Consider the following 72,089-nt stretch of genomic DNA (forward strand, 5'->3'; position numbering starts at 1 on the left):
ACATAGTTATTAAGGTTGAAGGAAGACTGTAAGTCCATCTAGTTCAACCCATAGCCTAACCTAACATAAGGTAATTATTATTATTTATTATTATAGCGCCATTTATTCCATGGCGCTTTACATGTGAGGAGGGGTATACATAATAAAAACAAGTACAATAATCTTAAACAATACAAGTCACAGCTGGTACAGGAGGAGAGAGGACCCTGCCCGCGAAGGCTCAGTCTACAAGGGATGGGTGAGAATACAGTAGGTGAGGATAGAGCTGGTCGTGCAGCAGTTTGGTCGATCAGTGGTTACTGCAGGTTGTAGGCTTGTCGGAAGAGTTGGGTCTTCAGGCTCTTTTTGAAGATTTCGATGGTAGGCGAGAGTCTGATGTGTTGTGGTAGAGGGTTCCAGAGTAGGGGGGATACACGGGAGAAATCTTGTATAGGATTGTGGGAAGAGGAGATAAGAGGGGAGTAGAGAAGGAGATCTTGTGAGGATCGGAGGTTGCGTGTAGGTAAGTACCGGGAGACGAGGTCACAGATGTATGAAGGAGACAGGTTGTGGATGGCTTTGTACGTCATGGTTAGGGTTTTGTACTGGAGTCTCTGGGCAATGGGGAGCCAGTGAAGGGATTGACAGAGGGGAGAGGCCGGGGAATAGCGGGGGGACAGGTGGATTAGTCGGGCAGCTGAGTTTAGAATAGATTGGAGGGGTGCGAGAGTGATAGAGGGGAGACCACAGAGCAAGTAATGAAAAGGTAATGAAAAGTATCGGGGGATGAATACAAAGCAAAAATCAGGAGGCAGTTAAAGCTTCTTTCCAAAAAATCTGAAAAGTTAAAAATCATGAACATAACACCTGTTGCAGTCTGCAAAGAACTGAGACTTGGAAGAAAAGGTCTAGAAAGACGATGTGCGGTAGACAACGTACAGTAGATGCTGTATCCTGTGACTGTCCGGCCCAATGCAGAACGTTAGAGGCCGTATCCTGTGACTGTCCGGCCCAATGGAGAGCGATCAGCTGAAATAGAGAAGAGCCATTCACCTCCGGCCTCCACTGACAGAACCTTCCTCAGATTGCAGCGCTCACATGTCTGGGGCCTGCAGACCATCACAGACGAGGCTGGGAAGGGTGAAGTCAATGAAGCGAGCGATCACTCACTTTTACTGTCGATCGCCTATTATGCTGATCCCACAATGATACTTGTGGGAATCACGTCCACTTGCATAAGTCGGCTCTGCCAGAGGGAACAAACAACACAATTGTACCACATCAATGCATTTATTGCAACCATTGAAGACTTTATGGCCTGGTTTCCCCGGAGCGTAAATGCTCCGTTTTCCACTACAGTATTAGTGTTGAAAGTCTGCTGCATTTAATAGTGCAAATTGGATGTGATTTCATGAACACTCGCTCGAGCCCCGTGTGTCTGAATTGTGTTTTTTGAAGTCTATGTATATATAAAAAAAAAAGCTGCCTGTGCTTTGCTATTAGAAAGGTTCCCATATAACAGAATTTGTACCTTTTGCTGATCGGCCCTGTGAATACAAGGGATGACTACGGCCTGCGGGTCTCGGTGCTTACTGACAGTAACACTTCATTTACTTTTTGCACCAAGGACACCGGGTGCAGTGTATGCTGGTAATTACATGTATTATTAATTGTAATATTGCAAAGATGTAAGAGAAAAGACCACGGTAGACGCACACCATATGTCACATGGGTGTTAAAGGGATGGTCACACCATAGGCCTTATAGACAGTCTATACACAGAGGGAGGGTGCAGCAAGCGTGTATAGGTATATATAGATATCGTAGTATGACAGAACCAGTCAACAGAAAGGAATACTTTTTTTTTTTTTAAATTAATCAAAATTCACATAATTTTACCAAGAAATTTGAACTCATAGGAAATGTACGTGACTCCAAAGCTTCCAATTGCCGACAGCTTCTCCTCTCTCCCCCGAGCCATTAAATCTTTATTATTCACTTTTACTCACTGTTCTGCTGTCACACAGCATCTGCAGCCTATTCAGTGTTTTTGGTTGTAGGGCGAACCTGTGACCTCCTCTCACTATCCAGCTTCGCCAGCAAATGACAGCTACATTTCCCACTTCTGCTTTTATACAGGCTCCGACAGTCTCTGCTGATTGGCTGTGATGAGATTGCTGCAAGGCATGATGGGGAAGCTCCCAACGTCATGTGATCCATCATCTGGTGCAATCTTTTGCAATATGTAAAATGGCATTGCCTATTTTAGGTGATTCACACAAAGCAAACCTATAGTTTCATGAAGAATTTGCTTTGCTCCTCCGTACCCACCCCTCTAGGACACAAGCTATGAGCTCCCATGTAGGATACATATTTGGGTTCTCTCCTGGCTTATATAGACACAGAACAGCAGATAAACTGTGGGTTCACAGCCTTGTGGGAATGTTTAGGTAGAGGAAAGGCTGCCGGCCAAGTCCCTGCTCTTCTATACACAACAACTTTATCTTTGATTTATGGAATATAAATTACAAGGATTCTTTGAAGGCAGCATCTTCATTACATGAGCAGAGAACAAAAAGGAGACGGACACAGTCAATGTGGGAAAGCTGCTCGCGAGCCATTTCAATAACGTGGTTGTCATAACAATTCAATTACAACAGATGTTTCCTGCTCCGATTTCCACGCAGCTTCCCATTAGATCTGGCGAAACGTCGCTCCCACCGGGGCCAATCCAAGACACTTGTGTTTAAAGAAAATCTTATGGAGTTTAATCATCCAGCGTCGAAAATGAAGATGTGAACAAAAGTCCTGAAAATCCAATACTCTTCCTGCAAATTCTTTACATCCAGAGCAAAACCCATCATGACCTTGTCCTATTACACAGCCTGCAGATACCCCGGCGACCCTGCTGGGACTGAGGCACAAGTCACGGTCCACTGATCCGTCCCCCCAGACTGGAGAGCGGAGCCCACCTCCAGACAGTCTGATGGGGTCACCTCAGGGTTCATCGCACAAGATGAATAAAAACAAAGGAAACAAGGGTATTTTTAACATTATCTTTATACTTTCTTTTAAAAAATAAATATGTTTCTACATAATATTTAATCTGCAAAGAAAGAAGTGTTAATGACTGCGTCTCACAACGATAACAAATGATAGCACCAATAAATAAAACACATTACAATTAAAAAAAAAAAAATGTTAGGCAGAATTAACTTTTTTGTGTTTTTGAATTTATTTACAAAAAGAAGGAAACCTGTAGTGTGTATGCGTAATGCTCGATATACAGATGTGAACCCTGGGCTGGCAGAGGCCGTGTGTACAGACGTCATGGTCACTAATGGCTTATACTGGTGACCGACACCGCACTAAATGGTCAACGTGCAGCTTCACAGTCAGCGGAGGAAGCACGCAGATGGAAACTAAAGCTGGGATATGGGGTCTTCAGCCAAACTACCGTACACAAGGCAGCACAATGGAGATCTATGGTAAGAACGGTCAGGTTCATCGTTTTGCTCTATGAAACATGACTTTTTATTGAAGTGGACCAGCCACCTGAGCACAGGATGGAGGAACAAATATCGAGCCGAAACGGGAAAAAAACAAAACAAAAAAAACAAACACTAGAGTTACCAAAAGTATCACGTGCCTCGGTGACGAGAGCACCCCCATCGTGTAGTCGATGTCACCACTTTTAGGGGACTTGGATCTACTTTAAAGCTCTGGATGGTTGTGGCTGTCCCCTCTGTATTCCAGTGCCTGTGACCGCCCTGCTTTACACTGCACATGACCATTTATCTTTGCCCACAGTAATGCAGGGCAGTGTCCTGGAGTTGAAAGCAATTACCTAAAAGGAACAACACAGAGCAAGGGACTACAGAAAATGCACACCCTCATTGTACGCACTACTGTTCATCGTCACACTCCAGTGGAAAGACTAAGAAGTCAGCATTAAATATTACACCCGATAATCTGACCCTGCGCCCCTGCAGAGCGATGCACAGAGTATGGTTCTGCAGTGCAGCGCACGCCGCTCTGGAGGGGGTCAGCCTGGACACCTTCCTTTCACCAATTCTGAGATTGAATCACGACAAAGCTCCGCATCTCAAATACGGGACAAGGGAATAAACCCAACAGGTCCGGAAGGCAAGGCTTTCTATGTGCACAGGAGAGTCAACAAAACCCATGAATATGTTGGATTCACATGTGCAAAATAGTAAAATCATGATCACCGCTGCCCCAATATACACAGACCACACAATAAATACTTAGACAGGCCAAGATACCTATACAGCAGGGGCAACACAGACTGGAAGCTGGACTAGAAATTCTGACTGAGGGCAACTGCACAGCGAGAGCAGAGCCCCCCCCACAGCGAGAGCAGAGCCCCCCCCACAGTAAGCGCAAAGAGCCCCCCAGAGCGAGAGCAGAGCCCCACCCACATCGAGAGCAGAGCCCCCAGAGCAAGAGCCCCACCCATAGCAAGAGCAAAGGCCCCCCAGAGCGAGAGCAGAGCCCCACCCACAGCGAGAGCAAAGGCCCCCCACAGCGAGAGCAGAGCCCTCACAGCGAGACAAGAGCCCCCCCACAGCGAGAGCAAAGGCCCCCCCACAGCAAGAGCAAAGGCCCCACCACAGCAAGAGCAGAGCCCACCACAGCAAGAGCAGAGCCCACCACAGCAAGAGCAAAGGCCCCCACAGCGAGAGCAGAGCCCCCGATGCTTGGACAGACATCCGTTTGCTACATGTGATGTGTTTCGCAGTCGTGTGCACGGTCACATAACAGTATGCAATAAATACAATAAATACTGCCATACAAACGTTACTGCTGCATACAGCTGGTTTTGCAGTCATGGGGACATGTCCGGGCGAGGGACTAACAAGACATTGCCCTATATCATGGGTTCCACAGACCAGGCAGCCAAGACAAAGAGGAGAGCTGGACAAGCCGCTATTGTGAGCAGAGGTGCAGAGGGCCTCCACCGCAGGCCAGATGGGAGCCTTCATCTAGAGGGTAGATGGCTCCGGAGCGGTGGTGGATCTCCAGCACCTTCAGTCTACCCGTCTCCACCCTAGAGAAGGATGTGTGACTAGTACTACCCTTCTGATCCCATAGCCTCTGAACACCCATTATAAAAGCATGAACCCAGATCCAGCAGACTCCAATATCTGAGCAGAAGCGTGATGGACAGGAGGAGGCCTCATCATGACAAGTTATGTCCTCTGTCCCCACCCTCCATGCCCAACAACTTGCCTCCTGCATCAGTGAAGGTAGCAATGGCTTGAAAAGAACATATTAAAGAAAACCACCAAGGAGAACAGATAAAAACATTGGACAATTAATGTATTTGTAATTGTATAAATTATCTTAAATAGAACAAAAGAAATACTGTACCCTCCTCCGCTGTCTGAATACAGGGGGCATTAAATAAGTGGACGAGCGGCTCTGCATCCATGTATACACATACACACACACACACTACAGGGCTCCCCTGTCCGAGCTGTGGCTCATTACAGACCCTCGCCCCCACCCATGATCTACCTAGCCAGGGCCATCAGATGACTTGCCATGTGCTTTAACAAAGGCACTTATTGTACGTGTGAGTCCATGTCTGAATTTGGCACTAGAGTAAGGGCCCCGCTCTATGCGTCGTCTTCATACGAGATGACCAGCATCCGAGATGCTCTGCCTTACACTGGATAATGGCACCGACCACCACGCATATTCATCCACACAGGTAACTTTACGGCAACCCCCTACCCCCCAGTGAAAAGGTTTCCTAGACATCATTGCAGTGTACACAGGGATTTCATCTAACACAGTCTAGCAGCAAAGGAGCCAAGTCCCTCATGCAGGGATCAACCCTTTATTTGTGTCATGCGCTGATCAGTTAATCTTTCATCGGCACTGAAGTCCTTTAACCAGAAAACAGCTCAGGGTCTCGGGGTGAAGGAGCAAGAGCCTCAGTCACTTCTAGGCTGCAAGGCACGTGGAACCTTAGAACAGGCGTGTGTGTGTGTGTGTGTCTGTATACATGAGATACATAGGCAAGGCTACAGTGAACGCGCTTCTACAGATTCTAGTGATTCCACCAGCTCCAGGACTCACGGTGTTAGGAGGACATACTGGGATTCTCAGACATGCTAAGCCAGTCCTGGTTCGAGGAGTTGGGTGGGGAAACCATTCACCCACTGGAAGGCAGTCTCACTCAACATATACAAGTCCAAGTCATATAACAGCAAGCTGCACTCATTGAGCGATTCATACTCTTAATATAGTCATTTCCACTCATTATGAGTGAGTCTTCCTCACTGGGGTGAGTAATTAACTCAATGTACAAGAGTTCACGTCATTTGCCGACTGCTCACTGGGAGAATACAAGTCCCAATGGATTCTAGTGATTACCGCCAGGTCTGCACACCGTCCGGAAGCATTCCTCTCTTGTGACCTCCTTGATTTTGGTCCAGACTCAGCAAAAAAAGTCAAGATCTCGCGAAGCAAAGTCTTTTAGTGTTGTATTAAGACCACAGAGATACAACTGGCACCGGCTCAGAATAGGCCTGACAAAACGGAGCCAATGGGTCACATCATTTGGGAAGGGCATAGAGTAAAAACGTCCATAGGAAATAGTCAGACATTGTTTTTCCTTTTCCCAAAAACCTTTCCATTTCTGAATAGAGAACATACCAAAAATCAATACACACACACCAGCCGACAGTAGATGCCAAAAGATAAAGTTCCTCCAGGGCAGAAACTGTGCACGATGGGCAATGACGCCGTCTCTGGCCAACCTCTGGCACCGGTTAGTCTCCGACCCCTCAATGAGTCTATCTGCAGAGGGCACAGGGCAAGTTTGGTGAAGGATCGAGTTTTGCAGCTGTAGGACTCCAGAACATCTCAGCAGGGCTTCTTTGACCTTTGATCTGATTTTGTTTTGTTTTGCCTCTTGTGTACTGGTTCAGCAGAAACTTAGCGATAATAGAATATGATCCAGAATAATTATTAGAGGTTAGCATCAGCTGAGTAGCTATCCCTCACGTACGCAGTGGAAAAAAAAAAAAAGTTTCGGTTGCGTTTAAAGTCCGGTAAATTGTTATTTTGTTAAGAAAAATCCAATATATATATATACATACAGAAATATATGTATATATTTATATATCTATATTTAATTATAATATATAAGAATCCAAAAGAGTTATGACCCCGCTGTTCTGGCTCTCGATGTGTAGCAGCATCAATTTTGAAAAAGAAGAAGGAGAAATGGCGTTTACTGAATAATACGGCTATTCTTTCCCTCCGGGGGGACGCGGAATGCATGAGAACCAAAGTGCTGTGCCGAGTTTCGATCCTTCATTTTCACTCCATTTTGTCTCTTTCTAGAGACGCTCTCCTCGTTTCACCGCCGCGGTTTTTCACATCTTTGGGAGAAACAAAATAAGAGTTTAATTTTCAGCAACGACACAGAAATATTGAAAAACTTTAGGAATTACATTCAGAGAGGACAAGAAGCCACATCTACACCACAACATACATCTAGCTACTTGTGGTACACTTCTGCTCTGACGTTACTCGAAAAATATCATGGGGCAACACAGAAAAATTAATAATTTGTGCACAAGGTCTAGCCCATGTTGCATAAAGGAGAGACGTGAAACCATTAGTCACGGTGGAGACGTAACCAAGTAAGCACTAGTAGAAGTGACTCGTCTGAAGAGAGGGCTCCAGAAAGCCGAGGCAGCCACTCGGAGGTTCCCACGTAACGCCGATGCTTCCTGGCCGACATGTAGACATATGACGTAACCTTACCCTCATCCTAAAAGCTGGACGGACAACACAGAAGCATTCAGGTGACACACAGTTGTTATTTGGGGTCACTTACTTTGCTGTAAGGGGTGGCAGAGCGCATGTTAGTGAGCGAGGTCAGCAGAATAGGGGGCCGCATATGGCTGGTGGGCGCTAGGCTTCTTGCCTCTCCTAGTGAAAGACAACAAACTGCTCTAAATGGCTCCTCAGGGAAAACGGTGTCAAGATTTAGCTAGACATTGAAGGAGCAGATGCTGCACATCAATGCCCTACACTACGATGTACGTGGGTAGGGGTACAGTGGGTAATCAATGGACACGGACGTACAGCAGGAAGGAGAAGGTCACGTCTTCTCCTTCATACCACATGACCTTGCATGGCGGCTCTATTATCCACCCTTAATATCTTGAGAGGCTGCCTGCTGCACACAGGTAGGGAGGCTTGCTCCAGAATGGTCCATGAAGCTACAAGAACATACCGTCACATACATGGGGGGCTCAGAGTTACTACTGCGAGCCCCCCGGGAGATTAACTGAGCAGGCAGTAAGCCTCCCTGCAGGAATGGCAGCCGTCATGGGGGCGCATGTGTGACTGATGTGCACAGATAGGAAGCAAACACAGAAAAGAACAGTGAAGGCAGCGCTGTCCTCCAGGACGTCAGCCAGCGATGAGCAGAAGAAGCAGCTCTAACTTTACAGATTTCTCCCACATGTAAGATGAACCAACCTGCAAGTCCTTTCGTTTAACTCAAGCTGCTTCGTTTTGCAACGTGAGTCTGTGTTTTTACAGGAGCATTTACAGGTCTGGGGGTCTTGGATAAACAAGTGTTTTCTCCTCTCTGTGTCTGTGCAAGGCTCACAATGACTGCAAAAAGCAAAAGGAAAAAGAGTTCTAAGCTACAGCGCAACAGCAAGAGAAACGTCAACATGCAAAACTCCTGAACACATTACAAGCAATCCCTCCATCCCCGCAGACCTCCAGAGCGACCACCAGCCCCCGGCATGTCCACGTTCAGGAGAAGGTGGTCGCCCTGACTTGTGACAGTACGGAGCGGTGCCACCATAGCATATGGTAACACAACCCAACAGGTTCAGTGTAGACATCTGGCCGCCCTCAGAAATACAGATACAGCTGGTGGGGTCCTCGTCTCCACCTCATGGTTGCTCACCCGCCACCTTCCTGCGTTAGGATCATTATTCAGGGTAAGAGCAAGCAGACAACACAGCGTTAGGAAGCCACACGCTGCATTTGGAAGGAGAAAAGGGCATTTAGGGTGTAATGTACGGTGTTAGCAGCGGTAAGGAACCATCTTCAGGATTAGACTAAACGAAGAAAGAAGTTTCGGTACAAATTATCTCTAAGTAATTCTGCCTTCCAAATGCAGGACGTTAGTGTTAGAGTATAAAGAAGAGAAGCAAAGAGACAAGTGACATCGGAGTAAGCAGCTGCGAGTGATGACCCCACACAGTACGGTATACATCTCTCCATGTGAGCAGGAGATGAACACAAATGGCTGCCCACCTGCGGCATTAAGCCCTCTGCCCACCTGCGGCATGCCGCACTCTGCCCACCTGCGGCATGCCGCCCCCCTCTGCCCACCTGCGGCATGCCGCCCCCCTCTGCCCAATATTAATGGTAAGCATGGGGTTTTGTGTGCCAGATGAACAGTTTTAGTGTCATTTTCCTGTGGGGCAATAAGTCAGCCATTTCAGTCCTTCTCCGCGGTTGGTTAGAAGACTATGTACTAAATGTACCGCAGTCTCGCTACAGGACCCAAGGTGAAGCGCACACAGTAAAACTCATGTAGACAAAACTACAGGAGATGCCCGACCTCGTAGACAAAACTAACACTCTCACAGGAGTGGAGCCATCACCTTGACATTTTCAAGATCAGACGCCAAAAAAAACAAAACAAAACAAAACAAAAAAAAAACCCCACTGCCTTTCCCACCGGATCCTTGTTTGGATTAATATTAAAGGGATCCCTCAACTAATCGTTAATATTTATGGTGCGCTGTGGACGACACTTTCACTTTGGCTCCAGGAGAGACTGCTGCATTCACAGAAGTAGTAATACTGAGCCGCGTTCACACCACAGTAAGCAGGCGGCATTGTGACTGCACCGCTAGCACAGGACAGGATTACACATTGTGATTTTTCACTGCAACATATATAGTCACAATTTAAAATAAAAAAACAAAAACAGGCTCTTTTCAGCAAAGCAATTATCAGTATAATTCGGGTAGGCGCCAATGCAAGTGCCCCACCACCAGTGCTGCCACAAGCCACCACCATAAGCCGAGCCAATGTAATCATGAGATGTGACGAGACAGTGGAGCAGAAGAGAAGACGTCAGCTGTGGAGATACAGACACCATACAATCACTGCCGGTGACAGGAGGTCCAGCAGGCGGAGACCCCAGATACACAGAAAATAACTGGGGTCTCATGATGACATTCAGACAGGCTAAGATGTCGCCCCACCACCACCAATTACATCACAAGTGGGAGATTCTCAGGTTTTATTGACCCCCGATCCAAAAGCCACGCGAGCAGATTAATGGGATTAACTGGGCCAAGTTCATACTAAGTGTTTTTTCTGCGTTTTTTTTCCTGCAGCAAAACCTCAGTGCTTGGCAGAAAAGAAGCTGCAGCAAAAACGAAAATGCTGCATTTATCATGGCGTTTTTTTCCCCGTTCAATTCAATGGGTGAAAAACACTGAAAGAAGCGACATGCTGCAAAAAACGCAGCAAAGAACAAAATCCTGATCACAAAAAAACAAGCTGTGTGCATGAGATTTCTGAAATCCCATAGACAGATCTACTGCTGAAAATTAGAATAAAAAAGCAGCAAAGACGCCCAGTGTGAACATCGCCTTAATGCAATGAGGTGACAATGCCGGGATTCTGATTGGTGGCTGGGATTTAGTGAGCACACGATACAAACGTACAAGCGGTGCAATTTGTACCGGATTTTCTTGCGCTTTCGTTTATGGCCCTTCCCTTGTTTTGCTTTTCTGGAAGAAAAAAAATAAACACAGAGCGAGAGACAGAGAGAAAGGGCAAAAAACGAGAGGAACTAGAGCAAAATCAGGGGACTATGTGCAGAGCAGAGCGGTGTCATGACACAAAGCAGCGGCCAACGAAGAGCCGGAGCTGCCATCACGTCTTAGTGCACTATGAAGCAGAGGCGAGACGAAACCACTGGACGCGGCCATTACATCTGTGGTCAGCGCTGCGCACAGAGGCCCAGAAGGGCGACAGATCTGTGCAGGCATGCTCATTATTATTAGCCGTGGGTCTGCACACGTCTATTCACAGTAACAAAGATGAGGACATCATCAGATTGGCAGGAACCTAACACTTGTCAAGTCTCTAAAGTTTCCCAACTGAGAGGCACGGACATGCATCTATTACCCCGGGACTCAGCCGCCTGCAGAGCTTTCCTCCAACTCCAGGGACGATTTTGGGTAACAAGCGAGAGAAGAAGATCAAAACAAAAATCTGGTGCAATAATTAATGAGCGCCCCATCTCTCACAATGGCAGGAGATGGGTCAGGCGCCTGCATACTGTGCTGAACGTCGGCTGCTAGCAGACACTTCACTATGGCTAGGCCCTCGTCACACGGGATAGCTGCCGTTAGCACGCGGAGCGGCGGTGATCGTAGACAGCACAGGGCAGCTTTATCAGTGTGCACACGTTGGCGGTGAGAAGGGAACTAGGTTACCCCATTTATCTTGGGCTCGGCTATCTCCTTCCGCCTCATTATGTGCTGCATGGACAGCAGAGGTGACCTTTCCTACACGTGGCTGGATATTAATAGTAAGCTTAATAGGAAAAACATCTCTCTCCAAGGGGCCTTTCTACAGCAGAGCATCATGGGTTATGCCCTCCAGTCATTCCATTTCTTTTCAGAGCCTTAAGGCCCCGTCTCACATAGCGAGATCGCTAGCGAGATCGCTGCTGAGTCACAAGTGACGCAACAGCGACCTCAGTAGCGATCTCGCTATGTGTGACACGTACCAGCGACCCGGCCCCTGCTGCGAGATCGCTGGTCGTGTCGGAATGGCCTGGACCTTTTTTTGGTCGTTGAGGTCCCGCTGACATCGCTGAATCTGGGGGCAGGGCCGCGCTTAGTAACCCGATGTTTACCCTGGTTACCAGTGTAAAATGTAAAAAAACCAAACAGTTCATACTCACCTTCGCATCCCCCGGCGTCCGCTTCCCACACTGACTGAGCGCCGTAAAGTGAAAGTGAAAGCACAGCACAGCGGTGACGTCACCGCTCTGCTGTTAGGGCCGGCGCTCAGTCAGTGCAGGAAGCGGACGCGGGGGGACGCGAATGTAAGTATGTACTGTTTGTTATTTTACACTGGTAACCAGGGTAAACATCGGGTTACTAAGCGCGGCCCTGCGCTTAGTAACCCGATGTTTACCCTGGTTACCAGGGGACCTCGGCATCGTTGGTCGCTGGAGAGCGGTCTGTGTGACAGCTCCCCAGCGACCACACAACGACTAAACAGCGACGCTGCAGCGATCAGCATCGTTGTCTGTATCGCTGCAGCGTCGCTAAGTGTGACGGGGCCTTTACTCCGCTCCCAGCAGGTATCTGTGCTCTTCCAGTCTCTATGATTAGGACCTACATTTATGAGACCTGGGGTCACTACTAACCAATACACACTTGCTCTAAGACTGTGCCATCACCACATCATCCAACAGGTGCACACCCGAAATATAATGGACTGAGAACAAAAAGGCAGTGATCAGCAGAAAAGCAAGCAGACATAAAGCAGCGGTAAGAGCAGCAGTGGCCCACCTAGCCCTTCATCTGTGAAATGCATTTGGTGTTATTGGATTAGTAGATCTCCCCGGACGGGGTGATATCTGCAGCGCCGGCGGTCACAGGGTGGCGTACGCAGGTGTGAACAGGTTAACAGCTCGCCTCCTGGACCATGCAGGGGCAGGAGCGGCCTTCTGGGGGACGAGTGCCAGCTGACAGGTCCTGACAGAGTCTGAGAACGCCTCACCTTCTCCCCCGGGCTCCTGTCTCACCCCCTCCTATACGTCTATACATAGTCTGGAATGTATTTTAGTTATGGGGTCTGGCGGACAGTCGCTGATAGAGCTGGGAACACAGCAGACTGAGGTGAGGAAACTTTAGGCACTAGGACGAGTGTATGAGCAGTACATCTGGGGTTACACTATAAATTCGTGCAGACCCACGATGGCAGAGAGATGAGCACATGCGAATAATCTAGGTCATGCTCCACTCACAGGTTAGGAGTACTGGACTCATAATCCATCACCACCGCAAAAGCTGAATGTCCCCGAGGCATGAAGGGCCGCGGAGCCCTCCATCAGCACAGTTAGAGGCAGAAACGCCAGGGTCGCAGGTGACGCCACGTCTACCACACATTGTCCACTGAGGAGCATCAGCGACAATAACGTTGTATCAATGCCGAGCCCTCCAGCATGATAGATTAACCCTTGCAGGAGTCCTTACTGACACGTCCAGTAGCTTCCTGCTGTAGGAGAAGACATGGGTGGAATCACACACAAAAAAAAGCATCACTTACTTTTCCTGTTTGCCTTTAATTTCTTTCTTTTGTCTGCAAAACAAAAAATAATAAATTGAATGTATTTTCAGGCAGCTGTATTTGGTGCAGGAGCAGTAGACCCGGGGAGCAGGGAGTCTCACCTGCACTCACAGCGGCTGTGCTGCTGGAAGCTCTTCTCCACATACAGCTGACTCAGGTGAGGCCTCATCCTCAAGATCTGCAAGAAAGAAGCACAAGACGACTGAACATTACATGAACACCTGCCTGGAATCAGTAGGAGACATGTGGAGGTTTAGAATAACATGGAGCCCACGTGAAACGATAGAACAATGGCTCCCAACGTGTGGAGCCTCGCAGGCTGACGCTCCCTTAGGATCTGGCCCTGGCTGTAGGAACGTGGCATGACGCAGATGCACGCAAGCTGACGATCACGTACAAATACGCAGTCATGTCCCAGTTACCCAAGAATGTTAATCTGTGCGTCTCAGTAAAGGTTTATAAGAAGCTGGAATGGAATTACGTGCAGCAGACCATGCGTTGTGAAACATGCCAGGAAAGGGGATGACGGGCCGGCACCTACCTGCATGGTGACATTGTACCACTCCGTGGGGACACACTCGAAATTCTCATCGCTGCAGCATCCAGCACACCTCTTAAGGAGAACGCAAGAAGGCTTGAAGATGAACTCCACCTCGTCAGGATACTCCTGGTAGATATCCACCAAGGTATCTCGCTCCTGACACATGCTGCGCTCGTAGACCTTTATAAATGGCACAACTGGAGAGGAAAGACAAGGTGGTCAGCATGACAGCCATACCATTATGTATATCACAATGCGCCAGAGCCATCCCTCAGGAGACGACAAGGTGAGTAAGGCAATAGGATCGCACGTGGCTGCTCGGCCATTGAGGGTGGACCGGGGAGACATAACAGCCTTATGTGAATGGTGGCTGCGGCATCAGGTCCCCAAACATAGGAGCAATGGGCAGATCGTTTGGGGTTGCATTTACAGCCCATTCACAAGCCCCAAGCAAACAAAGATAGAGAGAACATTTTCCGACACTCAGAATTTAGGCTCATTTTCCAGAACAGATCCACGCTAATTTCCAGTCGATTCTTGCTAGGTGTGATGGAGCTAATTAGCCGCCATATCTCCTCCACAAGTGGACAAAGCCTCCCAGTCAGCAGGGCTTGGAGCCACATGGTGCCAAGATTAGCAGGAAACATTCCCCTGCAGTTTCTGCACCCCGGACGATTGTTTCATTGGCCTCCAGGATTAGAAATAAAAGCTCTTAAAAATCCCCCCCCTCACTGGCATCCCGGCCAGGGACTGGTAGCAGTGCTGAGACTTTCCAGCTGCCGCACCCCTCTTACGACACACCATTACCCCCTTTACAGGCAGATTCTGGAAAGTTAAACACTTGTTGCAAAATAGACTGATTTACTCCCCTGGGCTCGGTCACGTAAGATGTAATACTACTCTACACCGAAGCATATTACAACACGGAATAAGCCTTCACGCTGCTTCCATCATAGTCCGTTACACAGTCCCTACATTGGAGGACAAGGTCCTGGAGATACGGCCACCAACATCTGGAGCCGCCGCGCTCTACCGAGTCTGTCAGAACTTAAGAGTCCTCCAGAGATGACCCCCCTCATTCCGCCAGTAGTGGTCCAACAGGAGAGACCACCAGAGCAGCTGCCATGAGCCAGTCCTAACCCCCCCTTCTCCCTCTCTTAAGACGAGCTGTAGAACAGCCCTACCCCCACTCAGGTTCTTGTATGGGCATGGAAATATTTCCTTAGGAAGCCATAAAATCTAATATTCCCCCTCCCCATTAATGTCATACCAGCAGGCACTGCACCCTCCGTGCTGCTCAGTGCTCCACACAGAAATCAAAGAGGAGCAGAAGAAAGGTCCCACTTCCCGCATGTAGCCCTCCAAACTGGTGAGGCAGCTGTGATTTTACCTTTACAGTATGAAGGGTTAATGGGAGGCGAGCATGCCTCCATGTGGAACGTGCACACCGTTGCACCATGTTTGCGCTTATTCGGAGCAGTGGCTCGTGGGTTGATAACCTTCGCTGATAAGTCCAGCTGCTGCCATCACGGAAACTTGCCCTCTTATCACATATACTGAAAACGGGAGGGCCGGCTTCACACACACCGCCAGCTCTGAAAAATCGGTTTCATTTTAACACAACCATTAAGATATGGTAAAAACCGCTATACCAATAGGCAAGTAACCAGTCCTGACCCTGCCGAGTGCAGGCAGGGAAACAATGGAGAAGCTCAAGGGTGCCGAGACCTAGGCTGGCCCTGTGACTACGTAACCAAGCGCCTGCTGCACGATCCCCACGTATCATGAGCTTAAAATAAATGGGCTGACTAATCTCCAACCAGCCGCAGTCTAGATGAGAAAGGAAATCACAATGAGACACATCCAGGCAGCAGCCAGAAAGGATCCAGAAGACACAACAACGCATCTGTGCATGAAGATCCAGGGCAAACCGACCACCTCATGAGTCAAGGGGACAGGCGGCCCGGCCTCAGACCCCAGCCCATGACCTCCTGGATCAGCCATGGTATTATTCCAGGGCTTCATCAGGCTCTCCAGCCCTAAACCATCCTTAGGACCAGGACCTGTGTATCCGCCCTGAGCCTCTACCAAGATATGGAGCTCAATACTCGCTCACACAGTTATCACAACCGCATTTATAGGAAAAGGTGCCTACACCTCCTCCTGCAAAAATGATCTCCACAACTTTATTTTAAGTTCGTAAATAAACAGAAACTGCCCAAAACATAAAGACGTCTTCCTACTATGGCGAGGCAAAATGCTGTGCAGGAAGAGGCCACCGCCATTGCTCCAGACTCTCCATACACACGATCGCTCATAAGAGGCCACCACCATGGCTCCCGACTCTCCATACACAGGATCGCTCATAAGAGGCCACCGCCATTGCTCCAGACTCTCCATACACACGATCGCTCATAAGAGGCCACCACCATTGCTCCCGACTCTCCATACACAGGATCGATCATAACAGGCCACCGCCATTGCTCCCGACTCTCCATACACAGGATTGCTCATAAGAGGCCACCACCATTGCTCCAGACTCTCCATACACAGGATCGCTCATAAGAGGCCACCACCATGGCTCCCGACTCTCCATACACAGGATCGCTCATAAGAGGCCACCGCCATTGCTCCAGACTCTCCATACACACGATCGCTCATAAGAGGCCACCACCATTGCTCCCGACTCTCCATACACAGGATCGATCATAACAGGCCACCGCCATTGCTCCCGACTCTCCATACACAGGATTGCTCATAAGAGGCCACCACCATTGCTCCAGACTCTCCATACACAGGATCGCTCATAAGAGGCCACCGCCATGGCTCCCAACTCTCCGTACACAGGATTGCTCATAAGAGGCCACCACCATTGCTCCCGACTTTCCATACACAGGATCGCTCATAAGAGGCCACCACCATTGCTCCAGACTCTCCATACACAGGATCGCTCATAAGAGGCCACCGCCATGGCTCCCGACTCTCCGTACACAGGATTGCTCATAAGAGGCCACCACCATTGCTCCCGACTCTCCATACACAGGATCGCTCATAACAGGCCACCGCCATGGCTCCCGACTCGCCATACACACGATCGGTCATAACAGGCCACCGCCATTGCTCCCGACTCGCCATACACAGGATCGCTCATAAGAGGCCACCACCATTGCTCCCGACTCTCCATACACAGGATTGCTCATAAGAGGCCACCGCCACTGCTCCCGATTCTCCATACACAGGATTGCTCATAAGAGGCCACCGCCACTGCTCCCGACTCTCCATACACAGGATTGCTCATAAAAGGCCACAACCATTGCTCCCGACTCTCCACACACACGATCGCTCATAAGAGGCCACCGCCATTGCTCCCGACTCTCCATACACCGGATCGCTCATAACAGGCCACCGCCATTGCTCCCGACTCTCCATACACAGGATCGCTCACAAGAGGCCACCACCATTGCTCCCGACTCTCCATACACAGGATCGCTCATAACAGGCCACCGCCATGGCTCCCGACTCACCATACACACGATCGGTCATAACAGGCCACCGCCATTGCTCCCGACTCGCCATACACAGGATCGCTCATAAGAGGCCACCACCATTGCTCCCGACTCTCCATACACAGGATCGCTCATAAGAGGCCACCGCTAATGCTCCCGACTCGCCATACACAGGATCGCTCATAACAGGCCACCGCCATTGCTCCCGACTCTCCATACACAGGATCGCTCATAAGAGGCCACCGCCATTGCTCCCGACTTTCCATATACAGGATCGCTCATAAGAGGCCACCGCCATTGCTCCAGACTCCCCCATGCACAGGATCGCTCATAAGAGGCCACAACCATTGCTCCAGACTCTCCATACACAGGATCGCTCATAAGAGGCCATTGCTCCCGACTCTCCATACACAGGATCACTCAGCTCAGGGATCCTCTATCCTCCGAGAGCCGCCAATAATATCATCTGGCCAGGTGCCCATCACTCTGCTGTCGCCTGAACTCCAACCACCCGATCTTAGGTTCCGGACAATCTATCGGGGATGGTTGGAAGGACACTATGCACATTAAGCAGTTGGTTGATCTCGCTGAAACTGGCAGATTTGCCCAACTTATCTAATGTGTATGAGGGCTTTACACTAGGATAGGATCTGACAACCACACCCTACCATAGAAATGCATGTGTCTAATGATCCCCAGCTCTAAGAAACATCTGTACAGATCCTGGATCATAAACTGTCCAGAAAACAAAAAAACAGAATAAAAAAATGCATCTATTAGGAACTGTCCTTACCTTCTGTGGGTTTCTGCTCTTTTTCTTGTGTGGGGGCTGCCAGAGAAAACTGCAGGAAACAGAAAGAAAAGAAAACTATGAGGACACTGATTAGATAACATGAAAGAAACTAAAGGGCAATCTCAGAAGTCAGACAAGTTTTAGTTGGAAAGTGGCAGTGCGCCCCAGCCCAGATCACGGCGTGCAGCTTTACAGGGCACATCTAATTCCTAGAAAGGACCCAGAGGGTGCCATGAGGCCGGGGCAATAACGTTATTTAGGAGAATGTTATCCTCCTGTAGAGAATACTGCCGGCCTGTCCACTATTTACACAGAAAGCAGGATCCTCCCCATACACGGCAGTGTTATTGAAGGGTGTAGCTGCAGCTGGGCAAACTGCAGGACTGTTAGGCTGAGGGCACGTATGTGAGAAGTGTCTCCCGCCATCACACGGCTGCGGCACGGTGTGGGGCAGGGCAGCATCCGGTTTCCTCCCCATCCTCTGTGGCCTTTAGAGCTCACGTTTTATTTGATTTTGGGCTTGTCTTAGTTTTCCTATGTCCTCGTGATCCTGCAGGTGCCAGCTCAGATCTGTAGCTACACAGGTTTAGGCCGCTGCAGCGATACTCAGCTACAATCGTGTGTCTGAGAGTAGAGATGTAATCTACAACACAGGAAACCATTAGGCCAGAACAATAGGAAACCATCATCATGGCAATGGATAGTCAATGACTTCCCTGCCTTTCATGGCTTCCGCTGATGACTGCCTCCCCTGTCAGTATACTGTCATGGTGGAATCCAGAAAGCGAGGTGACCTGTGTCAGAGGTAAATCTCCAGCAGCCAAATGGAAAACTTCTAGGAGCAGAACACTCCCTCATGTGTCCCATCACCCCTGCCGTCCTGTGTGCCTCATATCTGAAGGTCAGTCCATAGCAAAACAAACAGCGCAGCAGCAGAGCCGTGTTGTGAGCTGCAGACATGTTACAGGCTCCGCTGGGTCTAAAGTCTACGATCCAATTACCCGAGCAGCACACACAGGCTGAAACATTGCGTAACACAAGCAAAATGTCACCCTGTGTGTCCTGTGCCCGAGTACCACCATATGATTATATATATATATATATATATATATATATATATATATATATATATATAAATATAAATATAATGTACAGTGGCTGGCCTCCCGCACCCACAACACAAAAACAATGGCTCAGCTTAGATTTCATGTCATTTGCTTGGACATAGTAAAAACTAATGAAATACAGACAAATCTGCAATTCTGTACTGTGGATACTTCACTAGGACGATGCACTAGGCCCAGACAAGACTCAAGAGAACACTACAGGACAAGCCGTAACATTACAACTATGGGTGCTGAGGCGGCCGGCGGGGGCCAGTCGTAGCATGCGAGGACGGTTGGCGGAGGCCAGTCGTGGCATCCGAGGACGGCCGGCGGAGACCAATCGTGGCATGCGAGGACGGCCGGCGGAGGCCCGTCATGGCATGTGAGGACGGCCGGTGGAGGCCAGTCGTGGCATGTGAGGACAGCCGGTGGAGGCCAGTCGTGGCATGTGAGGACAGCCGGTGGAGGCCAGTCGTGGCATGCGAGGACGGTTGGCGGAGGCCAGTCGTGGCATGCGAGAACGGCCGGCGGAGACCAATCGTTGCATGCGAGGATGGCCGGCGTAGGCCTGTCGTGGCATGCGAGGACGGACGGCAGAGGCCCGTCGCGGCATGCGAGGACGGACGGCAGAGGCCCGTCGTGGCATGTGAGGACAGACGGCAGAGGCCCATTGTGGCATGCGAGGACGGACGGCAGAGGCCAGTCGTGGCATGTGAGGACAGCCGGTGGAGGCCAGTCGTGGCATGTGAGGACGGCCGGTGGAGGCCAGCCACACAGAGGGACGTGTAATATGTAATTCCTATGCCTGCTAATAGTAAGGAAGACCTCCCAGGAGGGGTAACACTTCTGGAGCTTTTCTGGGTATTCACCACTAATCTCATGTAAATTTCTAATTGAAGAGAACAAGAATGAACGTTGCCTATAGATCGGGTCAGCACTGGAGGGCTTCTGTCTAGAGACCAATGAAGTCACTGCCTGGAGCCAATACCACAACCAAGAGGCCTTGGTGCGAACCTTCCCAGGGGCCGCAGCACAGGAAGGACCTTGACAGTCAGCAGTGATCTGAACTCGGTCACATTGTGATGCAGGCGATTAGCTAGCCGTGACATTAACTCTCCGCTGTCATTCCAGGATCACTGTGCCTGCACCTGTCTCCTGCCTGGAGGTCCGCTCAGGGATTAGTGCTCAGGAATACTGAAGAAGTCTCTCCAAGGACAGAATTAAACCTGAACAGTCACTGCAGGACCTGCCTGTCCTTGTAGCCATGGCAGGAACAGTAAGCCCTTCCAGAAGGGGCTGCGGCAGGACCCTGCTATGTGGGGTGACCTTTTCTCCTGCAGTTATGCTGGAGAACTGCTGACGCCAAAACTTAAGGAAGCCTCGTCCCTGCATAGAGAGATGCCATCTCACCCCAAAACCATGCACATAGCACCTGACCGCTCACTGGCATCAAAAAATGATGGGCGCAAAGGTGTAGACGGTAGCCAGGGTTAAAAAACGTACATGTAACAGAGCAAGCAGAGGTGTGAGCAGCATGGCCACGCAATGTGTGCAAGCAGAGCAACATCTACCCGAGTCTCACGGTCACAGCCAGAAAACACCAAAAATCCACAGAAATCAGAAACTAGCTGGTTGTCAATGAGCAGTGCGCGAACCATCCACTACTGTCCCGATGTGTCACGCTCCACGTGGAGCCGGACAGTGACCAGTTAATAATAATAATAATAATCTTTATTTTTATATAGCGCTAACATATTCCGCAGCGCTTTACAATTTTGCACACATTATCATCGCTGTCCCCGATGGGGCTCACAATCTAAATTCCCTATCAGTATGTCTTTTGAATGTGGGAGGAAACCGGAGTACCCGGAGGAAACCCACGCAAACACGGAGAGAACATACAAACTCTTTGCAGATGTTGTCCTGAGTGGGATTAGAACCCAGGACTCCAGCGCTGCAAGGCTGCAGTGCTACCCACTGCGCCACCGTGCTGCCCATATAGCAGAGCCGGGGACGGCTTCAGCTCACTTGTCTCTTTTTTACATTAAAGCTTTTTTTTTTTTTTTTTAAACAATATTTATCCGGTGATCCTGGGGATTTTATTTCTACATTGATTTCTCCCAGGGGAGATCCTCACGCTGAAGATTGCTTCCCCTCAACTTTCGTGGGTGTAATACATGGATTTGGAGGGTGGGTGGATAAAGATTTAATGTCAGGATTAAATGAACTACAAGTGCAGCAAGACCCGAGCTTGGGCACAACAGGATAATTTAGCAGCTATATGCATAGAATTCCCGCTGATTTCCCCTGTATAATGTCAGGCTTGGATTCTGCCCAGATTTTCCAGCTCTCGCTGTGAACAACGACTCTTCATAGCTGCCGATATGGCGGTTCTGAAGAAAACCAGAGCTGGATTCCCCTGGAAGAGGCGGACGTGCAGAGATGGGTCTCCCCAAACTCCGGCACAACTTGTTGGACAGACAGTGAGAGAATGACAGGAGAGCGAAGCCAGAACACATCTGCGCCAAGGGGAAACGCACAACATGACCTTGCGGATCCTTGCACTAGGTCACCAATAGTCACCGGAGGCTGCACAGGAGCCACTATTCTACATAGCACACAGCTCGAGGAATAAAATGTGAGGAACAGCTGGACTACATTGTAGAATTAGGGGGCAGCACCCGGGGCCCTCCACGCGTCTCACTAGCTAGTGCACTTCAGTCCTTTACCGACTGCAAGGAAGTGAAGCAGTTAATGCAGCTCACTCCGCCTGTCTTGCCACAATCTCGCCTTCCTCATTAGTTGAGCTTTGTAACTGTAAATGCTTGGAAAAACAATTAGGCTCACTTGTAAAAACTGCTTGTGAGCCACAAGGACCCTTCCCAAAACCTCAGCAGAGCAAGAGAAGAAAGGGAAAGCCTCGTGATGTGTCAGAGCTCGCTCACTCAAGGACATGTGTAGCTCACAGTGTGGACTGAGGCCTAGTGACTGCTGGCAGATGAGGGGAGCCTGGCCCAGTCACATGAAAGAGATTTAAAGGCCTCTCGTCTGTGTCAGGGCTGCTGTACACTGGAAAAAAGTGTACGTGCAGCATGAGCCGCCTGGTGAGCCGGCCTACCGGTCTGTCGTCAGAATGAAGAGGGGACCAGTGAGAAGGGGCCGCTCACCCCCCAGAGCAGGAAACTTCAGGGGCCCATTAGCAGTCCAGTCACACGCTGCCCGGCCGGGTATCTATGACAATGTGGCAGACTGGGAGCCGGGCCCTCTCCCCTGGTCACACTGGATGTGACAGGACCCGGCTACTACACAACTCTGCAGACATAGAGTAAGGGGCAGCGCTCCCGTATATACAGGCACTGATGACTGCAGCCAGGCAGCACCGACATCACATCTGCTGGCCCCCAGGAGCCCCATCCTGGAGCCCCGCTGCCTGAAGTACATGGCACTTGTGGGGTTAGGTGACAGGGCTCCAGGACGGTGCCAGCTGCTGGGCACACGTGCTGCTGTACAGGAGGAGAGAATACAGTCACAGCACCGCCATATACCATGGCCAAGTTCACACAAGTCACAGCCCCACAGAGGGAAACAGTCAGCTCCAAGTTTAGTGGCCGCCTGCAGATCACCTGAGCCCGGAGCCCCAGTATTGTGGGCATTTATGGAAAGTGCTACGTGCTCCAAGATCACATGTGCTGTACACAGCGGGGTCAGGAGAGCAGTGACATGTGGGCGCGGAGGGCACCAGCACCCAGCCTGCTCCCCTCAGCCAGGAGCCCAGCACCCAGCCTGCTCCCCTCAGCCAGGAGCCCAGCCCCCAGCCTGCTCCCCTCAGCCAGGAGCCCAGCCACCCAGCCTGCTCCCCTCAGCCAGGAGCCCAGCACGCAGCCTGCTCCCCTCAGCCAGGAGCCCAGCACCCAGCCTGCTCCCCTCAGCCAGGAGCCCAGCACCCAACCTGCTCCCCTCAGCCAGGAGCCCAGCACCCAGCCTGCTCCCCTCAGCCAGGAGCCCAGCACCCAGCCTGCTCCCCTCAGCCAGGAGCCCAGCACCCAGCCTGCTCCCCTCAGCCAGGAGCCCAGCACCCAGCCTGCTCCCCTCAGCCAGGAGCCCAGCACCCAGCCTGCTCCCCTCAGCCAGGAGCCCAGCACCCAGCCTGCTCCCCTCAGCCAGGAGCCCAGCACCCAGCCTGCTCCCCTCAGCCAGGAGCCCAGCACCCAGCCTGCTCCCCTCAGCCAGGAGCCCAGCACCCAGCCTGCTCCCCTCAGCCAGGAGCCCAGCACCCAACCTGCTCCCCTCAGCCAGGAGCCCAGCACCCAGCCTGCTCCCCTCAGCCAGGAGCCCAGCACCCAGCCTGCTCCCCTCAGCCAGGAGCCCAGCACCCAGCCAGCTCCCCTCAGTACAGCACCCAGCCTGCTCCCCTCAGCCAGGAGCCCAGCACCCAGCCAGCTCCCCTCAGTACAGCACCCAGCCTGCTCCCCTCAGTACAGCACCCAGCCTGCTCCCCTCAGTACAGCACCCAGCCTGCTCCCCTCAGTACAGCACCCAGCCTGCTCCCCTCAGTACAGCACCCAGCCTGCTCCCCTCAGTACAGCACCCAGCCTGCTCCCCTCAGCCAGGAGCCCAGCACCCAGCCTGCTCCCCTCAGTACAGCACCAGCCTGCTCCCCTCAGTACAGCACCAGCCTGCTCCCCTCAGTACAGCACCAGCCTGCTCCCCTCAGTACAGCACCAGCCTGCTCCCCTCAGTACAGCACCCAGCCTGCTCCCCTCAGTACAGCACCAGCCTGCTCCCCTCAGTACAGCACCAGCCTGCTCCCCTCAGTACAGCACCCAGCCTGCTCCCCTCAGTACAGCACCAGCCTGCTCCCCTCAGTACAGCACCCAGCCTGCTCCCCTCAGTACAGCACCCAGCCTGCTCCCCTCAGTACAGCACCCAGCCTGCTCCCCTCAGTACAGCACCCAGCCTGCTCCCCTCAGCCAGGAGCCCAGCACCCAGCCTGCTCCCCTCAGTACAGCACCAGCCTGCTCCCCTCAGTACAGCACCAGCCTGCTCCCCTCAGTACAGCACCAGCCTGCTCCCCTCAGTACAGCACCAGCCTGCTCCCTCAGCCCGGCGCCTCTTACCTGGGCAGAGGAGATATAGACCAGTAAGCCCCAGTATATCCAAGAGAACAGAAAGTACATGGTTCCCAGTCCAATCCGCAGAGGAGCCGAGTGTGTGCTGTAGCCGAGGACCCCCCACTCCCAGGTGTGCCGCCGGTCGGTCTTCAGAGCCCGGGAGCCGGGGTCATTCCAGGAGCAGATCCGCACTACGCACAGAACGGAAAGTTGGAGCCAAGCAAGTTTCAATCCATGTTTGCAGTAATCCGGTGCGGGAGCAGAGAGCCGACCCCCGGTGCACCCCACTCTCCAGCGATCGGTGTCAGGAGCCGGATTAGCGCTGCCCCGGCGGCTTCTCGGAGCTGTGTGTCATCCGGAGCAAGAACCAGCGATAGACTAAAGAGCGAGCGCCCGCCCCGGGGAGGGGCGACCAATATAAGCCCCGGCGAGCAGACCCCAACTCACACAGGGCTGTGTGCGCCCCCCGAGCCCGGCAGCGGCCGCTCCAGCTACACAGCAGCTGCGCCGAGAAGACCTCCGCTCTCAGCAGCGCTCCATGACCACGGGCTGCTCCTCCATGCTGCAGTCAGCCGTCCGCGCGTATACAGCCCCGCCGCCTGCGGCCGCCAGAGGGCGCGCACAACGCTCATACACGGCCCATGCAACGGCAGATCCCACGGCAGATCACATAGCAGATCTCATCCCACGGCAGATCCCATAGCAGATCTCATCCCACGGCAGATCCCATAGCAGATCTCATCCCACGGCAGATCCCATAGCAGATCTCGTCCCACGGCAGATCACATAGCAGATCTCGTCCCACGGCAGATCACATAGCAGATCTCGTCCCACGGCAGATCACATAGCAGATCTCGTCCCACGGCAGATCACATAGCAGATCTCGTCCCACGGCAGATCACATAGCAGATCTCGTCCCACGGCAGATCACATAGCAGATCTCATCCCACGGCAGATCACATAGCAGATCTTGTCCCACGGCAGATCACATAGCAGATCTCATCCCACGGCAGATCACATAGCAGATCTCATCCCACGGCAGATCCCATAGCAGATCTCATCCCACGGCAGATCACATAGCAGATCATATAGCAGATCTCATCCCACGGCAGATCACATAGAAGATCAGATCCCAAGGCAAATCTCACAGCAAATGCATAGATCTACATGAGGCAAAAACCGAGGGAGTGTGACATACACCCTGCACCTCCAGGACTGAGCGAGCTTCACCTGCAGTCCTATGTAACACCACAGATAACACAGTGATAACTCTCTGAGTACAGATAATGTAGTAGATGTCACCTGCAGTCCTATGTAACACCACAGATAACACAGTGATAACTCTCTGAGTACAGATAATGTAGTAGAGGTCACCTGCAGTCCTATGTAACACCACAGATAACACAGTGATAACTGAGTACAGATAATGTAGTAGATGTCACCTGCAGTCCTATGTAACACCACAGATAACAGTGATAACTCCCTCAGTACAGATAATGTAGTAGATGTCACCTGCAGTCCTATGTAACACCACAGATAACAGTGATAACTCTCTGAGTTCAGATAATGTAGTAGGCGTCACCTGCAGTCCTATGTAACACCACAGATAACAGCAGTGATAACTCTCTGAATACAGATAATGTAGTAGATGTCACCTGCAGTCCTATGTAACACCACAGATAACCGTGATATCTCTCGGAGTTCAGATAACATAGTGGATGTCACCTGCAGTCCCATGTAACAGCACAGCTAACAGTGGATTTGCATGCTGCAGCCTGTCACACCTGCGCACGGTTCCGGCGGTGGGGCTGTGTGTAGCTCTGTGCCGGCACCTACTGGACATACTGGGATCATCCATCTGCTTCTCTGCTCATGTTCTTAGCACATTTAATTTGGCAGAAGTTCCTAAACTTATAATGACGATAAGAAGAAAAGCCCCATAATTCGGAGGAGGAGACACGATGGGGCAGACTGTCACCGATCCTTGCTTGCATAGGGCTGCTGTCATCACTCCGCATCCTCTATTCACCCAATCCTCTGGACTAGCTCTTACAAATACTGGGCATCTTTTCAGCAGTCTGTAAATGCTCCCTATGAAGCGCGTCGTCGTGCCATCATGTCTGCGGACACGGCGTTCTTATATAACAGAGCACAGTCCTCAAAAGAAATATTCACCATTACAAAATCTCCGCTGCCTCCTCCAATTACATAGGACTGCACAGTGACTTACAACTCCTATACTTCCCACAGTGTGACCAGACGCATATCCAGAAACAGAGACTTCAGAGGGAAGCTTTTCATGTTGCAGATTTTCTACAGCATTTCCGCACCTATTAGGTAAATTAGGTTCGGTTTCCTCAGTCCGAGGATAAAAATCAGACGTGCACAGCCCCCTAGAACATCAGATGACAAAACCATGGAAATCCGTGCACGGCAGACACAAGCTGAGCCGGTAACCTGGGATATAGACAGTCACCAAACTTATTACGTGTTTCCAAAACACACTGATCTTAAAAACGGTCAAAAACTGTGATGTGGTTTAGAGGCTTTACAACATGTGGTGGATTTATCAATGGCGTGCAGCATTCATTTGGTGATATGTGAGTGTGTAAAGCCAGTAAGAAATAATGGAAAAAGAGAAAAGTGTCTATGAAGCAGATGTAGGACACAGGGTGGGTTACCGGTAAGGGCAGGGTCCCACGTTCAGGAATTGCTGCGGGTCTGATGCTGAGTATTTATGCAGCGTAAAACTGCAGCCACCAAATGTTACAGCAGAGTGGACGGGATTTCTACAGATCTCAAGTTCATCATGCGGATCGCACACGGAGACGGACATGTGGCGCCTTGCAGGACCACAGCAGGTCATTTTCTATTTCCACAAGAGAAATGACATGGATAGAAAGTATTGGACTTGATAAATCCGCATGGCTCAGTGATCACGTGCCGATTTACCTGCGTTCAATAGAACGCGTTTTGAACGGAGCGAACATAGACTGCATCCAAAGCGCTGCTACATCTGGAAGATGGGCACACAGCCGGAGAAAGCTGCCGCAATGTGTCAGGTGTAAGCCTGAAGTCCCTCCCGGTCCATGCACAGAAGTGATATACTTAATCAGACAGAAGTCGCCGGCTCCCCGGAGCAGCACAACCGCTGATCTGCAGGGAACCCTTGGCCCATTCAGATAGAGGATCTTATAGATGTCATAGATAAATGGCTGAAGACCGCACAGGGCCTGCTCTGAGGACGCTACAAGGATGGCTGCTCCAACCTGGAATCTGACTAGACACAAGAGCAGTAGATGCTGCCTGGTTACATCGCATGACCAGCTCTACCCATCAGTCCAGCAGAGACCACCTCTGTTTCCATCGGCGTACCCCCAGCCCTGCAGGGCTCCCAGCATCCAACAAGTGATTGCAGCTCAGTTCATAAATACCATGAGGAGCGATTCCAGCCACATGATTATCATGACCCCAGGAGCCCAGTCCGCCACACGGCCATGCCAAGGATTGTGGAAGAAGCATGCTGCCCCTCCGAGGTTTATGGGTGTGATGGAAACAACCAAGCACCATGCGACATGATGTCAGGAAAATGCACCAAAAAGTGACCTGACCCCAACGTGTGACTCCTAGGTACTACTGACCAGTCAGACTGCCCCTTGGAGAGGTGAAAGCGGCTCCATTCCCTGCAGTAGACGGCCCCTTAGGTGAAGTGTCACCGCAGATGGGTTATTTTTGCAGATATATTTTTAGGAAGCGTTATCTGCTCTGCCTGATAGGCCTAGGCCCTGCCGGACCCATTGGCCTTATCTCACCTTCTAGTTTGTAATCCACTTGGCATTTATGGCGGTGAGCGAGTTATGTGTCAGCCTGGCGATGGCTATCCTGGCCGCACTGATTAGATGTGAGAATGTGAAGGCTGGCCAGAGCCGGCGCCTTGTCCTCTGCGATGAGGATTCCGCTGCACTGACCACACATTATACACAGTGCCGGATAAAGGACCTTTCCACCTCTGGAACCTCGCTACAGTCTTCAGACTGCTGATCAAGGCATCATGTGCACTTACTCTTACTGTGCTTATCATCAGTGCGCTGAGATTTGTCTTCCAGCTTCAGGTCTTGAAAAGCATGTTGGGGGATGGGGGGGAAGAAGATGGCTGTCACCCGAGGAAAACGGAAAGTGCACATCACCCCTGAGGAAATAAAGAACATGCACGTCACCCCTGAGGAAAAAAAGAAAGTGCACGTCACCCCCGAGGAAATAAAGTGCACATCACCACTGAGGAAATAAAGTGCACGTCACCACTGAGGAAATAAAGTGCACGTCACCACTGAGGAAATAAAGTGCACATCACCACTGAGGAAATAAAGTGCACGTCACCCCTAAGGAAATAAAGTGCACGTCACCCGAGGAAAAAAGAAAGTACATGTCACCCCTGAGGAAATAAAGAAAGTACACGTCACCCCTGAGGAAAAAAAGAAAGGGCACGTTACTCCTGAGGAAATAAAGAAAGTGCACGTCATCCCTGAGGAAAAAGGAAAGTGCACGTCACCCCTGAGGAAATAAAGTGCACGTCACCCCTGAGGAAAAAGGAAAGTGCACGTCACCCCTGAGGAAAAAGGAAAGTGCACGTCACCCCTGAGGAAAAAGGAAAGTGCACGTCACCCCTGAGGAAATAAAGAAAGTACACGTCACCCCTGAGGAAATAAAGAAAGTACACGTCACCCCTGAGGAAAAAAAGAAAGTGCACGTTACTCCTGAGGAAATAAAGAAAGTACACGTCACCCCTGAGGAAATAAAGAAAGTACACGTCACCCCTGAGGAAAAAAAGAAAGTACACGTCACTCCTGAGGAAATAAAGAAAGTACACGTCACCCCTGAGGAAATAAAGAAAGTACACGTCACCCCTGAGGAAATAAAGAAAGTACACGTCACCCCTGAGGAAATAAAGAAAGTACACGTCACCCCTGAGGAAATAAAGAAAGTACACGTCACCCCTGAGGAAATAAAGAAAGTACACGTCACCCCTGAGGAAAAAAAGAAAGTGCACGTCACCCCTGAGGGAAGAAAGAAAGTACACGTCACCCCTGAGGAAAAAAAGAAAGTACACGTCACCACTGAGGAAAAAAAGAAAGTACACGTCACCCCTGAGGAAAAAAAGAAAGTGCACGTTACTCCTGAGGAAATAAAGAAAGTGCACGTCATCCCTGAGGAAAAAGGAAAGTGCACGTCACCCCTGAGGAAATAAAGTGCACGTCACCCCTGAGGAAAAAGGAAAGTGCACGTCACCCCTGAGGAAAAAGGAAAGTGCACGTCACCCCTGAGGAAAAAGGAAAGTGCACGTCACCCCTGAGGAAAAAGGAAAGTGCACGTCACCCCTGAGGAAATAAAGAAAGTACACGTCACCCCTGAGGAAATAAAGAAAGTACACGTCATCCCTGAGGAAAAAGGAAAGTGCATGTCACCCCTGAGGAAATAAAGAAAGTACATGTCATCCCTGAGGAAAAAGGAAAGTGCACGTCACCCCTGAGGAAATAAAGAAAGTACACGTCACCCCTGAGGAAAAAGGAAAGTGCACGTCACCCCTGAGGAAATAAAGAAAGTACACGTCACCCCTAAGGAAATAAAGTGCACGTCACCCGAGGAAAAAAGAAAGTACATGTCACCCCTGAGGAAATAAAGAAAGTACACGTCACCCCTGAGGAAAAAAAGAAAGTGCACGTTACTCCTGAGGAAATAAAGAAAGTGCACGTCATCCCTGAGGAAAAAGGAAAGTGCACGTCACCCCTGAGGAAATAAAGTGCACGTCACCCCTGAGGAAAAAGGAAAGTGCACGTCACCCCTGAGGAAAAAGGAAAGTGCACGTCACCCCTGAGGAAAAAGGAAAGTGCACGTCACCCCTGAGGAAATAAAGAAAGTACACGTCACCCCTGAGGAAATAAAGAAAGTACACGTCACCCCTGAGGAAAAAAAGAAAGTACACGTCACCCCTGAGGAAAAAAAGAAAGTGCACGTTACTCCTGAGGAAATAAAGAAAGTACACGTCACCCCTGAGGAAATAAAGAAAGTACACGTCACCCCTGAGGAAAAAAAGAAAGTACACGTCACCCCTGAGGAAAAAAAGAAAGTGCACGTCACCCCTGAGGAAATAAAGAAAGTACACGTCACCCCTGAGGGAAGAAAGAAAAGAATTGCACGTCACCCGAGGAAATCAAGAAAGTGCACGTTACTCCTGAGGAAATAAAGAAAGTGCACGTCACCCCTGAGGAAAAAGGAAAGTGCACGTCACCCCTGAGGAAAAAAAGAAAGTGCACGTCACCACTGAGGAAAAAAAGAAAGTGCACGTCACCCCTGAGGAAAAAGGAAAGTGCACGTCACCCCTGAGGGAAGAAAGAAAGTACACGTCACCCCTGAGGAAAAAAAGAAAGTACACGTCACCACTGAGGAAAAAAAGAAAGTACACGTCACCCCTGAGGAAAAAAAGAAAGTGCACGTTACTCCTGAGGAAATAAAGAAAGTGCACGTCATCCCTGAGGAAAAAGGAAAGTGCACGTCACCCCTGAGGAAATAAAGAAAGTGCACGTCACCCTTGAGGAAATAAAGAAAGTGCACGTCACTCCTGAGGAAATAAAGAAAGTGCACGTCACCCTTGAGGAAATAAAGAAAGTACACGTCACCCCTGAGGAAATAAAGAAAGTGCACGTCACTCCTGAGGAAATAAAGAAAGTGCACGTCACCCCTGAGGAAATAAAGAAAGTATACGTCACCCCTGAGGAAAAAAAGAAAGTGCACGTCATCCCTGAGGAAAAAGGAAAGTGCACGTCACCCCTGAGGAAATAAAGTGCACATCACCCCTGAGGAAAAAGAAAGTGCACGTCATCCCTGAGGAAAAAAAGAAAGTACACGTCACCCCTGAGGAAATAAAGTGCACATCACCCCTGAGGAAATAAAGAAAGTGCACGTTACTCCTGAGGAAAAAGGAAAGTGCACGTCACCCCTGAGGAAATAAAGTGCACGTCACCCCTGAGGAAAAAAAGAAAGTACACGTCACCCCTGAGGAAAAAAAGAAAGTACACGTCACCCCTGAGGAAAAAAAGAAAGTACACGTCACCCCTGAGGAAAAAAAGAAAGTGCACGTCACCCCTGAGGAAATAAAGTGCACATCACCACTGAGGAAATAAAGTGCACGTCACCACTGAGGAAATAAAGTGCACGTCACCCCTGAGGAAATAAAGTGCACATCACCACTGAGGAAATAAAGTGCACGTCACCACTGAGGAAATAAAGTGCACATCACCACTGAGGAAATAAAGTGCACATCACCACTGAGAAAATAAAGTGCACGTCACCCCTGAGGAAATAAAGTGCACGTCACCCGAGGAAAAAAGAAAGTACATGTCACCCCTGAGGAAAAAAAGAAAGTGCACGTCACCCCTGAGGGAAGAAAGAAAAGAATTGCACGTCACCCGAGGAAATCAAGAAAGTGCACGTTACTCCTGAGGAAATAAAGAAAGTGCACGTCACCCCTGAGGAAATAAAGTGCACTTCACCCCTGAGGAAAAAAAGAAAGTGCACGTCACCCCTGAGGAAATAAAGAAAGTACACGTCACCCCTGAGGGAAGAAAGAAAAGAATTGCACGTCACCCGAGGAAATCAAGAAAGTGCACGTTACTCCTGAGGAAATAAAGAAAGTGCACGTCACCCCTGAGGAAAAAGGAAAGTGCACGTCACCCCTGAGGAAAAAAAGAAAGTGCACGTCACCACTGAGGAAAAAAAGAAAGTGCACGTCACCCCTGAGGAAAAAGGAAAGTGCACGTCACCCCTGAGGAAAAAGGAAAGTGCACGTCACCCCTGAGGAAAAATAGAAAGTACACGTCACCCCTGAGGAAATAAAGAAAGTGCACGTCACCCCTGAGGAAATAAAGAAAGTACACGTCACCCCTGAGGAAAAAAAGAAAGTGCACGTTACTCCTGAGGAAATAAAGAAAGTGCACGTCATCCCTGAGGAAAAAGGAAAGTGCACGTCACCCCTGAGGAAATAAAGTGCACGTCACCCCTGAGGAAAAAGGAAAGTGCACGTCACCCCTGAGGAAAAAGGAAAGTGCACGTCACCCCTGAGGAAAAAGGAAAGTGCACGTCACCCCTGAGGAAAAAGGAAAGTGCACGTCACCCCTGAGGAAATAAAGAAAGTACACGTCACCCCTGAGGAAATAAAGAAAGTACACGTCATCCCTGAGGAAAAAGGAAAGTGCATGTCACCCCTGAGGAAATAAAGAAAGTACATGTCATCCCTGAGGAAAAAGGAAAGTGCACGTCACCCCTGAGGAAATAAAGAAAGTACACGTCACCCCTGAGGAAAAAGGAAAGTGCACGTCACCCCTGAGGAAATAAAGAAAGTACACGTCACCCCTAAGGAAATAAAGTGCACGTCACCCGAGGAAAAAAGAAAGTACATGTCACCCCTGAGGAAATAAAGAAAGTACACGTCACCCCTGAGGAAAAAAAGAAAGTGCACGTTACTCCTGAGGAAATAAAGAAAGTGCACGTCATCCCTGAGGAAAAAGGAAAGTGCACGTCACCCCTGAGGAAATAAAGTGCACGTCACCCCTGAGGAAAAAGGAAAGTGCACGTCACCCCTGAGGAAAAAGGAAAGTGCACGTCACCCCTGAGGAAAAAGGAAAGTGCACGTCACCCCTGAGGAAATAAAGAAAGTACACGTCACCCCTGAGGAAATAAAGAAAGTACACGTCACCCCTGAGGAAAAAAAGAAAGTACACGTCACCCCTGAGGAAAAAAAGAAAGTGCACGTTACTCCTGAGGAAATAAAGAAAGTACACGTCACCCCTGAGGAAATAAAGAAAGTACACGTCACCCCTGAGGAAAAAAAGAAAGTACACGTCACCCCTGAGGAAAAAAAGAAAGTGCACGTCACCCCTGAGGAAATAAAGAAAGTACACGTCACCCCTGAGGGAAGAAAGAAAAGAATTGCACGTCACCCGAGGAAATCAAGAAAGTGCACGTTACTCCTGAGGAAATAAAGAAAGTGCACGTCACCCCTGAGGAAAAAGGAAAGTGCACGTCACCCCTGAGGAAAAAAAGAAAGTGCACGTCACCACTGAGGAAAAAAAGAAAGTGCACGTCACCCCTGAGGAAAAAGGAAAGTGCACGTCACCCCTGAGGGAAGAAAGAAAGTACACGTCACCCCTGAGGAAAAAAAGAAAGTACACGTCACCACTGAGGAAAAAAAGAAAGTACACGTCACCCCTGAGGAAAAAAAGAAAGTGCACGTTACTCCTGAGGAAATAAAGAAAGTGCACGTCATCCCTGAGGAAAAAGGAAAGTGCACGTCACCCCTGAGGAAATAAAGAAAGTGCACGTCACCCTTGAGGAAATAAAGAAAGTGCACGTCACTCCTGAGGAAATAAAGAAAGTGCACGTCACCCTTGAGGAAATAAAGAAAGTACACGTCACCCCTGAGGAAATAAAGAAAGTGCACGTCACTCCTGAGGAAATAAAGAAAGTGCACGTCACCCCTGAGGAAATAAAGAAAGTATACGTCACCCCTGAGGAAAAAAAGAAAGTGCACGTCATCCCTGAGGAAAAAGGAAAGTGCACGTCACCCCTGAGGAAATAAAGTGCACATCACCCCTGAGGAAAAAGAAAGTGCACGTCATCCCTGAGGAAAAAAAGAAAGTACACGTCACCCCTGAGGAAATAAAGTGCACATCACCCCTGAGGAAATAAAGAAAGTGCACGTTACTCCTGAGGAAAAAGGAAAGTGCACGTCACCCCTGAGGAAATAAAGTGCACGTCACCCCTGAGGAAAAAAAGAAAGTACACGTCACCCCTGAGGAAAAAAAGAAAGTACACGTCACCCCTGAGGAAAAAAAGAAAGTACACGTCACCCCTGAGGAAAAAAAGAAAGTGCACGTCACCCCTGAGGAAATAAAGTGCACATCACCACTGAGGAAATAAAGTGCACGTCACCACTGAGGAAATAAAGTGCACGTCACCCCTGAGGAAATAAAGTGCACATCACCACTGAGGAAATAAAGTGCACGTCACCACTGAGGAAATAAAGTGCACATCACCACTGAGGAAATAAAGTGCACATCACCACTGAGAAAATAAAGTGCACGTCACCCCTGAGGAAATAAAGTGCACGTCACCCGAGGAAAAAAGAAAGTACATGTCACCCCTGAGGAAAAAAAGAAAGTGCACGTCACCCCTGAGGGAAGAAAGAAAAGAATTGCACGTCACCCGAGGAAATCAAGAAAGTGCACGTTACTCCTGAGGAAATAAAGAAAGTGCACGTCACCCCTGAGGAAATAAAGTGCACTTCACCCCTGAGGAAAAAAAGAAAGTGCACGTCACCCCTGAGGAAATAAAGAAAGTACACGTCACCCCTGAGGGAAGAAAGAAAAGAATTGCACGTCACCCGAGGAAATCAAGAAAGTGCACGTTACTCCTGAGGAAATAAAGAAAGTGCACGTCACCCCTGAGGAAAAAGGAAAGTGCACGTCACCCCTGAGGAAAAAAAGAAAGTGCACGTCACCACTGAGGAAAAAAAGAAAGTGCACGTCACCCCTGAGGAAAAAGGAAAGTGCACGTCACCCCTGAGGAAAAAGGAAAGTGCACGTCACCCCTGAGGAAAAATAGAAAGTACACGTCACCCCTGAGGAAATAAAGAAAGTGCACGTCACCCCTGAGGAAATAAAGAAAGTACACGTCACCCCTGAGGAAAAAAAGAAAGTACACGTCACCCCTGAAGATGAAAGATGCAAAAACACCTCAGGAAAAAAAAGTTCCAGAAAATGAAAAACTCCTGAAACTGTTTCCAACTGAAAAACTGGTATTTTTTGATCACCTCAATATCTTCCCTATGCACATTGTCTGGGGTCTTTCAGACAAATATATTAAGGCTATGTGCACACGTTGTGGAATGGGGTGCAGAATTTTCTGCACCAAATCCGCATCTCCTGGCAGAATCCTTCGCAGGTGCAGATTTTCTGCGGAAAAGTTGCAGAATTGATGCGGATTTTACCCCTGCGGATTTCTATCATGGAAGGGTCCAAATCCGTTGCAGTTCCACACAAAAGTGACATGCACTTATTTTCATTCCGCTGCAGAATCAGTGCAGATTTTCCCGCACCATTAGCACAGGTTTTTTGTTCCCCAATTGATTTACATTGTACTGCAAATCACATTGCGGAACTGCAGCGTTTGTGCGCGGAAAAATCCGCTGCGGATCCGCACCAATTCCGCATCGTGTGCACATAGCCTTAAAGTCCATGTGCTGTCAGTATACAAAACTGATCGCAGACACAGCACGCAGTGACCAGTGCAAGTCTGCGTGTAAAAAACATTGCAGGTCACACAACGCTGATCTGTATTCTGGATCACAGTTGATCATTATATTTAATAGGTGCATGAACACGGATCACATATGGGTTACCATTTGTATGATATGCTTTTCTCTTTTCCAGCGGCCATAGTGGTCCGTGCAGCTGGTCACCATGAAGTTCAACCCGTTTGTCACCTCAGACCGCAGCAAGAACAGTAAGAGGCACTTCAATGCCCCCTCTCATGTGCGCAGGAAGAGAATGTCCTCCCCCCTGTCCAAGGAGGCAGAAGTACAGCGTGCGCTCTATGCCCATCCGCTAGGACGATGAAGTCCAGGTGGTCCGTGGACACTACAAAGCCAGCAAATTGGTAAAGTTGTCCAGGTGTACAGAAAGAAATATGTGATCTACATTGAACGTGTGCAACGTGAGAAGGCTAACGGCACCACTGTTCATGTTGGTATTCACCCCAGCAAGTTTGGAAGTTAGATACGACAGAAAAAATTGACACCACTCTAAAAACTGCACCCTTCAGTCCTCAAAACCACATTCAATCAGTTTAGTCAGTTTTGAAACGAATGGATTGTGGAAGGAAAAAAATAAACATTTAACTTTTGATCGCAAAAATTTTACTTTATCACCAAGTTTTTTTTATTTTCACAAGAGAAAATGGACCCCAAAATTAGTTGTGCAATTTCCTAAGTACACCCAAACTACTGTTTGAGCACACGGAAAGGCTCAGAAAGGAAGGAGTGACGTTTTGGAACGCAGACTTTGATGGAATGGTCTGCTGATGTCATGTTGTGTTTAGAGAGCCCCTGATGTGTCTAAATAGTGGAAACACCCCACAAGGTACCCCATTTTAGAAACTACACCCCTCAAGGATTTTATCCAACAATATAGTGAGCCTTTTGAACCCATCGGTACTAGTGATGAGCAAATATACTCGTTACTCGAGCACGCTCGGGGGTCCTCCGAGTATTTTTTAGTGCTCGGAGTTTTAGTTTTTCTTGCCGCAGCTGAATGATTTACATCTGTTAGCCAGCATAAGTACATGTGGGGGTTGCTTTGTTGCTAGGGAATCCCCACATGTACTTATGCTGGCTAGCAGATGCAAATCATTCAGCTGCGGCAAGAAAAACTAAAACGCCGAGCACTAAAAAATACTCAGAGGACACCTGAGCATGCTAGAGAAATCTCAAGTAACGAGTATATTTGCTCACCACTAATCGGTACTACACAGAATTTAATAACTTAAAGGGCCACTGTCACCCCCCTCCAGCCGTTATAAACTAAAAGAGCCACCTTGTGCAGCAGTAATGCTGCATCCTAACAAGGTGGCTCTTTTAGTTTTTGGTTCAAGTATTCCCAAAATAAAGCGTTTTGAAACTTAGCCAAAATACCTGTCTTTAGACAGGGAGGCGGGTCCTCACTCCCCAGCTTGAACCGCTACTCTGCCGTCACTCCAATCTTCAGTCGCTTTCGGCGCCGCCCCCTCAGCGCTGTTTACACTTCAAAACCGGCGCCTGCGCTGTGTACTACTGTGCTGCGCAGGCGCAGTAAGCTCTGGCCGTCTGACGTCCCAGCCAGGCTTGCAGACTGCGCCTGTGCAGGCAGTGCGGCCACCCACCTTTGGAATCCCAGCCCCGCACTGTGCATAATGCATAACACACAGTTATCTCGTCAGGAAAGCCTACAGCCTGCACTGACCCCGCTGCCTCCTCACCACCTCTGGAGCTACCGCCTCACCAACACCGGAGCTCCTGCAACCCTCCAACCTACTGTCTCCATCCCCACCATCCTGTAGAATGTAAGCCCGGAAGGGCGGGGTCCTCGCCCCTCTGTATCAGTCTGTCATTGTTAGTTTGTTTACTGTAAGTGATATCTGTAATTTGTATGTAACCCCTTCTCATGTACAGCACCATGGAATCAATGGTGCTATATAAATAAATAATAATAATAATATGCATTTTCACGAATGCATTACAGGTAAAGATGAGAAACTGTATGTTACCTTTATTATTTATTAAACTGTTCCATAAGCATAGTATACGGACATAAGTATTGTATACGGACATAACGATGGCCTGCGGATGACAGTATGGGTGTTTTCTGGAGGTAAACCCTTCTCTCGATGACTCTGCTTGTCAGTGACTTCAGGTGGTTGCTGTCCTCAGCCGCTCCTAACCAGTATCTGGCATGTGACCTTGTCTTACTGCCAGGAGCTGGAGGCAGGAATGTGGCCAACCACGCGGCGGGCCGGCCCGTCACACCTTTCACACCTCACGCGGGAGGTCCGGCCCTCCTGGATCGCTGGACTACGCACCTTCCCACCAGTAATCACTCATCCTGCCCCACAATGACAGCTCCCTGCTTGGCCATTAATAACGCGTTTTCTCCACATGCCAGAAGTGATCATTATGTTTTCTGTAGGCAGAGCTACACGAGGGCTTGTTGTGTTTTTGCAGGAATTGTTGCCCATATTTTTGGGAAAAGATGAATAACTACAATCCTGGCATTGTTTGTTATGTTATTCACCATGTGGTATATAAAATAACAGACTGTACCGTTTCAGGATAAAATAACTTTTTACACAGTTTGCTCCAAGTTGGCGTTGTGTTCTGGCCCATCCAGGGTGGGACGAGGTGAAGTTTCCATTAACGCTTTTTTTGTGAGTAAATATGATGTTTTTTCAATCACTTTTTATTCCATTGTTAGGAAGGACAGATGAAATTCACAAATGTTGCCACGTTTTTTATTCAATAAGGGAGACATTTTTCAATAATAAAGTACTTTTGTAAGGGAAAAAATGTCTATTTTTTTTCTACAATTAATTTTTTATTTTGACAATTCTTTTTAGTTCTACTCTTAAGACCTGACCACGAGATCCTCTAACACCCATACAATACATTACAGAATCACGCCTAGTAGGCAGTGGTGGCGGACCCTCAGGCCTTTCTTAGGCCCCTGCTGCCATGGCAACATACCGTTAATCAGTAATTGTGTTGTGGGGCACTCATGGGCTTTCAGGGGGAGCCAACCATGGCATGTAAGGCAATGTTCACACAGGTATGAACGACTCAAAATCCGCTTCAGAAAAGTCTGGAAAACTCTTTTCTATTCATTTATAAGGGGATTTTTCTGTGTTGTTCATATAAGGAGGTTTTTCTGTTTGTTTGTTTCTGAAGGTATAGATGGATGTCAGATGGAAAAAAAAGTCAACGTCTCATCTTATGGTATTCTGACCAAAATAATTACTTGAAAAATCTTCAACCCCCCTTCCCAGGTCAGGAGACCAGCAGCCAGTCCGTTCACGTGCACATGGATGCGTCACAACTAGTGCAGGGTAAGGGCTCGTTCACACAGACGTCCGTATAGACCTGAGCTCAGCAGCCTCATACGGCACTTGGTCAGGAGAGCCACAGACAGCCCGCTCATCATGGGCATGTGCAGTCATCTGAATTCGGACTGAATTTTGGATTAATAGTTTTTGTGTTTTCATTGTAATTTTTGAAAAATGTTTGTATTCCATGTTGAAGGGAAATTGCAATCCCCAAACGCTATAAACCTGCAGACATGGGGTTAATCGAGCTCCAATGCTGTCCAGCCACCATAGTGACCGCGTGGCTACGGGGAGAATATGAACTTTATCCCTCCCGAGAGTGGCCGGCTTTCAGAGTGCTGGGGCTTACAGTCGCCGCTCCCTTTGTACTGAGCAGTGACTGGCCACACCTCTAAAAGACTGAAAGTCAGTGGCTCCTGGGAGGAATAAAGTTCATGGTTCTCCCAGCAGTTGGGCAGTGGTCAGCTCTGTAAGGCACCATTTCTGTAGGATCATAGCGTCTTGTGACATGACAGCTTCCTGTTAGTACAAGAAACCTGTCAGAGCAAAAATGTACCTTTTCACTGCAAACTGATGCATTGTTATGCCTTGTTTCTTGGCAATGCAATTTAAACACTGTCTGAAAATTATGGGGTGCGGCCATATTAAGTTTTTAGCCACTATTTTGCAATTATTGCTACAAAATGGCATGACTGCATTGATTGGGATTCTGATTTTTCAGGTACAGCCAGCTTCACGTCAGTTTTTTCCTCTTATGTGAAAAATGATCCATATTGTTTCCCAGTGCTTGACCCATTTTTAGACTATGGGTAAGATTTTACAATTTTTGTTGCATGTCTGTGAAGAAAAAAAAAAAAGAGACATAAGAAAATGCACATTGATTATAATGGGTCCATGATCTATTCGCAAAAAATAAGACAGCGCACGTCCCAAGAAACTGAGGTGTGAGATCGGCCTCAAGGTAAACATATTTAGTTCCACATGATACTGTGAGGAGCACATTCTGTAAAATGTACGCGAGGGCTCATGCAGAAGTCGGTTTTTCACATTTGAGTTCTGTGCTTTTCATGGATAGAACTTGCAATTATTATAATCTAGCAGTTCACATGTCCATGTATTCCTGCACAAAATCACAGAGATATGGTGGATCAAAATAGGCAATGCAAATCTCTGGGTCCGTGAAAAAAAATCGGACCTCACTCAGATGAGATCCAAGTGCGGTCCAATTTTCATGGACTGACAGAGTGGAGGAACTTTTTTTTCCTCTTCACATCCAAGGAAAAAACGGGATGGAACTGTGATCAAAGTCTGATCAGACTTAATAGGATTGTTTTTCTTGCATGTGGAAAAAACAATTGTGTGATACTGAAAAAATGTACTGACGTCTCTGGAGTTCAGGGGAATGTGGCAGGTGCTTGTAATTCCCACATCCCACCTACAGGAGGCACTGTCACTCATTTCAGTCCCCCTAAGCTGAGCGGCCATTGATCAGAGTGTGTGTAGCCTCCACTAATCGCTTGACTGCAGACAACACTCCTGAAGCGAAGCTGACTCTTCTAAAGATCACAGAACTGGCATAGGCCGAAAACAAGCCAAATCGTTAGGGTGGCTGTCCATTTTGCAGAAAATGCAGCAATTCCTACATTACAGACGCTCTACATGGCATGTACTGGCAATGGGAATGCGCTGAATACGCTATTGCCAAACACTTATGTTTCCTTCGGTGCATCCTGCCATCACTGGAAGAAAGGAACGACCATAGAGAACTCCTCACATACAATCGTTCAGATCGTTGGCAGGTCCTATACAAGTCCCCAGGTTTGGCCGACTCGCACTGCATGTCTATAGGCCCCTCTATTCACCAGCAGCAGGTGCACTGGCTGCAGTATTCCTGGGATTTGCCCAATCTTGTAAGATAATTAGTACCTGCCTCGTGTGTGATAACTGTTAATTTAGCTATATTTAGCAACACGTAATTGAATAAAATGGTGACATGGAGCGGGAGCAGTTCTTGGGGCAGTAACCTCATTGCACACAAAGCAGTTGTTCTAACGTTATCACGTCAAGTACACCACTGACCTGTTCTACATACATTTCTAGAAGTGAATGGGGGCTTCCTATCTGGTACATGATCAGTAGGGGGTCCAATGGGCAGCTGACAGCAGCCAAAGGGACGCAGTGCTGTAATAAATCCCTGCAGCTGTTTTGTTCACAGATGATGCCACTTGGTGTGAATGTTTCTTACTCTACAGGAAAACTTCTCACATGTCCTTATGCCGAGACTCCATCGATCATTGAAATGAAGGAGAAGCGTCCTAGCATTGTGCCCCTTGGCCTGTAATTGGCTCTGCTCAGCTGATCCTCAGGGCGAGGAGGGTGTAGAGCCCAGGCAATGCTCTCCGAGAAGGAGATTACAGCTTTTACATCCCACTTTAATTTCGGCGACATTACGACATGTCAGATACTTGCTGAAATCATCCTGACACTTTCTAGAGTGAAGCTTTGGTCAGTCTTCATTGTAGAGGATTCAGCTTCCCGGCAGCCGCTCTCCTGACACCAGAACACATTTACACACTTGGTCATTGGCATCTGGTCACATTGTAATGATCCTGTAGTTCGCTCTGATGTTCGTTTCTGTGGTTTTGTTGCACTGTTTTGGCCAGGATGTCTGCAGTGGTAGCAAAACATTGACAAAACCACAAAAAAACGAACATTCCCTTATCCGGCAATGGAATCCGATGTCTCCACATCTGCAATCTTCTATTACCTGAATGGCAACAGATATACACTGGCATATGGGGAAATCACTTCTACTCTGCACCTATTAACCCTTTGCTGCCTCAGATATCTTTTTTCTGCCTTAATGATCCGGACTTTTTTGTAATGGTCTCCACCTTCTGAGACCCATCACTTTTTTGATCCCCTGATGTCCGTATATAGCTTATTTTTTGGATCATGACATATTTTGGCAGCGGCATGTTTTTGGGAGTTCTTATGAAACACTTATTAATCTTTTTTGGCTTTCAGGTTTTTTAATGACATCACGTTTGCACTACTGATCTCAGAGGGTTTATGCAATCTACCCAGGTAGGACTTCTGAGTTCACTGATTGTCTGCAGAGGTCATGTGATAAAGATGTGAGGTCACCGCTGTGGCCAAAAAGGAGCAGCGAAGAGGCGTCACTGGAGAAGAAGAGGGAAAGTAATGATAATTGCTTTATTCTATCCCTTCTAATATACTGTTATTCACATTGAGGTAGCACAAAGCAGCACAACCACAAGAAAGGCCGTCAGCTTCACACCGGGAATATGACCTGGTATACAGCGGCCCTGTGTCATGCTCGGGGATGCCCTGAGAAGTGGCCGTGCTGTCAGAAACGTCTTGGGGGATACAGTGTCATTAGTTTTGTATTTTGAGGCGTCACCCTCCAGGATGATGGATGTGCACATCGCGTGTCAGGCTCTCGGTATGTACAACGTAAGTGCTGGCATCTAGTTACGCTGCATACACTAATTCACAATCAGATTTCATCCTGAGCCGACATTAAAGTTTCTCGTAAACCGTATAAATAAGCTCCTGAAACCGCAAGGCTTTCTGATGTTTATTTGTTTCTGGGACTTATAAGGGAGGGCAAGTGATGCATAGCTAATAGGTTCTGAGCTAAATTACCCAGGCAGAGCAATAAACACGAGCAGCAGGTACGATTACAGACATGTCTAATGATCAGGCCGGACACGAAGCGCCAAGTGATGGTGCACGGCTCCTTCATGTTACCACACCGCACTATTAATGACGACCTGCATGGGCTGTTGGAGAATTTGCTTTGAAGTGCCCCATATTCAACAGATATTTCCTACTTTGAATTTCCCAGAAAATCCCCTAAAAAATCTGCAGGTTTTAGGCCGGCGTCACACTCAGCGTAAGACAATACGGTCCGTTTTTTACGGCCGTAATATGGAGAAATGTTCCCAAAATAGTGGTCCGTATGTCATCCGTAGGCAGGGTGTGTCAGCGTATTTTGCGCATGGCATCCTCCGTATGTAATCCGTATGGCATCCATACTGCGATATTTTCTCGCAGGCTTGCAAAACCGACATCTAATGGATTTATGTGCTCAAATGTTCGGTAAAACATATATACAGTATATATATATATATATATATATATATATATATATATACACACACACACACACACAGTGGGGCAAAAAAGTATTTAGTCAGTCAGCAATAGTGCAAGTTCCACCACTTAAAAAGATGAGAGGCGTCTGTAATTTACATCATAGGTAGACCTCAACTATGGGAGACAAACTGAGAAAAAAAAATCCAGAAAATCACATTGTCTGTTTTTTTATCATTTTATTTGCATATTATGGTGGAAAATAAGTATCGTCAATTATGACACCTATCCATTATTAATCCAATTGTATGAAAGGGTTAAAACACACACACACACACACACACACACACACACACACACACACACACACACACACACACACACACACACACACATTATTAAAAAGTATTTTAATGAAATAAACACACAGGTTGTTTTAATATTTTATTGCTCTCTCAATCCATCGGGAAGACCCTCGCTTGGCAAAATAATAAACCAACAATATACATACCTTCGGATGAACTGTCAGGTCCCACGAAGTAAATCCATCTGAAGGGGTTAAATCATTTTACAGCCAGGAGTCGCGGTGAGGCGCCCTCTGGTGGATGAACTCATATGAACTCGAGCGTGGGAACTTTTCCAAGGCTGCAGTTCATGAGAACATCCACCAGAGGGCGCATCACCGCAACTCAATGTAAGTACAGATCACCCAGCTTTCCTTTCAGCACCCGGGGTTTACAGGCACGAGCGAGTGCTTTAGCACAGCTCCTGGCTGTAAAATGATTTAACCCCTTCAGATGGATTTAGGGACCTGACAGTTCATCAGAAGGTATGTATATTGTTGGTTTATTATTTTGCCAAGCGAGGGTCTTCCGGATGGATTGAGAGCAATAAAATACTAAAACAACCTGTTTGTTTATTTCATTAAAATACTTTTTAATAACATGTGTGTGTGTGTTTTTTAACCCTTTCAGACAATTGGATTAATAATGGATAGGTGACATAATTGACGCCTCTCCATTATTAATCTGGCTTAATGTCACCTTACAATAGCAAGGTGACATTAACCCTTCATTACCCCATATCCCACCGCTACACGGGAGTGGGAAGAGAGTGGCCAAGTGCCAGAATAGGCTCATCTTCCAGATGTGCCTTTTCTGGGGTGGCTGGGGGCAGATGTTTGTAGCCAGGGGGGACCAATAACCAGGGACCCTCTCTAGGCTATTAATATCTGCCCTCAGTCACTGGCTTTACCACTCTGGCGGAGAAAATTGTGCGGGAGCCCACGCCAATTTTAGCAGCTACAGCACCCAAATTTTGCACATACACACTACTAACATTAGTAGTGTGGAATATGCAAAAAAAAAAAGGGGATATGAGATGGTTTACTGTATGTAATCATGTCTCATATCCTGTCGGGTTGGGGAAGGAGAAATGAAAAGCCGGCAATTGAATTACCAGCTTTTCACTAACCCCGCAGCGTATTTCTCGCAGGTCACACTGCTGGTCCGTGTGGAATCCGTATTTTTCTCGCCCCCATAGACTTTCATTGGCGTATTTTTTGCGCAATACGCTGACAAACGCAGCATGCTGCGATTTTGTACGGCCGTAGAAAGGCGTATATTACGGATGCGTTATATACGGCTGATAGAACCTGACCCATTGGGAATAATTGGGCCGTTTGTTAGGCGTGTTTTACGGACGTATTTTATGCGCTCTTACGTCCGTAAAACTCGCTAGTGTGACGGCAGCCTTATGTGCTGATTTTGTGGCGGCTTTTGCTTCGAAGACTTACGTTTAGCCCCAATTGTTTAAGAAAATTAACCTATCTACTTTAGGCACACAGGATTTATTTAGGGGTAGCAGCTTGGATCATGAATTTCACAGGATCTATTAGAATTTGTCTGTGGAAGTGAAAAAATTCCTTTTATTCAAATACTATGCAGACCCTTGTAGACTGTGAGCCCTCGTGGGCAGGGTCCTCTCTCCTCCTGTATCCTCACCCATTCCTTGTAGACTGTGAGCCCTCGAGGGCAGGGTCCTCTCTCCTCCTGGACCAGTCGTGACTTGTATTGTTTATGATTACTGTACTTGTTTTTATTATGTACACCGCCATGGAATAAATGGCGCTATAATAATAAATAATAATAATTTAACTCAAAGTTTGCAATACTGAAGAAGAAGCCATTCCAGAGAGTGCAGCGTTACATATGTGGCTGTAACATGCTGTTCACAGAGGGCTCAGAAGTAAAGCACCACTTAGCTTGGCTGTGTTATTATCACGCTTTGGTTATATAGCACCATCATATTCAGCGGCATTTTAGTCTCACAGTCTACAGTCCTGATCAGTAAGGCTGCTTTCACACTAGCCCGACATACCGACGCATACTGTGAAAAAAATGCCAGACGTGGGCAGCGGAAGCAGTCTTAGGACGCTTCCGCTGCCCCATTGCAAGGTCCGGGGAGGAGGGGGCGGAGTTTCGGCTGCGCATGCGCAGTCAAAAATGGCGGTCTCGGCGCACAAAAAAAGTTACATGTAACTTTTTTTGGGGGCGGCGGTGCGCCAAAACACGACGCAACCGTCGCACGACGGTTGCGACGTGTGGCAATGCGTCGCTAATAAAAGTCTATGGAGAAAAAACACATCCTGCGGGCAACTTTGCAGGATGCGTTTTTTTTCTCCACAACGACGCATTGCGACGTGCAGTGCCCGAAGCTAGTGTGAAAGTAGCCTTATTTGGAATGTTGGAGTACATGGGGAAACCCACACAAACCGGGGAGAACATACAAACTCCCTGCAGCTGGTGTCTTTGGTGGGATTTGAATCTAGGACCCCAGCGATGCAAAGCAACAGTGCTAACCACTGAGCCACCCTGTTGCCCTAAAGGGACTATTAGATAATACATTGGAACTATACACTTCACTCAGTAATTTTATTTCATGGTGGATTTGACATTAATCCAAAAGTGGTCGGTTATGGGCAAGAGTCCCCCAAGGCATATGGTGCAGGGCTGATGGAAGGTTCATCTCACACAGTATCCCATGGTGCATTCCGATGAAGGTGGTGAAATGCACGTTGGGGTGCTTAAGAGACACCTCACATCAGAGGTCATGGCTACATAGGGCAGTTAGTTTTTGCTTGGCATGTATGATACATTTCACAGCGGTTCATGGGATAATCTCATTCACGTGTATAAATGAATGTGTAAGCTTATACTCTGACATCCTTTGTATTACTTCTTTCAGGCCACCTTGTTGGGGTCCCTTCTTTTTGGGACTCCTTTTCACGGTCTCTGGAGGATTATCTGTACAGCTTTAATAATATATAACAGAACCATTTTATATAGTGTGAATTGTCGTAATGCTTTTGATAAATGACTTGGCAATAAGGGGGTGTGGAGAAACGGGGTCAGTGGGTGCTCTCGTCCGCTGGCCCGTCTGTCTTTAGCAAGACTGCATGGTCCACGGCTCATACCACTGAACGCCCGCTCTATCTCCCCGTGGGCAATACACTACACAGACAACACAGGGTTAAGGTAAAACAGTGTGGCAATACTTTATTGAACCACAACACACAATAGCAAACAGAACAATCTCACCATGGCTGGAATTGTTTGGTTACATGGGCGCACATAAAATATCACTGCGTCTCCATGCATTTCCAGTATGACATGAAGTCAGAGCTCCCAGGGTCGCTACTCCATCTGTGGATGAACGCACAGAGAAGGGGTAATGACAAGCATAGGGAGATGACCAAGAACTGTCCATAGAGTCCATACAAGGTCCAAAGCCAGATGACATGATGTCAGAGCTCCCAGGGTCGCTACTCCATCTGTGGATGAACGCACAGAGAAGGGGTAATGACAAGCATAGGGAGATGACCAAGAACTGTCCATAGAGTCCATACAAGGTCCAAAGCCAGATGACATGATGTCAGAGCTCCCAGGGTCGCCACTCCATCTGTGGATGAACGCACAGACAAGGGGTAACGACAAGCATAGGGAGATGACCAAGAACTGTCCATAGAGTCCATACAAGGTCCAAAGCCAGTTGACACGAGAGTCACCACCTGTCTTATCTGACCATCTCCATGGAACCAGGCGACCAGCGGATCCCAACCCTGGCTTTCTCCAAACATATCCATGGTTCAGAGATGGTCACTGGATCAGATCTGTGTCCTTCCAACCGGAGCCGAAAACCCCTAGGTTGTATCCTATAGAATCCTAGATCAGTGTCCCTTGTGATGGTGCCATGATGAATTGGCTGCAGTCCTTTCTCTTGTCAGTTGGGTGGTTTGCAGAATGTCTGGCTGGTAGCTCTGTATAACTTCAGACCAGACTCCCAGGATGTGATCTCAGAGTCTTTTTTATACCCAAGGCATGTAAACTATTTTTAGAATTACCCAGGGTCTTTCAGTCCAACATTAAGATAAGGTAAACAATGGTGATGGGATTAACCCCTTAACGACCGCCGATACGCCTTTTAACGGCGGCCGCTAAGGGTACTTAAACCACAGCGCCGTTAATTAACGGCGCTGTGGAAAAAGTGAATAGCGCCCCCCCAGAGTCGGATTTTCTCTGGGGTCTCGGTTACCGGGGGTAGCCGAGACCCCAGAGAACATGATTCGGGTTTTTTTACCGACCCCCGAGTTGCGATCGCCGGTAATTAACCGTTTACCGGCGATCGCAAAAAAAAAAAACAACGCGATTTCCCATTTAATTTCTCTGTCCTCCGATGTGATCGCACATCGGAGGACAGAGAAATGGGGTCCCCGGTCGCCCCCGATGCCCCCCCCCGATACTCACTTGTCTCCCCAGGTGCTCCTCGTGGCTCCCCATGGGCGCCGCCATCTCAAAAATGGCGGGCGCACGCGCAGTGCGCCCGCCGGCCGGCACCTGGGAGATCTTTGGGGTCTCGGCTGCTGGGGGTAGCCGAGACCCCGAAGAACATGATCCGACCCCTGTTTTGCGATCACCGGTAATTAACTGTTTACCGGCGACTGCAAAAAAAAAAAAAAAAAAAAGTGATGTGTAATTCTCTGTCCTCTGATGTGATCGCACATCAAGAGGACAGAGAAATAGGGGGATTCGGGGACCCTATCATACTTACCGGTGTCCCTGGGTCCTCCTGTGTCTTCTCCTGGCCGCCGGCTTCTTCCTATGAAAAGAAAATGGCGGGCGCATGCGCAGTGTGCCCGCTCTCTGCTGCCATCTGCCCGCCGGCAGGAGAAGAGTTGGGGCTAAAATTAGGGTTAGGGTTAGGGCTAGGGTTGGGGCTAAATTTAGGGTTAGTGCTAAATTTAGGGTTAGGGTTGGGGCTAAATTTAGGGTTAGGGTTGGGGCTAAAGTTAGGGCTATAGTTAGAGTTGGGGCTAAAGTTAGGACTAGGGTTGCGGCTAAAGTTAGGGTTAGGGTTGGGATTAGGGTTTGGATTAGGGTTGGCATTAGGGTTACGTTTGGGATTAGGGTTAGGTTTGGGATTAGGGTTAAGGTTGGGATTAGGGGTGTATTGGGATTAGGGTTAGGTTTGAGATTAGGATTAGGGGTGTGTTGGATTTAGGGTTCTGATTAGGGTTATGGTTGTTTTGAGGTTAGGGTTGCGATTATCCTTAGGGTTGTGATTAGGATTATGGATCGGGTTGGCATTAGGGTTAGGCCTCTTTCACACTTCAGTCTTTTGGCGTCAGTCTGAAACCGCCATTTTCATCAAATAGCGGATCCGCCATTTTTTTTGGCGGTTCCGCTATTTTCCCATAGACATGCATTAGCGACGGATTGTGGCGGATGGTCATCCGTTCCATCCGCCATGTGACGGATCCGTCGAGATTTGGCGGACGTCATCTAGACATTGACGGCCATTGTAACGTTTTTTGTCTGCACCGAAATGGCGGTTCGCGACGGATCCGTCGCGTTCGTCATTCCATAGAATGGCCGCCTATGGGCGACGGATCCGTTGTTACCGTCATTTCGGCGGATCCGTCGCCCCAATCCGCTTTTTCAATTGCGCATGCTCCAAAAAGTAGATACTTTTCCCAGACAACCCCCCAAGTAATGGATCCGTCAAAAAAACGGATCCGTTAGAACCGTTTTCTCAACAATTGTGACGGATCCGTCACTATGTCGGAGCTGACTGACGCCAAACAACTGAAGTGTGAAAGAAGTCTTAGGGGTGTGTTGGGGTTAGGGTTGGAGTTAGATTTGGGGGGTTTCCACTGTTTAGGTACATCAGGGGGTCTCTAAACGCCACAGCCAATTTTGCGCTCAAAAAGTCAAATGGTGCTCCCTCCCTTCCGAGCTCTGCCGTGCACCCAAACAGTGGTTTACCCCCACATATGGGGCATCAGCGTACTCGGGATAAATTGGACAACAACTTTTGGGGTCCAATTTCTCCTGTTACCCTTGTGAAAATAAAAACTTGGGGGCTAAAAAATCTTTTTTGTGGAAAAAAAATATTTTTTATTTTCACAACTCTGCATTATAAACGTCTGTGAAGCACTTGGGCATTCAAAGTTCTCACCACACATCTAGATAAGTTCCTTGGGGGCTCTAGTTTCCAAAATGGGGTCACTTGTGGGGGGTTTCTACAGTTTAGGTACATCAGGGTCTCTGCAAACGCAACATAATGCCCGCAGACCATTCTATCAAAGTCTACATTCCAAAATGGGGTTCCTTCCCTTCCGAGCTCTGCCATGCGCTCAAACAGTGGTCCCCACCACACATGGGGTATCAGTGTACTCAGCACAAATTGGACAACAACTTTTGGGGTCCAATTTCTCTTGTTACCCTTGTCAAAATAAAAATTTTGGGGCTCAAAAATCTTTTTTGTGGAAAAAATTTTTTATTTTTATTTTCACGACTCTGCATTATAAACTTCTGTGAAGCACTTGGGCATTCAAAGTTCTCACCACACATCTAGATAAGTTCCCTGGGGGGTCTAGTTTCCAAAATGGGGTCACTTGTGGGGGGTTTCTACTGTTTAGGCACATCAGGGGCTCTGCAAATGCAACATAAGGCCCGCAGACCATTCTATCAAAGTCTGCATTCCAAAACGGCGCTCCTTCCCTTCCGAGCTCTGCCGTGCACCCAAACAGTGGTCCCCCCCACACATGGGGTATCAGTGTACTCAGGACAAATTGGACAACAACTCTTGGGGTCTAATTTCTCTGGTTCCCTTGTGAAAATAAAAACTTGGGGGCTAAAAAATCTTTTTTGTGGAAAAAAAAAATATTTTTTATTTTCACGACTCTGCATTATAAACTTCTGTGAAGCAGTTGGGCATTCAAAGTTCTCACCACACATCTAGATAAGTTCATTGGGGGGTCTTGTTTCCAAAATGGGGTCACTTGTGGGGGGTGTCTACTGTTTAGGTACATCAAGGGCTCTGCAAACGCAACATAACGCCCGCAGACCATTCTATCAAAGTCTGCATTCCAACACGGCGCTCCTTCCCTTCCGAGCTCTGCCATGCGCCCAAACAGTGGTTTACCCCAACATATGGGGTATCAGCCTACTCAGCATAAATTGCACAATAAATTTTGGGGTCCAATTTCTCCTGTTACCCTTGAGAAAATAAAAAATTGCAGGGTAAAAAATCATTTTTGAGGAAAAAAAAAGGATTTTTTATTTTCACGGCTCTACTTTATAAATTTCTGTGAAGAACTTGGGGGTTTAAAGTGCTCACCACACATCTAGATAAGTTCCTTAAGTGGTCTAGTTTCCAAAATGGGGTCACTTGTGGGGGGTTTCCACTGTTTAGGCACATCAGGGGCTCTCTAAACGCGACATGGCGTCCGATCTCAATTCCAGCCAATTCTGCATTGAAAAAGTAAAACGGCGCTCCTTCTCTTCCAAGCTCTGCGGTGCGCCCAAACAGTGGTTTACCCCCACATATGTATTCAGGAGAAATTGCACAACAACATTTATGGTTAAATTTCTGTTTTTACACTTGTGAAAATAAAAAAAAATGGTTCTGAAGCAAAATGTTTGCAAAAAATTTGCAAAGTTAAATGTTCATTTTTGCCTTCCACATTGTTTCAGTTCCTGTGAAGCACGTAAAGGGTTAATAAACTTCTTGAATGTGGTTTTGAGCACCTTGAGGGGTGCAGTTTTTAGAATGGTGTCACACTTGGTTATTTTCTATCATATTGACCCCTCAAAATGACTTCAAATGTGATGTGGTCCCTAAAAAAAAAATGGTGTTGTAAAAATGAGAAATTGCTGGTCAACTTTTAACCCTTATAACTCCCTAACAAAAAAAAATTTTGGTTCCAAAATTGTGCTGATGTAAAGTAGACATGTGGGAAATGTTATTTATTAACTATTTTTTGTGACATATCTCTCTGATTTAAGGGCATAAAAATCCAAAGTTTGAAAATTGCTAAATTTTAATTTTTTTTGCCATATTTCCATTTTTTTCATAAATAATCGCAAGTAATATCGAAGAAATGTTACCACTAACATGAAGTACAATATGTCACGAAAAAACAATCTCAGAATCAGCAGGATCCGTTGAAGCGTTCCAGAGTTATAACCTCATAAAGTGACAGTGGTCAGAATTGTAAAAATTGGCCTGGTCATTAAGTACCAAATTGGCTCTGTCACTAAGGGGTTAAGTAGCACTATTAGCATATAAGCACACATCAATAAACAAAGCTTAACCCACTCAATGTACAGTCACTATTACAGACTTAGGGTACCGTCTCACAGTGGCACTTTTGTCGCTACGACGGTACGATCCGTGACGTTCCAGCGATATCCATACGATATCGCTGTGTCTGACACGCAGCAGCGATCAGGGATCCTGCTGAGAATCGTACGTCGTAGCAGATCGTTTGGAACTTTCTTTCGTCGCTGGATCTCCCGCTGTCATCGTTGGATCGGTGTGTGTGACACCGATCCAACGATGCGTTCGCTTGTAACCAGGGTAAACATCGGGTTACTAAGCGCGGCCCTGCGCTTAGTAACCTGATGTTTACCCTGGTTACCCGGGGCCTTCGGCATCGTTGGTCGCTGGAGAGAGCTGACTGTGTGACAGCTCCCCAGCGACCACACAACGACTTACCAACGATCACGGCCAGGTCGTATCGCTGGTCGTGATCGTTGGTAAATCGTTTTGTGAGACGGTACCCTTAGGCTATGTGCACACGTTCAGGAATTCTTGCAGAACATTCCTGAGGAAAACCTGAAATTTTCTGCAAGAAATCTGCTAGAAAACCGCATGCGTTTTTTGCGCGTTTTACCGCGTTTTTGGTGCGTTTTTTTCCGGACATTTCCCAATGCATTTTAAGTGGGAAATCCGCAAAAAAACCGCAAAATTAATGAACATGCTGCGTTTTTTACCGCGGAAAAAACGCATCATGTGTACAAAAAGTGCAGAATTCATTAAAAATGATAGGATGCATAATATAAGCAGATTATTTGCGGTTTTATAGCGTCTTTATAGGGAAAAAACGCGAAAAAACCGCGAATAATCTGCAACGTGTGAACACAGCCTAACACAGTATGTTAGATAGTATATCAGATGGCAAGTCTGTCCTCTTGACCCACCAGACACAAACACCTAAATTCACAAGCCAATATACAGAAAAAAACTGGCATTTATCAGGGGAAAGGATTCTGCAGAATATGAAGTCAGTAGTGATGAGCGAGTATACTCGTTGCTCGGGTTTTTCCGAGCATGCTCGGGTGGTCTCCGAGTATTTGTGACTGCTCGGAGATTTAGTTTTTGTTGACGCTGCTGCTTGATTTACAACTGCTAGCCAGGCTGAGTACATGTGGGGGTTGCCTGTTTGCTAGGGAATCCCCACATGTAATCAAGCTGTCTAGTAGCCGCAAATCATGCTGCTGTGGCAAGGAAAACTAAAGGTACCGTCACACTAAACGATATCGCTAGCGATCCGTGACGTTGCAGCGTCCTCGCTAGCGATATCGTTTAGTTTGACACGCAGCAGCGATCAGGATCCTGCTGTGATGTCGCTGGTCGCTGAATAAAGTCCAGAACTTTATTTGGTCGTCCGATCGCCGTGTATCGTTGTGTTTGAAAGCAAAAGCAACGATACCAGCGATGTTTTACACTGGTAACCAGGGTAAACATCGGGTTACTAAGCGCAGGGCCGCGCTTAGTAACCCGATGTTTACCCTGGTTACCAGCGTAAAAGTAAAAAAAACAAACAGTACATGCTCACCTGCGCGTCCCCCAGCCTCTGCTTCCTGCTCTGACTGAGCTCCGGCCCTAAAGTGAAAGTGAAAGCACAGCGGTGACGTCACCGCTCTGCTGTTAGGGCCGGAGCTCAGTCAGTGTCAGGAAGCAGAGGCTGGGGGACGCGCAGGTGAGCATGTACTGTTTGTTTTTTTTACTTTTACGCTGGTAACCAGGGTAAACATCGGGTTACTAAGCGCGGCCCTGCGCTTAGCAACCCGATGTTTACCCTGGTTACTCGGGGACCTCGGCATCGTTGGTCGCTGGAGAGCGGTCTGTGTGACAGCTCTCCAGCGATCAAACAGCGACGCTGCAGCGATCGGCATCGTTGTCGCTATCGCTGCAGCGTCGCTTAATGTGACGGTACCTTAAATCTCCGAGCAGTCACAAAGACTCAGAGACCATGCTCTGGAAAACCCAAGCAACGAGTATATTCGCTCATCACTAGAAGTCAGTCACGGGCAATGACCTTAGTAAAAGCTGCAGATGCAAGCAGAGGAGGCTATAAGTCTGAGTGTAACAGCCGGGCAGCACAAAATATACTCGTACAATACAGTATGTATGTAAAACAAAAAGTAGTTGACACTGACGGAAAATACGAGAATTAAGGTATGTGTCCACAGGCTGGATTAGCTGCGTACAACCGCAGCGTTCAACCCGCAGCGTCCAGATTTTACAGCATAGTGGAGTTGATTTTATGAAATCCCATGTCCACTATGCGTGCGAACACGCACCCGACAGCCCTGCGTTTACGGACATGCGGCGTGTCTTTTTAGAACGCAGCATGTCTGTTTACCTTGCGGCGACGCTCCGTCACTGCAAGGTAAATAACAGGGTCCTATGTATAGAGTGCGGTGATTCCGGATGTGTGCAATGAACTATCCGGAATCACCGCGCATACAGAAGGGGGCGGTGCTTTGGGCTCAAGGACATTAGCATGGACAAAGAGAAAAAAAAACGCACAAAAAAAAACAACGCACCAAAACCTGCGTTTTTGACGCAGCATCTTTCCTGCCAAGATCAGGTTTTGATGCAGAGAAAAAAGCAGCAAAAACGCCCTGTGTGAACTTACCCTAAAATATGCAGCAAAAAACATGCTGGAAAAACGCAACATGAGAACACTGCCTTATGAAGGCTTTTTGACTTGTGGTGCAATCATTTTTAAAGAAAACACAACATGTCACGGATCACACAGCTAGGGCCTGGTACAAGGCAATAACACAGCTGGGGCCGGGTACAAGGCACGGATCACACAGCCGGGGCCGGGTACAAGGCACGGATCACACAGCCGGGGCCGGGTACAAGGCACGGATCACACAGCCGGGGCCGGGTACAAGGCACGGATCACACAGCCGGGGCCGGGTACAAGGCACGGATCACACAGCCGGGGCCGGGTACAAGGCACGGATCACACAGCCGGGGCCGGGTACAAGGCACGGATCACACAGCCGGGGCCGGGTACAAGGCACGGATCACACAGCCGGGGCCGGGTACAAGGCACGGATCACACAGCCGGGGCCGGGTACAAGGCACGGATCACACAGCCGGGGCCGGGTACAAGGCACGGATCACACAGCCGGGGCCGGGTACAAGGCACGGATCACACAGCCGGGGCCGGGTACAAGGCACGGATCTCACAGCCGGGGCCGGGTACAAGGCACGGATCACACAGCCGGGGCCGGGTACAAGGCACGGATCACACAGCCGGGGCCGGGTACAAGGCACGGATCACACAGCTGGGGCCAGATACAAGGCAATAACACAGCTGGGGCCGGGTACAAGGCACGGATCACACAGCAGCACATCTGCTCTCCTTCATCTCCACAACTGCAAATTTACAACACACTGGCAACCCACGAGGTGCGACAGTCTGACAACCCACGAGGTGCCACAGTCTGACAACCCCCGAGGTGCGAGTCTGACAACCCACGAGGTGCCACAGTCTGACAACCCACGAGGTGCCACAGTCTGACAACCCACGAGGTGCCACAGTCTGACAACCCACGAGGTGCCACAGTCTGACAACCCACGAGGTGCCACAGTCTGACAACCCACGAGGTGGGACAGTCTGACAACCCACGAGGTGGGACAGTCTGACAACCCATGAGGTGCGACAGTCTGACAACCCCCGAGGTGTGACAAACAGTCTGACAACCCCCGAGGTGTGACAGTCTGACAACCCATGAGGTGCGACAGTCTGACAACCCCCGAGGTGTCAGTCTGACAACCCCCGAGGTGCGACAGTCTGACAACCCATGAGGTGCCACGTCTGACAACCCATGAGGTGCCACAGTCTGACAACCCCCGAGGTGTGAGTCTGACAACCCCGAGGTGCCAGTCTGACAACCCCAGAGGTGTGAGTTTGACAACCCCCGAGGTGCCACAGTCTGACAACCCATGAGGTGCCACGTCTGACAACCCATGAGGTGCCACAGTCTGACAACCCCCGAGGTGTGAGTCTGACAACGCATGAGGTGCCACAGTCTGACAACCCCCGAGGTGTGAGTCTGACAACCCCAGAGGTGCCACAGTCTGACAACCCGAGGTGCCGCAGTCTGACAACCCCCGAGGTGTGAGTCTGACAACCCCAGAGGTGCCACAGTCTGACAACCCGAGGTGCCGCAGTCTGACAACCCCCGAGGTGTGACAGTCTGACAACCCCGAGGTGTGACAGTCTGACAACCCCGAGGTGCCACAGTCTGACAACCCCCAGGTGCCACAGTCTGACAACCCCCGAGGTGCCACAGTCTGACAACCCCCGAGGTGCCAGTCTGACAACCCCCGAGGTGCCACAGTCTGACAACCCCCGAGGTGTGACAGTCTGACAACCCCCGAGGTGCCACAGTCTGACAACCCCCGAGGTGCCACAGTCTGACAACCCCAGAGGTGTGAGTCTGACAACCCCAGAGGTGCCACAGTCTGACAACCCGAGGTGCCACAGTCTGACACGCAGAGTGTCCTCCTCAGAAGCCATTAGGAGGCAGCTGTGAGGGCTCAGGGCCCTCCCCGTCGTGTGAGGAGACCTCATGACGTCACAGTCCGGTCAGCTCTTCTTACACTGACGCCCGGTAACACCGCGCCTGCCCCCACAGAGCGCTCGGCCCGTCCTACCTGCCCTGCTGCGAGCGGCCGCTCCTCCGGGGAGATCCGTCGTCGTCTCCTCACTGAGGCGCTGCGCTGCGCTCCACCACCAGGTCCCGCCCTCAGCAGAGAGAAGAGACGGAAGCGCTGATAGGTGAGAGGTAAAAAGGCGGGAACAAGAGACCAATAGCAGTGCACGATCTGAGGACAGACTCCGCCTTCTGTATAACTCGGCTTTCTGATTGGCTGCGCTGAAGAAACGGGAAGGGATGAGGAGACCCTGGCTCAGGCGCGGACAGGCCGGCGGCCATATTACGTGAGAGGATTTGTGTCCGGGCTCCTCGGGCCGCGCTGGGGCCGCACAGGGCAGATTACAGGTATCACCTCACACCTATGGGCGCTGCTGTGCGGCCACCTGTCAGTGACACATTCCCTTTAAGAGGGGCCAGTATTGTGTGTACATCCCGGTGATGTTAATAAGGATCATGGGAAGTCTGTCACTTCATCACCACAGGGGAATATGCTCCGCAGCCCTCTGCGCGGCTCCTCGGGGGAGGGGCCTGCCGACACTTCCCTCTCCGGCCTCACCGCTGTCATGGCTGGGCCAATGTGGAAACAAACCAGGCCGAGGGCAAGACGCGAGTCGCTGCATGGGGAGAGGAAACAATGCGCTGCATGGGGAGAGGAAACAATACACTGCATGGGGAGAGGAAACAATACACTGCATGGGGAGAGGAAACAATACACTGCATGGGGAGAGGAAACAATACACTGCATGGGGAGAGGAAACAATACGCTGCATGGGGAGAGGAAACAATACGCTGCATGGGGAGAGGAAACAATACGCTGCATGGGGAGAGGAAACAATACGCTGCATGGGGAGAGGAAACAATACGCTGCATGGGGAGAGGAAACAATGCGCTGCATGGGGAGAGGAAACAATACGCTGCATGGGGAGAGGAAACAATACACTGCATGGGGAGAGGAAACAATACGCTGCATGGGGAGAGGAAACAATACGCTGCATGGGGAGAGGAAACAATACACTGCATGGGGAGAGGAAACAATACACTGCATGGGGAGAGGAAACAATACACTGCATGGGGAGAGGAAACAATACACTGCATGGGGAGAGGAAACAATACACTGCATGGGGAGAGGAAACAATACGCTGCATGGGGAGAGGAAACAATACGCTGCATGGGGAGAGGAAACAATGCGCGGGGCCAGGGCCTGAGGAACCCATGCGGGTGGATGGGGGCGACTCGTTCTGGAAAGCCGTCTGCTCCTCCGCACCAGGGGGAGTGAGAGAGAGAGAGGGCCAAGTGCTATGTCCGCCCCACTGGACTGTACACTACGTCCCCTTATACAGGAGCCCCCTTATACAGGAGCGCAGTGTACGCCGGTATACATATATACACCCTGTGCAGAATTATTAGGCAAGGTGTATTCTACAGCATTATTTGTATTATTGATCAACAACTATGTTCTCAATCAACTCAAAAGACTCGTAAATATCAAAGCTTAATATTTTTGGAAGTTGGAGTGTTTATTTTTAGATTTGGCTATCTTAGGAGGATATCTGGTTGTGCAGGTAACTACTACTGTGCAGAATTATTAGGCAACTTAATAAAAACCAAATATATTCCCATCTCACTTGTTTATTTTCACCAGGTAAACCATAATAACTGCACAAAATTTAGAAATAAACATTTCTGACATGCAAAAACAAAACCCCAAACAATGAGTGCCCAGTATAGCCCCCTTTCTTTATGATGACACTCAGCAGCCTCCATAGATTCTGTCAGTGGCTTGATCTGTTTACGACCAACGTTGCGTGCAGCAGCCACCACAGCCTCCAGACACTGTTCCGAGAGGTGGACTGTTTTCCCTCCCTGTAGATTTCGCATTTTATGAGGGACCACAGGTTCTCTATGGGGTTCAGATCAGGTGAACAAGGGGGCCATGTCATTATGTTTTCTTCTTTGAGACCTTTACTGGCCAGCCACGCTGTGGAGTACTTGGAGGCATGTGATGGAGCATTGTCCTTCATGAAATTCATGTTTTTATTGACCGATACCGACTTCTTCCTGTACCACTGCTTGAAGAAGTTGTCTTCCAGAAACTGGCAGTAGGTCTGGGAGTTTAGCTTCACTCCATCCTCAACCCGAAAAGGTCCCATAAGTCCATCTCTGATGATACCAGCCCATCCCAGTCCCCCACCTCCACCTTGTGGCGTCTGAGTCGGAGTGGCGCTCTCTGCCCTTTACTGATTCAGCCTCTGGCCCATCCATCCGGCCCATCAAGAGTCACTCTCATTTCTTCAGTCCAGAAAACCTTTGAAAGGTCAGTCTTAAGATATTTCTTGGCCCAGTCTTGACGTTTTATCTTATGTTCCTTGTTCACAGGTGGTCGTTTTTCAGCCTTCCTTACCTTGGCCATGTCCCTGAGTATCGCACACCTTGTGCTTTTTGTTACTCCAGTAACGTTGCAGCTCTGAAATATGGCAAAACTGGTGGCAAATGGCATCTTGGCAGCTTCACGCTTGATTTTCCTCAATTCATGGGCAGTTATTTTGCACCTTTTTTGCCCAACACGCTTCTTGCGACCCTGTTGGCTATTTGCCATGAAACGCTTGATTGTTCGGTGATCACGCTTCAAAAGTTTGGCAATTTCAAGACTGCTGCATCCCTCTGCAAGACATCTCACTATTGTGGACTTTTCAGAGCCGTCACATCTCTCTTCTGACCCATTTTGCTAAAGGAAAGGAAGTTGCCTAATATTTAAGCACACCTTATATAGGGTTCTGATGTCATTAGACAACACCAGTCCTTATTAGAGATGCACATCACCTGATTTACTTAATTGGCAGTTGACTCTCAGCCTGAACAGCTTGGAGTAGGACAACATGTATAAAAAGTATCACGTGATCCAAATACAACTTGCCGAATAATTCTGCACACAGTGTACTGTTCGAGAATCTGTAGACAGTGTAGACTTAGTGCTGCACGGGTTCATAGTGAAAGGTGAACCGCTGTCCGCCCCGCTAGACTGAGATTAGTATCATGGTATCGTTATTTAACAGTACCCGAGTTTAGTTTGAACCTTGGTCAGTGTCTTTCTGGCAATGTATCTGACTATTACTGATTGATATGGTTTGTGAGCATCTTATTGCCCCACCAGGTGATTTTATATCTGCTTTTTGAAGAATAAACATGGAAAGTTATATTTTAGCTTATTGGCCTCACTTTTTGATGAATCTATTCATTTACATGGGTAAAAATGCAAAAGCGCTGGAAGAATTGAGATGCTGCCGTTAAAAAAGCGCACCGTGTGAATGAGATTTAGAAATCTCATTCATTGAACTGTAAAACTCAATGCAGTGAAAAAAATACATCATATGAACATTCCCCAGGACTGGTTGTGAGCTGAGCGTGGGGCGCGCTAAGTGAGCATGCATCATAGTGAAAGACTCTAAAGTGAGCATGCATCATAGTGAAAGGCTCTAAAGTGAGCATGCATCATAGTGAAAGGCTCTAAAGTGAGCATGCATCATAGCGAAAGGCTCTAAAGTGAGCATGTATCATAGTGAAAGGCTCTAAACTGAGCATGCATCATAGTGAAAGGCTCTAAAGTGAGCATGCATCATAGTGAAAGGCTCTAAAGTGAGCATGCATCATAGTGAAAGGCTCTAAAGTGAGCATGCATCATAGTGAAAGGCTCTAAAAGTGAGCATGCATCATAGTGAAAGGCTCTAAAGTGAGCACGCATCATACTGAAAGGCTCTTAAGTTTGGAGAATACCAGCGGACAATTCCTTTATGAAAAGGAGGAACGTTTTTCTAGTCTTTGATTTGGATTCGTGTCACATAAGATGCGGCCGTTGTTATTTTTTTATGTCTCATTACCACAATGACCTCCATAAAGAGGTTTTGCCCATATGCCCTTCACTGCTGGTATGATGCCGCCAAGTTACTGTGAGGCCACGATATAAAATAGGAAAGCCTGGATCCACAGGAATAATGTGACGATACCACAGGAGTTCATCATCCAGCTGACGTCATGTTGATGTGCTCATTTCCAATGTGGAGGCATTGCTCTTCTCCTCTAGGGCTCGTTCACACAAGCTTATTTACAGTCATCAATGTCTGTCGAAGCCGGCCTTGGACTACATCCATACTGTACAGTAACTGCAACAGTAAGTATCTGTGCAGCAAATCCACAACAATGTGAGCCAACTTTTCCCTAAGGCTACTTTCACACTTGCGTTTTCTGCTGTCCGTCATTGTGCAGCAAAATGACGTATCGACGGACATCACGAAAATAGGGAAAAACGTGTGTGACGCATCCAGTGTAATGACGGATGCGTCATCCACAATTTCCGGGAATTAAATGTCCGGGGATAAGAGAGAGGGAGAGACAGAGAGATAGAGAGAATGAACTTTTTACTGGAAATCCTTCTGGGCATGCTCAGAGGGGAAAAACGTGATACGTCGCTGGATTCCTGTGTGTGACGGTCAGCGACGGATCCTGCGTCCATAGGCTTCCATTATAGCCGACGACGGCCAGCGCAGGATGCGTCGCTGACCGATTTTCCGACGTGCAGAAAAAACGTTCCTATGAACGTTTTCTCTGCCCGACAGACCGCTATTTTTCGACGGATCCAGTGCACGACGGATGAAACGGATGGCGATCCCTCACAATCCGTCGCTAATACAAGTCTATGGGAAAATGCAGGATCCTGCATTCTCAAAAATCGATGGATTGTGACAGAAGCTGAAAAACGCAAGTGTGAAAGTAGCCTTAGAATGAAATCGACAGTGAATATTCTTAGCATAAGTTCTAGCACTCGGACCAGTGTCATTGGTGTGGATGATGGACAATTGTTTTCACTGACAGACCCTGAAACCGGAAAACGCTCCCCTATTCCAGGATATGGGTCGGTGGGAAACCTCGGCCTTCACTCACATGACATTCAAGTGCTGTCCGATTTCCGCTGACTCACATCATGGAGAAGATGGAGGAGGAATGTTGTTCTCCATCTTCTCCTCACAGTGAGCATATGGCGACACTGATCAGTGTGTGAATTGCATGAAGGGCACAGTTTTCTCAGATGGGAGACTCTACGACTGTCTGACTGTTGCCTAAATGTAATGTCCGTGCCACAATTCTGTTTCCTTGTAATTTGGGCGGTGTGTAGATGAGATTTGGTGATGTCTCATACTCTTTTCTGTTTCTAATAGCACTCTGTATTTTCTGCTCTCCAAATTCAGACTGAAAATATGTAGTGTGTCCACTCCTTGTACATATCCCCTAAGGGAAAGGTTCCATATTACAGTTTCAGCAAAGTGAGTGAGATTTATGTAGTTTTACGTAAACTTCCTGTTATAAACAGTGCACAAACTGACCAGTGCATTGTAGAAATCTGCAAAATGTGAATCTCTTTTGCCATAAATATGCCTTTTATTTGCAAACTTTCTCCATCTTTTCTCAGCTGCCCTGAAGAAGCACATGCGAAACGCAGGTCGGGGCACAGAGGTGCACACTCCTGGCATGGGTAAGGAGCTTCCACTTCATTGATACGCTGCCATTCTTCACTTCTAGTACTCGGGGTCACTACATTTTTCACTTTCTATGCTTTCCCACACACTGGTGGAGTATGCACTGTTCTGAAATCATGTACATTTATTTGTCATCATTATTCATTGATCATTTATCGTTTAGTGGGACCCTCGTTCACTGTTGATCTCCGTTTGCATTGATGTGTCTTCACTCTCCAACTTTTTGGGCTCTTGAGAACCTCACACGTTACTACATTGTGAATTGTTGGTATTTCTCTTTGATCTTTTACATATTGTATCGATATCTGCGGTACTAATTGCTTTGATCTTTTTAAGCAGTTGTTAATAATGTATATTTTATTCATTACTTGGAGGTCGTGACTGCATAATCCTACAGGTGTCCTTACATTTTCTCCATAGACTTGAAGGAGATGTGGAAAAAACACGTTCTGACTTTAGTGTGTTTCTGCAGTGAAAACGCATGAAATTTGCACATGACTTTTATCAATAAAGTTTTACTAAATCTAGGTAACTCCGCAAACAGGAAGTTTCCAAAGCAATGTCATTTTATTTATAACTTGACATACACCATGTTCCAAATTATTATGCAAATTACATTTTTCTCGGATTGTTCTGAATGGTCCGTGCAAATGACAGTCAGTCTAATAAACGTCATCACCCGTTAGATTACACATCGAATTTTATTGAAGAAACCTCCCAATGATAACAGTATAATCTCCAAAATGAATAAAACCCCACAATGCACTGTTCCAAATTATTAGGCACAGTAGAATTTCTAAACATTTGATATAAAGAACTGAAAATGCTCATTTGTGGAATTTGCAGCATTAGGAGGTCACATTCACTGAACAAACCTATTTAATTCTGACAGAACCTCCTAACAGGCCAAGTTACATGTAACATAGGAACCTTCTTTGATGTCACCTTCACAATTCTTGCCTCCATTGAACTTCTGAGTTTTTGGAGAGTTTCCGCTTGTATTTCTTTGCATGAAGTCAGAATAGCCTCCCAGAGCTGCTGTTTTGATGTGAACGGCCTCCCACCCTCATAGATCTTCTGCTTGATGATCGTCCAAAGGTTCTCTATAGGGTTGAGGTCAGGGGAAGATGGCGGCCACACCATGAGTTTATCTCCTTTTATGCCCATAGCAGCCAATTACTCAGAGGTATTCATTGTCATGCATGAAGATGATTTTGCTCCTGAAGGCACCTTTCTGCTTTTTAGACCATGGAAGAAAGTTGTCAGTCAGAAACTCTATATACTTCGCAGAGGTCATTTTCACACTTCAGGTACCTTAAAGGGCCCTACCAGCTGTTTCCCCATGATTCCGGCCCAAAACATGACTCTTCCACCTCCTTGCTGACATCGCAGCCTTGTTCGGACATGGTGGCCATCCACCAACCATCCACTACTTCATCCATCTGGACCATCCAGGGTTGCTCAACGCTTATCAGTAAACAAGACTGTTTGGAAATTAGTCTTCATGTATGTCTGGGCACACTGCAACCGTTCCTGCTTGTGAACACTGTTTAGGGGTGGCCGAATAGCAGGTTTATGCACCACAGCAAGCCTTTGAAGGATCCTACACCTTGAGGTTCAAGGGACTCCAGAGGCACCAGCAGCTTCAAATAACTGTTTGCTGCTTTGTAATGGTATTTTGGCAGCTGCTCTCTTAATCCAATGAATTTGTCTGGCAGAAACCTTCCTCATTATGCCTTTATCTGCATGAACTCTGTCTGTGCTCTGTTTCAGTCACAAAAATCTCTTCAAAGTATGATGATCACTCTTAAGTTTTCGGGAAATATCTAATGTTTTCATCCCTTGACCAAGGCATTGTACTACTTGATGCTTTCAGCAGCAGAGAGATCCTTTTTCTTTCCCATGTTACTTGAAACTTGTGGCCTGCTTAATAATGTGGAACATCATTTTTAAGTAGTTTTCCTTTAATTAGAATCACCTGGAAAACTAATTATCAAATGTGTTTAAGATTGATTTCAGTGATCCATTGAGACAAAATACCATCCACGAGTTTATTTGAAAAACAAAACAATTAAATATTTATTTATGACACTGAAATCCAACTTGCATAATAATTTGGAACACGGTGTATACCAAAAAGAGATAAAAACCACAGCTGAAAAAGGTGCAAAAATGCTGCATAAAATCTGCAGCATCAAAATGATCATGAGGGGAATTTAGCCTTAGGGCCCAGATTGGCGGCAACTCTTAATGAGCCAAGTGTGTCGACCTTAAAGAAATATATGAAGTGGCCATGCTTTTCTCAGGAGACCTGCGGCCAAATCTGTGCATTGCAGTCTGTGCTCTGATTGGCGCTGACATCTAAATGAGCCCTAAGAGTCCATGAAACTGTCACTTCTCCTTCATCTACTACATAGGATGGAAATCATAAATTATATACAGTATAATATGCACCTGGAAGAACTATAATGAGCAGGCTACATCCTCCATGGACATTTCAGGATCTCCTCCTCTGATCACATTGTACATTTCTACATAGAATTACCCGACATAAAACGAAAGCTCAGAGAAGCGGCTACAGTGAAAGTCTCAGTGAATTCCGTAGGTTTACGTGACTTATCTAAGTGGGAAATGTTTTACAATGAAGACATAACCGTTACTTAGTCATGAACTCCCCATTCTGCCGCTTCCTGCTATTTCATCAGGCATAGTTACACATAGTAACATAGTAACATAGTTAGTAAGGCCGAAAAAAGACATTTGTCCATCCAGTTCAGCCTATATTCCATCATAATAAATCCCCAGATCTACGTCCTTCTACAGAACCTAATAATTGTATGATACAATATTGTTCTGCTCCAGGAAGACATCCAGGCCTCTCTTGAACCCCTCAACTGAGTTCGCCATCACCACCTCCTCAGGCAAGCAATTCCAGATTCTCACTGCCCTAACAGTAAAGAATCCTCTTCTATTTTGGTGGAAAAACCTTCTCTCCTCCAGACGCAAAGAATGCCCCCTTGTGCCCGTCACCTTCCTTGGTATAAACAGATCCTCAGCGAGATATTTGTATATTGTCCCCTTATATACTTATACATGGTTATTAGATCGCCCCTCAGTCGTCTTTTTTCTAGACTAAATAATCCTAATTTCGCTAATCTATCTGGGTATTGTAGTTCTCCCATCCCCTTTATTAATTTTGTTGCCCTCCTTTGTACTCTCTCTAGTTCCATTATATCCTTCTTGAGCACCGGTGCCCAAAACTGGACACAGTACTCCATGTGCGGTCTAACTAGGGATTTGTACAGAGGCAGTATAATGCTCTCATCATGTGTATCCAGACCTCTTTTAATGCACCCCATGATCCTGTTTGCCTTGGCAGCTGCTGCCTGGCACTGGCTGCTCCAGGTAAGTTTATCATTAACTAGGATCCCCAAGTCCTTCTCCCTGTCAGATTTACCCAGTGGTTTCCCATTCAGTGTGTAATGGTGATATTGATTCCTTCTTCCCATGTGTATAACCTTACATTTATCATTGTTAAACCTCATCTGCCACCTTTCAGCCCAAGTTTCCAACTTATCCAGATCCATCTGTAGCAGAATACTATCTTCTCTTGTATTAACTGCTTTACATAGTTTTGTATCATCTGCAAATATCAATATTTTACTGTGTAAACCTTCTACCAGATCATTAATGAATATGTTGAAGAGAACAGGTCCCAATACCGACCCCTGCGGTACCCCACTGGTCACAGCGACCCAGTTAGAGACTATACCATTTATAACCACCCTCTGCTTTCTATCACTAAGCCAGTTACTAACCCATTTACACACATTTTCCCCCAGACCAAGCATTCTCATTTTGTGTACCAACCTCTTGTGCGGCACGGTATCAAATGCTTTGGAAAAATCGAGATATACCACGTCCAATGACTCACCGTGGTCCAGCCTATAGCTTACCTCTTCATAAAAACTGATTAGATTGGTTTGACAGGAGCGATTTCTCATAAACCCATGCTGATATGGAGTTAAACAGTTATTCTCATTGAGATAATCCAGAATAACATCCTTCAGAAACCCTTCACATATTTTACCAACAGAAGAGGTTAGACTTACTGGCCTATAATTTCCCGGCTCACTTTTAGAGCCCTTTTTGAATATTGGCACCACATTTGCTATGCGCCAGTCCTGCGGAACAGACCCCGTCACTATAGAGTCCCTAAAAATAAGAAATAATGGTTTATCTATTACATTACTTAGTTCTCTTAGTACTCGTGGGTGTATGCCATCCGGACCCGGAGATTTATCTATTTTAATCTTATTTAGCCGGTTTCGCACCTCTTCTTGGGTTAGATTGGTGACCCTTAATATAGGGTTTTGAATGTTTCTTGGGATTTCACCTAGCATTTCATTTTCCACTGTGAATACCGTGGAGAAGAAGGTGTTTAATATGTTAGCTTTTTCCTCGTCATCTACAACCATTCTTTCCTCACTATTTTTTAAGGGGCCTACATTTTCAGTTTTTATTCTTTTACTATTGATATAGTTGAAGAACAGTTTGGGGTTAGTTTTACTCTCCTTAGCAATGTGCTTCTCTGTTTCCTTTTTGGCAGCTTTAATTAGTTTTTCAGATAAAGTATTTTTCTCCCTATAGTTTTTTAGAGCTTCAATGGTGCCATCCTGCTTTAGTAGTGCAAATGCTTTCTTTTTACTGTTAATTGCCTGTCTTACTTCTTTGTTTAGCCACAATGGGTTTTTCCTATTTCTAGTCCTTTTATTCCCACAAGGTATAAACCGCTTACAGTGCCTATTTAGGATGTTCTTAAACATTTTCCATTTATTATCTGTATTCTTATTTCTGAGGATATTGTCCCAGTCTACCAGATTAAGGGCATCTCTAAGCTGGTCAAACTTTACCTTCCTAAAGTTCAGTGTTTTTGTGACTCCCTGACAAGTCCCCCTAGTGAAAGACAGGTGAAACTGTACAATATTGTGGTCGCTATTTCCTAGATGCCCGACCACCTGCAGATTTGTTATTCTGTCAGGTCTATTAGATAGTATTAGGTCTAAAAGTGCTGCTCCTCTGGTTGGATTCTGCACCAATTGTGAAAGATAATTTTTCTTGGTTATTAGCAGAAACCTGTTGCCTTTATGGGTTTCACAGGTTTCTGTTTCCCAGTTAATATGATAGCCTGATAGCATGATAGCCTTTCCTTCATTTGTCAATCATCCAGAAGTATTTACTTGCGGTATACATGTGTTGTAGCCTTAGAAGTACACAGGTTTGTTCTACATACTGTGATGCAGTGACCCCTGTAACAGGTAGGGGGCACTGCATGGTCTCCCCAGTATGCGCACAGAGGTGTATTGAGGCCATGAGAGTGCATGGCAGTTGTGTGCATGGCTGTGGTAATAAGACAAAGTCTGGCATTGTGGTGAATGGCCGATATGTGTGTCGCAGAGGAGGAGACTCTGCGCTGCCAGCCTGAAGCGATATGGTGTTCTGGGACTGGTAGTCCTACAAGTATAGTGTTGTATAATAGTCATGGGAGGCTGGCAGGGCTAGTTATGTGAGATGGGCGGGACAAACTAGCCACACACCCACACTCCCACCCGCGGGAGTGGTTAAAAGGTATATAATGTGACCAGCGTGTGGGTCACATGTTCCTGTGTGGTTCCAGTGTTTGGATCTGAATGGTCCAAGTGGAAGGACCTGGAAGCCCATGTTGGAAGTCCTGGGAGTAGGATTCCTGAACAGCACATGGTGGGGCTTTGGACTTGGTCGCCTGGGGTGTTGGACTAACGTCCTGAATAGCACCCGGACAGGCCACATGCCTGGCATGTTGCATGTTGGACGAAGTCCTGAATAGCACCTGGACAGGCCACATGCTTGTGTGTTGGGAGGTCCTGGGAGTAGGACCGGATCCCTGAGCAGCGCACAGTAAAACTGTGGACCTGGATGGTCTGTGTTGGGGAAGCTACCGTCCTTCGGTGGGTCTGGACTCACTAAGGTGTGCCGGCCAGGCAAGTTGGTGATCCCCGTGAGGCAGCTTTCCCGGAAGAGAGGACTGACAAGGAGTCAGCAGGTGGAGCAGGAGCTCCCGTCAGGTACCTAAACAGACTTGGTGCTTGTGATGTTCTATAAACTGTGTGGTAACCCACGGCAAATGGTCAGGAGAGGACCAGTGTGTTTAGTTGCCGCAGACTAAGGATGTGAAACTTCATGTGATATCCTGTTGGTGATGTAACCTGGCTTACGGTGCAGTTTATGAGGCTTTAATAAACCGTATGGACTGTTTTGTTTGAAAAAACCGTGCCTGACTGCATTAATTCCGTGCCAAGCGAGTGTTCCCCAATACACTTAGTAAGGCTACGTTCACACTAGCGTTGTGCGCCGCTGGTTCAGCGACGCAACGCACAACGCACCCAAAAACGCGTCAAAACGCACGCAAAAACGCTGCGTTTTGCGACGCATGCGTCGGTTTTTGCCGAAAATCGGACGCAAGAAAAATGCAACTTGTTGCGTTTTCTTGGTCCGACGCTTGCGGCAAAAAAGACGCATGTGTCGCACAACGCAACAAAAAAAAACGCATGCGTCCCCCATGTTAAGTATAGGGGCGCATGACGCATGCGTCGCCGCTGCGTCGCCGACGCAAACCCGACGCACATTAGCTTAACGCTAATGTGAACGTAGCCTAAGTGCAATCCTACAATACTTTCAGACGTTATCAGGTTCAGTAATGAAGTGAGCCATTTCTTAAAGGGAACCTGATGATACCAGGTATGAGCGCTGTCCTGGTCCGGCGCCTCCCTTCTTGCGATGCCTTCCTCCTCCTTGTTTCATGCGGATGTCATGTCCCTACGTCATCCACACATAAAAAGAGGCTAACAGCACTCGCTTGTTGGGGCACCCGTTCCAAGTCCAGGGAACCTTCCTGGATATTCCAAGCAATCAAACAACAGATGAACAGCGCTACGCCCAGGTGTAGTAGTTAAAAAAGAAGAATTTATTTTGCCACAGTGAAGCAATTTTCGACCACCAACAGGTCTTTTTCAAGCATACAGTACAGTGTATAGGACCAGCTTTAAATAGTGTGAATGCAACGCAGTGCACCAATCACCATCAAGCCAAGCCCACGATAAAACACAAAACATAACATATAACAAACATCAGATACATGTGCAATCAATGTCTTCTAATATACATATATTTATCACTTATACAATGTAAAAAATAAAAATATAACAAAAGTTCACACTCTGTTTATAATTTAATTAACAAATCAGTTTAGTGCATCAAAGTTTCCATGGGGATCTCCAACCAATCTGCAGAGTCCTTTGTAAATTATTCCAAGATGCCATGATGGCAGAGCCAATAGGATACATTCCAAAATAGAGGTGCCAAGCAAATCAACATACCTACCCATGGTCTCTTTACGGCGCATATGAATCTACCAATAGAATAAGCCCCATCTTATTCCGGTCATACATACGTCATCCAAGAGCGTCATTCATTAAGGTACCCAGCCGGATCTCAAGTCCCGCTGGAGAAAATGAGACATAATTTTAGGCCTAAGTTAGCTCAGAACTTGACATCTGTTGGGAGGGAGACCTTAAATGCCTTGGCAGATAATACTGCAATAACGATAAAACCAGCCGATAAGGGTGGGGTGGTGGTGATTATGGAATGTTCTAAATATAAGGCTGAGGTATTACGACAACTTAATGATGAAACTGTATATGAGAAATTATCATGTAATCCAACTCTTATTGTGTTTAATCCTGTTACCCCTGTGTTTTATGCACTCCCCAAAATTCATAAGGACTTATTTAACCCTCCAGGACGGCCGATCGTATCTGGGAGGTGTTCTTTGTTCAATAAGACTGCTATTTTTTTGGATCGGATATTGCGACCATATGCTGTTTCGGCACGGTCATATATTAAGTACATAAATGATTTCCTTGATAAGATTAATGATGTGGTGATTAGTGAATCTACTATCTTGGCCTCTTTCGATGTGTCTTTATATACATCGATTGAGCATGACAAGAGTTTGTAGGCTGTTTCCTATGCGCTATCAAGCTCTGTCGTGGCCCCAGAGTGTGCACAGCTTGTCCTCACATTGCTGGAATTCATCCTCAGGAGGAATTATTTCCTCTTTGGGGATGATTATTTCCTGCAGTTACGGGGTACCGCCATGGGGTCCAATGTGGCCCCCACATATGCTAACATCTATATGGCGGTATTCGAGGACAGATTTGTTTACAATTCCATCCTCTGGCGCCATGTCAGAGCCTGGTGGCGCTATATTGATGACATTTTTCTGATATGTGATGGTAGCTCTGAGGAGTTACCGTATTTTTCGCTTTGTAAGACGCTCCGGATTATAAGACGCACCCAAATTTTGAGGAGAAAAATAAGAAAAAACTTTTTTAAATAAATTGGGGCGTCTTATAATCCATGCATCTTATTACTTACCAGGGGTTGTGGCTGCGGTGGATCAGGGTCCCAGGGTCGTTGCTGGAGGCAGGAGTGGATCATTGCTGCAGGCTGGGATGAGGGGGTCTGCAGGGGGGCTCCTGTGCTGCAGGCTGGGATGAGGGGGTCTGCAGGGGGGCTCCTGTGCAGAAGGGGGCTCCTGTGCTGCAGGCTGGGATGAGGCAGTCTGCAGGGTGGCTCCGGTGCTGCAGGGGGGCTCCGGTGCTGGAGGGCTGTCTCCGGGGCTGCAGGGCTGTCTTCGGTGCTGCGGGGGGCTCTGGCAACATTTTGTGAAAGGCCAGAGCCCCCGGCAGTTCGTCCATGCGTTCCTGTATGACTGACTCCGGGAAAATGGCCGCCGGAATCTCGAGAGATGAGATCTCAGCGCTGAAATCTCATCTCCCGAGATTCCGGCGGCCATTTTCCCGGAGTCAGTCATACAGGAACGCATGGACGAACTGCCTGGGGGCTCTGGTCTTTCACAAAATGTCGCAAGAGCCCCCTGCAGCACCGGAGTTTCCAGCATCACCCGGGGCAGCAGCGGACAACCGCCGCAGCGGTGGCGGGCGGCAGGTGTGGCGGGCGGCGGTGGGCGGCAGCGGACACCCCCTCATCCCATCCTGTAATTCCCCAAATTTGGGAAAATAAAGTGCGTCTTACAAAGCGGAAAATACGGTAAGTGATTTTCATATGGATTTAAATCGGATATATCTGAAATTACAATTTACTTTGACATACTCAATAACCCAAATACAATTTTTGGATACTTTAGTATACAAGGATGGGGACAAATTAAAAACTGACATTTATGTGAAGGAAACTGATAGAAATGGTCTACTGCTATTTGATAGCAATCATCCAAGGAGGATGATGAGTTCTTTGCCTTGGAGTCAGTTGTTAAGGGTTTGGAGGATAGTGTCTGATGATGATAGGGTTGATCAATGGTTAGATGAGATGTCTTCTAAATTTATAGCAAGAGGCTATCCTAGAAAAGAAGTGGTTAGGTATAAGGAGAGGGCCCTGAATTCCTCACGTGTAAGTATTCGCAGTAAGATATCCACAAAACAATCGTGTGAACGTATCCCATTTGTATCGACATATAACTCAGCAAGTAATCAGATTGGTAGGATTTAAAAAAAAATATTGGGCTCTTTTACAACGTGGTTTGCCATCTGTTCCTGGTTTTGGATCATACCCTTTAAAGTCTTTCAGAAAGGGACGTAATTTGAGAGACAAATTGGTGAAATCTGATATTGGTACGTCAAAGATTTCTGTTCAACGGACTTTAAGTACAGCCAAACATGGGAATTTCCCGTGTTTGGGCTGTGCCTGTTGCAATAATATGCTGAAGGGTGAATTTTTTTATCATCCCCATACTGGTAAGAAGATTTTTCTGAAGGAGAGATATACAAGTTACGTAGTACACATGATTATATATACCTGTAGTTTGACATATGTGGGTGAGACGACCATGGAAGTGAGGGCTCGTATTAGCAAACACAAGAGCACCATTAGGACGGGACTTACTGAGTTGCCGG

General features: G+C 47.8%; 1 protein-coding gene across 8 annotated transcripts; it reads right to left on the minus strand.

The window, feature by feature from the left end:
- Positions 1-3,021: 3,021 nt before the first annotated feature.
- Positions 3,022-56,638, minus strand: VEGFA (vascular endothelial growth factor A). Of its 8 annotated transcripts, XM_077281959.1 has the most exons (10): positions 56,547-56,638; positions 28,501-28,626; positions 18,221-18,269; positions 13,922-14,118; positions 13,482-13,558; positions 13,360-13,392; positions 10,734-10,799; positions 8,509-8,646; positions 7,859-7,953; positions 3,022-7,397 (listed from the first exon to the last, which is right to left on the minus strand). In XM_077281959.1, exons 2-9 carry the CDS (start codon positions 28,516-28,518, stop codon positions 7,887-7,889), a joined length of 645 nt encoding a protein of 214 aa, XP_077138074.1. In that variant the 5' UTR covers positions 28,519-28,626; positions 56,547-56,638; the 3' UTR covers positions 3,022-7,397; positions 7,859-7,886. The 8 variants fall into 8 exon arrangements, with proteins under 8 accessions (XP_077138074.1, XP_077138072.1, XP_077138073.1 ...); XM_077281957.1 differs by lacking the exons at positions 28,501-28,626; positions 56,547-56,638 and adding an exon at positions 24,444-25,017; XM_077281958.1 differs by lacking the exons at positions 28,501-28,626; positions 56,547-56,638 and adding an exon at positions 24,444-25,013 and having other exon boundaries at positions 10,752-10,799.
- Between the last annotated feature and the right edge of the window lie 15,451 nt (positions 56,639-72,089).

The sequence above is a fragment of the Ranitomeya variabilis genome, chromosome 2 (genome assembly GCF_051348905.1).
Source record: "Ranitomeya variabilis isolate aRanVar5 chromosome 2, aRanVar5.hap1, whole genome shotgun sequence".
Lineage (NCBI taxonomy): Eukaryota > Metazoa > Chordata > Amphibia > Anura > Dendrobatidae > Ranitomeya > Ranitomeya variabilis.

Excerpts from the sequence above, each read along its gene's own strand:
- VEGFA (XM_077281957.1), bottom strand. The coding sequence starts at position 24,503 with ATGTACTTTCTGTTCTCTTGGATATACTGGGGCTTACTGGTCTATATC. Across the intron at positions 13,559-13,921 it reads GGTACAATGTCACCATGCAG|ATCTTGAGGATGAGGCCTCA; the intron begins GTAGGTGCCGGC and ends TCTTTCTTGCAG. Across the intron at positions 8,647-10,733 it reads CGGTACAAATTGCACCGCTT|TCATTGTGAGCCTTGCACAG; the intron begins GTACGTTTGTAT and ends TGCTTTTTGCAG.